Consider the following 70177-nt stretch of genomic DNA (forward strand, 5'->3'; position numbering starts at 1 on the left):
ATGGGGCCACGGAGCCACGGACCAGAGCCCCCTGCTACCGAGATGGAAAACGAACCGAGATGGTCGCTACGAAAAGCCTCAGGGAACGCAGGAGAGAGGCTATTTAGAAAGGCCACGATCACAATGTCCCTCTTAAGAGAGCCGTGGAAAAATACCTAAATGAGTGTTTTAATAGACGAGGAATATTTCAAACTGGTCACGCTTGAGTCCCACATTACACATAAACATTTATATGAACATGTTTTTCAATCAGTGGTCCAGAGCCTGGCAGAGGAGCTACACACACAAAAATGATGTCATATTTACTCACCATTTACACCACTCCCCTCTGGGTTTGTTTGGACACTGTTTGCTTATTCTTTTCGACTATTTTATTTTTTAGGAGGTTAAAGTCATGCTTGTTTGGTAAAAACAAGACATGCCATTAATTCTGTCTAGTGTCCACTGGTTTTGTTTGGAACACAAAGAGCAGGTTGAGTTTGTGCCACCTGTGAAAGCACATTTACAACATAACAGCTTTCTCTTAAATGTTCTCTCTCTCTCTCTCTCTCTCTCTCTCTCTCTCGCTCTCTCTCTCTCTCTCTCTCTCTCTCTCTACAACAACACCCTCATCCATTTATTCTACACCTGTCAACCGGCTTTGAGCATCATGTGTTAGTGAGCATGAGTGTGTACGCTTTGCGAAAGAATGGTGTAGGAATGAGACAAGGTGAGTTTGCTTGTACAGTGTGTGTGTGTGTGTGTCTGTGCATGTGTGTGTGTGCGTGCGTGCGTGTGTGTGCGTGTGTGTGTGTGCATGTGTGTGTGTGTGTGCATGTGTGTGCGTGCGTGCGTGTGTGTGCGTGCGTGTGTGTGCATGTGTGTGTGTGAGTGTGTGTGTACTCCCCCCGACCCCATCCGTCTCTCTGTAAACAGTGCAGTAAGTGATGAAGACGTCAGACAGACATGCTGAGAGTATGTTTGCTCTGGGCAGCGTCTTCAGCTCTTTCCCCTAGGACAAGAATTTCCTCCTGAACTCCCAGTCTCCCTAAGGAACTCGTGCAATTCACTGTTTCTCTTTAGTCTGCCTGTGTCCATCTACAGGAGCTATGTCTCCACTAGCCCTCAGTGTGCTCCAGGCCAGCTGTCCTCTCTGGATCTGTACATGAGTTCCTCATGTCATTGAAATTAGGAATTGAGGAGTGGAGGGAGGCCAAAACAGCGGAAGGGATGTTGGACATGATTCAGAGGAACCGGGTTTTGCTGCATTTAGAATGACGTACACATTGTGACATCATTTCCCCCAGACTATTAAGAAAGGAGTAATGTTGGGTTTGATTTGACAGGGCCTTGGGTCTAAAAAAAATCCATGTGACTTGCTTGGTCCCTCAAGCCTAATTCAGCGTCAAGGAAATTACCACTGTGTGATCTCCTGCTGGGGGGGTGTGAACATGTGGCTTAAAGAGAGGTTGGGATGGGGGTTTGGGGTGCACTTCAGAGAGGTCATTACGAGGGGCATTCAGGGATTTTAACGGTCAGGTTGTGAGCGGGGAGGGGAGGGGAGGTGGGGGTTGAGGGGGGGGTGTACGGGGTAGAATGGGGGCAGGGACAACGGCAAGGTCTGGTACTGTGTGTTCACCCTCTGAAAAACGACATTTTAGGGCTTAGGGTCATTTTAATTTAGTTGCATGACATACAGTGACGCTGATGCAATCATCCTGCCTTTCAGTAAAATGGAATTTGTCGCGTGCATGACATGGATTTGTTTGTGCAAGAAATATAACATATAGACTCTTCCACTCTTCCTGATGGGGACTCCCATACTGTCCCTTCCTATTAATGGCCCTCTGTCCCCTGCCCTCCCCAACATCTAGACCATGACGTCATCCGTATCACCTCTTTGAATCAACATCTGGTCCACACACAAACACGCACGCACACACACACACACACAAAACACACACACACACACACACACACACACATAACAGATCGGTGTTAATGTAGTGGCTGTCTCTTGATCACCCGCCAGGTGAGTGTATATGTCTCTGTGTGTGTGTGTGTCTGTCTGTGTGTGTGCACATGTGTGTGTGTGTGTGTGGTGGTACAGTATGATGTGTGTGTGTGTGTGTGTGTGTGTGTGTGTGTGTGTGTGTGAGAGAGTGTGTGTACTATATGTGTGTATGTGCGTGTGTGTGTGTGTGTGCGTATGTGTATGTGTGTGTGTGTGTGTGTGGTGGTGTGTGTGTGTGTGTGCTCTGTCTGACGATGGGAAGAATCAGGACTGAGAGGTGTGTGGGCAGGTGCTTGTCTGAAGCGATTCTCCGTTGCCCAGCGGAGGGCAGGGCCGCTCAAGGGGAGGGTATCAGACAGAGTCCTATATAAGGCTTTGGCAAACACGGGGGCTGTCTAGTTGTGCTGTGCCCCTGTCCAGCCGGCCTGTCTTCCTTCTCTCTCTCTCCTCGTCTCTCTCTTTGTCCATCTCTCTCTCTCTCTCTCTCTCGGACCAGATCTGCACCCACCATGCTGGTACGAGCCCTCCTTCAGACCTCGCTGGTCTTGTGGCTGGCACATCACACCCTGCAAGGAGGTAAGACTAACAGAGCAATGTGTGCATGTGTGTGTGTGTGTGTGTGTGTGTGTGTGTGGTAGGTGGGAGAGAGATGAAAAGAGAGAGGGAAAGAGGAATAAAGATCAGCAGAATATGTGGATGTGGTTCGTGAGTCTGAAAGTCACAGGTCAGAGGAGAATGTGAAGCAGGCCTGAGGGAGAGAGAAGTGAAATCTAGCACACTTAATTAAGGGAGGCAAACATTCTATATAATCATATATCTCTGTACTACATTTTCTACTATTTATAAACTGCTCTAAAATATTTTATTGAATAGTAGGTGTCAGCACAGAACATCATTGATGAGTGCGCCTTCTCATTGATGAACTTGTTCTTCATGGCGTTCACCAACACCAGCCTGTTTGTCCATTCTAAATGATGGACCAGTTCTGTGAATGACTGTGAATGACTGTGAATGACTGTGAATGACGTGTATTGTAATTACAATATGAATTTGAATTTGAATATTCAGACCCAGACCTGTCAGAATTTTATGGAATTGAGTCCAGGTGTATTTTGTTGTTCACTTAACACGTTAGGTAAAGCTTTGGACAATAGTTAATATTTACAGCAGTGAGGTGATATCTTGTAATATTTTAATGATTTGACCGATGTAACCTCTATTTCCACTCTCATCTCAATTTCACATTGGGCCTATTCTGTCAAGATATGATAATCTTCTATAAAGAATGTGTGATATGTTCTCTCATGTTTTATTTGTATTCTTCTACATAACGCTGCTGTCAGGCAGAAATCTTGTACGCCATTTCCAAAATGGCAAGTTTTCAGAATGTTGAACAGAACATTCCAATTTCAATGTTTTTAAACATAAAATTACATATGAGCTGTTTAGAATACATTGAATTGGTCCCAGTGCTGGGAGGTGTCCAGAGATAAAGGGTAATCCCAGCTTTCAATTGATGTAAAATAAATAAAAAACCACCAAAATGGAGACATGAGGTTTCCGCCCGACAGTGACGACAGCCGGAAGCCAGAGAACATGTGACCATCATGTGTGCATGGCGCCATGTGGAATGATAGATGCCCTTGATTTTACAACATGTCGAAAGCTATCAAAAATCCATTTGAATATCAAGCTCAGATACTTAGAAATACTATTCTGCGTGACGGTTACGTGTCAAATACCCGATGACCACGACAGATCAAAGTGGAACAAACCTGGTTATGCGGATCCCTGATTCCTAGATCTCAGCCTTGTGGATCTGCTCCAAGCCCTTCACCCTTGCCAAGTCTCTGAAGCTTATACCATCCGATTCCTGGGAATCAAAGCATGGGACGTTGAGGTGGCAGAGGCAGTCCAAATTTGACGACCCGCCGCGAGAGGAGACTTTACAGCCAGTGCACAGTCTCTCCACTTTATCTCATATATCAATGGTTGTCTCTGTTTCTCTCCCCTCCCTGCTGGCAGGTGAGAGCCGAGTATGCATGGTGGGCCTGTGAGATCCGTGCCACTCCATTTGACGTCATTTCATATTTAACCGGTTGTACGTTTTCCAGATGTGTACACCGCAAATTGAGGCGTTTGCCAAGAGGAAATAATGATGACCCCTTGGTCTGCTCTACTGTATTCAACGATTTCCCCTCTGGGCGAAAGTACCTATTGTTACGGCACCCTACTGTAGGTTGGATATGTAGCAAGCCAAACCTTAAGCCAAACATTAGCAGTTAACCTTGTGTGCCAGATATGCTACTGACAGCTCGGTAGAGTGCAGGACTCGTTAGCAATACTTGTGCAGGCCAATCAGCATCCGGTTGAAAATCCAGTCGGATTCTCATTGGTGTCCACGAATATCATAGCTTGTTTCCAGACATTCCTGCCATAGCGAGAGCTTCTGGGTATTCAGAATAGCTGCATGTGACAGAATAGATATCTAAATAACCCCAGCACCGCTGCCTGGGGACGCCACCAGCTGCTGGCTGTCACTTCTTTGTCGTCGCTTGAGGATAGCGGTGCTAGCCCACATTAGCTGCCGCCAGGTTCCGTTCATTTCAGTTTATTTCCTATACATTTCCAAAATGTCTCTCTGGCTACAGTCTGTGCTTGATCATTAAGTCCCTAGAACGATGCAAACGTGGTTGGAAGAGCACGGGGAGCTAAGAGTGAAACCCCGTCAGTCATGCCTCGCCGCAAGCCGCCATCTGGACCTCCATCTTGTCTCTTTGTCTCTGTCTTCTGTCCTCTTTATCCCCCCTCTTCCGGATCCCGAGGTCAACCGCTCCCCAACATACATTCATCAAGCATTATCAGATATCATTAAATCGTACAATCACACAAGCCAGAGACATTTATGAACCTTCTAATTCTAAATGTGGGATTGAACCTAACTAACCAAAATTAAGTAAATACCCAGATAGCAAGCGGATCTGGGCCATATACAGGCCAGATCTGGCCCTTGTGGCTTAGTTCCGGCCCATATATGGCCCAGAATTATTACACATCCGCTTTGCTATCTGGATACCTAATCTTATAACTGAGATGTGGTAGCACTCTTCACTAATGGCATCTCTTAAACAGAAAGGGCATGGCTGTAACACTATCTATGGACCATATGCTACCTAAGCTGTCTTCCTTCTCATTTCGGGGTTAATATTTAATGAATAGTAATACATTGTTTATTCTGTCTTGCAGGAGTGAGGCCTCAAAGCGGAGGCATGGGCAGAATGATGCCAGGCAGAGGTAAGGACGATGATCATATCTCCCGCAATAGCAGTGTGTTTGTGTGTGTTTGTGTGTGTGTGTGTGTGTGTGTGTGTGTAACTCTAATGAACTCTAACCCTAACCCTAACCCTTCCTATCTCTCTCTCTCTCTCTCTCTCTCTCTCTCTGTCTCATTCTCTCTTAATCCTTCAGGTGCTGGTGCTAGCCTTGGTCCAGGCCTCGGGATGGGAGGCGTCAAAGCTGGAGGTCAGTAGTTGGCCTCTTCTATCAACGCATATCTGCCCAGACTTCTTCTCTCCACTGCATCCAGTCGACCAGCCCCAACTACTGTCCTGATGTTCAGGCTGAGTAATGCTGAGTCCTAGTGGTCTCTGTGTTCCTGTGTGCTCTCTCTCTCTCTCTCTCTCTCTCTCTCTCTCTCTCTCTCTCTCTCTCTCTCTTTCTCTCTCTCTCTCTCTCTCTCTCTCTCCCAGGCGCTGGTTCTCTGGGGATGCAGGGAGGCCGAGGCTACGGCTCCAAGCCCATGAAGACTGGCGGAGCTGGGGGTAAGACGGACAGGACACAGGCTACACACAGGTCAACTGGAGACAGATTGTTTTTGAAATGTCACTGTTGTATTTTTTTCTGTTTTTTTCTGGGGGGAATCTTAGGTGGACGTTATACAGGGGCTCAGCTAGGTGCAGGTGAGCTGTGTGCACTGTCTCAGCGAGAGTATTTATACACGTATAACATGTATAAATGTGAATGTTGGCTTCAGTATGTGACATGTGTCTCTGTTGTGTGTCCTCCAGCGGGCTACAGAGGCCCAGTCGGAAGAGGAGGGCTGCAGCCAGGATATGGAGTCCAGGGAGGCTATGGTGGCGGTAGGGTCATTTGTTCATCCTCTTGCTGGATAATCTAGTTTAATTTAGTTAGTCTGTTACCTTAAAGGGGTAGTGTGCTATTTTGGAAACATAGAGACCATAAAAACTGCAGCTAGTTCAATATTGGAACGATCAGTGAAATTATAGTCTCTGTTTCAGGTTCATGGTAGGCAGACCACAAATAGGGCTAAATGTCCAAAATAGCACACTACCCCTTTAAAGATGTCTGCACATTGCCCCAACCAACGCTGGATTGGTGTCCCATGTTTGTGGTGACTGCTGGTGTTGGTTGGATGGATTTTGCAGCTGAATTTTAAACTGCCAACTTTATAATGTTGGCTGGCGTTGGTTGGGGAAGTGTGTCTGCACCTTTAGGCACTGTGTCTCATTGACACCAGTATCTAAATGTGGCGAATCCAAATTTTTATTCGATTCATTTTGACTCTCTACTACACATTATGGAAAATGTGTCACAAAATGAGCAAGTAGGCTACAAATACTTTCAGAATTTGACCCCGTGCTCTATCCTATTTCTGTCTGAATTCAGGTGCTGGTCTTGGAACTGGGATGGGTCTGGGCTCCCAAGGAGCGAAACGTGGAGGTCAGTGAACCCTTTAGGGATAATCTTTCAAAACGTGTTCAGATCATGTTCAGCAAAGTCATTAGTCTGTTTGTTTGTTTTTTTCCGTCAGGGTATGGTGGCCTTGGCTATGGCACACATCCTAGTGAGTGTTTGCGTTTGGTTTCAGATCATATTTGTTTGTTTGTACAGACTATAGTAGAGGCTACACACTGAATTCCCCTCCTCCTCGCTCCTTACCTTATTTGTTTGTCAGATTAAATCACAGCAACACCTACGTCTGTCATTGTCTGAGAGTAGAGTCAATTAGTTCTTATTTGATGAATCACTGTGACCTTCGAAGTGATGGCGATGTGACCTTTCTGATTGTGGCTTGTGTGTAAATGTCAGGGCTGAGATTTACAGACATGTTCCACAATGTCCTTTGACCTTGGTCATGATCTTGTTGCTAGGATACGTCCCTGGAGCTGGAACAGGCGGGAGCTACCCTGTGGCTGGATTAAGACCCGGTAAGTGACCAATCATGGCGGACCTAATGCCTCGACCGTGAGGCCCATACTGTGTCCATAAGGGTAATTTCTCACATAGCTCTTACCTCAAACTCTTCAGTTCATTTGACAGGCTGCCAATTCTATATCTTGGCTGTGTGCACAGTGTGTGGATTTTACTGAACAGACATCCTGTTCTCTGGAGATGTCTACTCCCTCCTTTATTGACTGTGAACATACAACATACTGTACTGAACAACAGTTGAACAGCCATTTTGGTCCTAATTCTCAGTCATGTGCAGGAAGTTGTAGTGTTGCACAACCTAAAAGGCTGATGGGTATCTTCTGACTCCTTGCAGATCTGCTTGCATTGGTTCATGAAGTGTATCTCTGTGACATTAGTGACATAGGCTAACCACGGGAACTATCCGACCCCTCGTCATTTGGCCAAGTCCCGCCTATTCTACTACAGTATAGCCTCGGCCACCAGTCTCAGGCTATGCTACCCCCACCCCCCAGTTTGATGACCATAACAGTGCCCTTCTCTGACATCAATAGGTGCTGGAGCTGGTTATCCCATTGGACAGGGCGCTAAGGCACCTAAACCGGGTAACTCTCCATCCGATGTTGATGCTTGTTTGTCATCGTCCATGTTTGTCTGTCTGTGTCCGTTCCATACCTGTTATCTCCATAACCTTTGTGGAATCAAGGTTTATGTGTTTCACTCATGTGAGCCATGACAAACGCATGGTGGTCTGCTTATTTGGATGCAAGGGTGATCATGTGACTTCAGGGTTGACGTTTGTGTATGTGTGCGTGGTTTAGCGCATATACAGTAGTCTGCATGAGTTTACCATGAGTTCAACATACCCCCTAGGCATAGACTAACCAGCGTTAAGTATGCAGTGTTGAGTAACTGTAGCGTTGTGGTCTCCAGGCAATGGTGTGGGAGCTGGAGGACCCAATGGACAGGGTGCTAAGCTCAATGGTGAACCTCTGTCCATCTGTCCTATGCCTATAAGATAGAAAACTGCACGTTGCATGAAGAGAGTTATTCCTCATCCTCAGCACCATTGATCTGTGTGTGAGTACATGTCATGTACTGTATGTTGTGGAGGTATAATTTCATGGATTTGTGTGCATGTGTTGCTGAGACAGCATGCCAGGATTCCATCATGTGGATTACAGGTCCTTTATCAACTGTAACACATATCGGCATGTTGACCTCTGCTGGTTCTGGTTCTAACTGACCCGAGTATATCATGTGATTACTGATGGGGTTCACTCTAACAGCATGTTGTGTTGTGTTGTGTTGGCTCTGTCAGATTATGGTCATAGAAATGGCAGGACATAGATTCCAAATGATGATCAAGCTGTTCTAGTTAAACATGTCATCTAGAATAACAGATCAACTCGTTGTCCAGTCTCCCGTCTCTGTTGGTTGTTGGGGTAACCTGTTTTTTTGAATAATCAGTATTGTGGTCTTCAGGATATGGTGGAGCAGCTGGTGGCCTTGCTGGACAGGGTGCTAAACCATCTAAACCGGGTAAACCCTTACCTTCTTGTTTTGTGCCTTTCAATGATATTCTGCATTTATTTAGACCCTTCACTTTGAGCTACCATGGCCTTTTTACTCTACTGATAACTGCTGGCCTATGTAATGGCCATAAAGTTTTACAGAGTTATGTACAAATGTTTCATGTTGGACGTGTCACTAAAAGGTCTTCTGTACTCATCTCTGTTCTTGAACTCTGTGTTTGTCTCATTGTGGTGTATCTTGTTTCTGTCACTTCGTTTCTCACTGTCCATCACTGTCCATCAGCTTTGGTGGCCACTGATGTCGACCGATTGAATTCTCTGTCCACGTCCTGTTGTATCACATGGGCACAGCATGTGCCATGATGATTTTGTGGTTGTCTTAGTGTTAGTGGTTGTCCTCACAGTGTGTTTGTGTGTGTGTTCTATGTTAGTCCATTCATCATGTTTGTTGTGGCCCTTGTGGCTTTGGTTGTTTTCATTGTTTTGCCTCAGTCTGTGTCTCTATGTGGTGATGAAGGTTCCCTTCAGTCCAGGGCCGTCTCCAGCCCATAATACTCGGTTTCTTGTCTTGTCAGTGTTATGTGTACGCGTCCAGTCTCACAGTTCTGTTTGTTGTCTCTCTGAGGAAACATTTGTCTCAATTAATGAGTGCCCTGGAATCTGGAGACAGAATAGCCAATTAAGTGCAATTTAATGTGTTCAAAGTTGACAATGTTATTAATGCTCTAAGCCACTAGGGTGTGCTATCAGATGCTGTCTCCAGATCCCTCACAGTTCAGTGGTGCATGGTGATGATCTCTCTCTCCCAGGTGTGTCTGCAGCAGGTTTAGGAGGTCCTGGGAAGGGCAATAAGGGCGGAAGTGTTCAGGCACAGGATTTAACAGGAGCAAAAACCCAAGGACTTGCAGCACCTGTTGGAAAAGGTGCCACACGCCTGGGACCAACAGTACCAGATAGGAAGGCAGGCAAAAGCCTTGGACCTGTTGTTCCTCTGTCACAGGCTCGCAAAAGTTTGGGACTAGCAGCTCCACTTGGAAAGGAGGCCAAAAGCCTTGGACCTGCTGTTCCTCCATCACAGGCTGGCAGAGGTTTGGGACCTACAACTCCACTTGGAAAAGAGTCCAAAAGCCTTGGACCTGTTGTTCCTCCATCACAGGCTGGCAAAGGTTTGGGACCTTCAACTCCACTTGGAAAAGAGTCCAAAAGTCTTGGTCCTGCTGTTCAGCAGCAATCACAGGGGGCCAGAAGTTTTGGAACTTCACTCCTAGCTGAGAAGGGAGTCAAAAATCTGGACACACATGCGGCCAGAAGCCTTGGACCTCAGGTGCCTGTTGGGAAACAATGGGCAAGTCTTGGTCCTGTAGCTCCACAAGTACAGGGTGCCAAAAACTGTGGACCTCAGGTACCTGTTGGGAAAGGAGGAACACAGGGGCTGAAAAGCCTTGGACCTCAGGTACCTGTTGGGAAAAGTGGGCCAAGTCTTAGTCCTGTAGCTCCACAAGTACAGGGAGCTAAAAACTATGGACCTGCAGTGGTAGATGGGAAGAGTATGAAAGGTGTTGGGTCTGCACCACTAGAAACACAGGGTGTGAAAAGCCTCGGACCTCAGGTGCCTGTTGGGAAAAGGGGGGCAAGTCTTAGTCCTGTAACTCCACAAGAACAGGTGGTGAAAAACTATGGACCTGCAGTGGTAGCTGGGAAGAGTCTTGGGTCTGCATTACTAGAAACACAGGGGCCAAAAAGCCTTGGACCCCAGGTACCTCTTGGGAAAAGTGGGGCCAGTCTTAGTCCTGTAGGTCCACAAGTACAGGGAGCTAAAAACTACGGACCTGCAGTGGTAGATGGGAAGAGTATGAAAGGTGTTGGGTCTGCACCACTAGAAACACAGGGTGTGAAAAGCCTCGGACCTCAGGTGCCTGTTGGGAAAAGGGGGGCAAGTCTTAGTCCTGTAGCTCCACAAGTACAGGGGGTGAAAAACTATGGACCTGCAGTGGTAGCTGGGAAGAGTATTGGATCTGCGCTTCCAGAAACACAGCGGCCGAAAAGTCTTGGCCCTCAGATACCTGTTGGGAAAGGGGGGGCAAGTCTTGTTCCAGTAGCTCCAGAACCACAGGGAGTCAAAAGCTATGGACTACAGATACCAGATGGACAAGGAACCAAAGGTCTAGGTCCTGTCTTACAAAACGGACAGGCATCTAAAGGCTACATCCCTGCTGGACAAGGGGCAAAAAGCCTTACCCCTGTGGAGCCAGATCTCACAGGGTCCAACAGTCTTGGTCCCCCAGTGTTCGATGGGAAGAGCCCCCAGTCCCCTGCAAATAAGGGTAATGTTTTCATTCCTTATTTCTGTCTTTTTGTCTTTGTTCATTTCTAGGGGTGTAACGGTACACTAATCTCACGATACGATACACTAAGGGCAGGTGTGAAGCGTTGCAGTAGCGCTGCTGTTCACACCAATAGTGCATTTCTCCACATTTCTACTCCAATACACTTTGTGAATTTAGAGCGTAACTGTTATAATATCATGGATAGGCCTAGACAAAAGACATGTTTGTTACCAGCGTTGTGTAGCCAGTGTTCACTGATATACAATAAACATATCACAAGATTGTTTTCACCTTGACGATACGTATTGTGACGTTTCCGTATCGCAATATATTGTGGCACGATATATTGTTACACCCCTATTCATTTCACATCTCTCATGTCTGGTGTCCAACTCTGTTGTCTGACTGTGGCTCAATCTGGAGAGCCCTCCTATATTCCCAGATAGCAAGCGGATCTGGGCCATATATGGGCCGGAACTAAGCCACAAGGGCCAGATCTGGCCTGTATATGGCCCAGATCCGCTTGCTATCTGGGTTGTTCTCTATTGGGCATCCCATTGTTTGTGAACAACTGGGATCTCAATCAATTTTTTGACATGTCTTGAGTGTTTTCTTTTTACTAATTTACTTTCCTTATTTTGTATCTTGTAAGAGGAGACTAACCCAAGGAATAACTGTACCTCAGTGTTCATACTGAACATGTCTGAGGAAACTATACATGTGATCGATGTTGTGATCGATGTTGCAGATGTGTTTTAAATGGACAAAACCTGAAACTACGGTTGTTTCATTGATTTATATGACTGAGGTATGTGCATGTGTGTCATGTTACACTTACTGTATAATATTGGTTATACAGTATGTGGATGGTGCTTAGGAAATGGTGATGCAACAGGCCTTCCAGTTGAACAGGATGCTAAAGGCAATGGTAACATGTCAAGCTACTATGTCACCATGTTCTGTGTCACCTTGTCTCCTCATCTACTGTGTTTTTACGTGTGTGTTTTTGTGTTACTGATGGATGTACTCAAAACTCTTTCTAACATATTCTAATTGAGGCTTTAAACCCTGCCGCTGACCAGGTCAAAAAAAGAATAGGCCTCCGCTGCATCCTGTTCCTGTTGTTCAGCTTGTGATTATGGGTCACAGTGTAAAACTGCCTGTTGCATGCTGGGGAAGTCACCTCAACATGCATTGTTTGTCTGTCTGGGTTCATGTCACGTATACGGATGCAAGAATATGCCATCCTTGACATATTTACCACCCGTGTTTATATCACTGTGTTTCTGTTCTTTTCAGAGTATGCTCAATGTCATAATATGAACATCAAGGCTCTTTTCAATATGTAGATTTTTTTACTCAATGTCCATAAATGCTTTAATTTAGCGAATATTTTTGTGCTCCTATTGAGTAAGCTTTCTTGTGGTCTGTAGGATACAGCCCAGGAGCTGGTGTGCCCAATGGCCAGGGTATGAAAAGCAATGGTAACCCTCCAACCAGGCCACTGTATGCATGTTACAAAAGTTAAAATCAAAGAGCAACAGAGAAAGTTATGCTGTAATAACACAAATCTGCATATTTTAGGTACTGTAGTGGTGATATGATGACTATTACAAAACTTGTCATTTCTAGGATATGGTCCGGGAGCTAGGGGTCTCTCAGGAGCTAAAAGCAACGGTAAACCTTGTAGCAATCTCTGTCTCCCCATAGCTTTATGTTCTCTGACCAATTATACAGCTTAAGATAGTACCGTTACCCTACATCTGGTAGCTTCTGTGGAGTAATCCGTTTTCGGTAACAGCTGTTGTGGTCTCCAGGATATGGTACTGTAGCTGGGGTGTCCGCTGGAGCTGGTGCCAAGAATGGTAAAAGAGCGTTAATGGTACTATGACTATGAGCTCAAGGTCAGCTTCACAGCACCCAGAGAATACTCACTGTGGCTTGTCTTCAATGCTCTTTAGGAGGTCCCAATGGTCAGAGAGCCAATGGCAATGGTAAACCTCTGCTACCATGTCTGTCTGTCTGTCTTTCTTAGTGCATCTTTGTGTTTGTCAAAATGGAATCCAAGTCCTTATGTTGCATGTTGAATGGTGACGTCACCACACCATATTACTTGGAGCAGCGAAAAGCATGATGCTTTATCTTGTTGATTGGAAAGAGCATGTTCACAGGCAGGTGTGGTGGTGCAAAAGCTTATTGTGAATGAGCCATTTTGTAGAATGATATCGAGTAAGAGAAATGTTGTTGGTCTATTGCTCGGTCAATGACTTGGAGGGCCGTCAGGTGCTAAAAGCAATGGTAATGACACGTTATTGCATGCGTGTAACCCATTGATTGAATTGAGCATGAGGAGTGATACTGCCTGGATCTGTAACTGTATCTCAGTAATTAACTAGCGTTGAGTAAGTTGTTGTGGTCTACATGATATGGTGGAGGAGCCGGTGTGACCACTGGAGCAGGTGCTATGAATGGTAAACTTCTCTTTCATTGTGGTTTGTGCGCCTCTGTCTGTGCAGGCTGGTGTAGCATGGGAAGTATTATTAGCTACTGTAAGAGTGAAGCGAATGGTAAACCTCTCCTCCTCTGTGCTTGTGTCTGTTCTTCTGGCTGATGTGAGTTTATCTCTAGTTGTTGGCTAGTGTTGAATTAAACATTCAGGTCTGCAGCATATGGTCTGGAAGCCGGAGGTCCTTGAGGTGCTAAAAACAATGGGCCTCATTCACCAACAAAGTTATGAATTTCTTAGGAAGCATTTCTTCTTAAACTTCACTTACACCGTTTCCAAGAAGATTCTGGCATTCACCAAGAGTAGTCCCCACAGAACCTTTGCAAGTGTAGGCTACCGTACTTTAATCTAAGTCAGAGTTGCATGGTTTTGTGGTGCTGTATCTCCATCTTTACCAAACATATTCAGCAATGGACTCCTGAGAGAGCTGTGATTTGGGGTAGTTATGCTATTGGAGTGTAGACTTTCTAGTAACAGTTGTTGTGGTCTCTAGGAAATGGACCAGGAGCTGGTTTACCCAATGGAGCTGGTACTAAGAATGGTAAACTTCTCTTTAATTGTGGTTTGTGCGTCTTTATGTGCACGCTGGTGTAGCATGGGCATGTAAAGTATTATTAGCTACTGTATGTCAAGAGCGAAGCCTTTGACAAATCATATCTTAGTACTGTGCAGCCAGGTGCCATATATTAAAGACTCTTGTGATCTGCAGGATATGGTCCACAAGCTGGAGGTCCTTCAGGTGCTAAAAGCAATGGTAAACCTCTGCTAGTTTCTCTGTCACTATTGCATGCCGTCTGGTTCTCATATCGCCACTAAACATTAGAAATGAGCTCCAGAATGTAAGTGAACTAGATTTGATTTGTGCATGGCTAAACCAGTGCTAATAGTAGTAGTAATAGTAGTAGTAGTAGTATTTAGTAACAGCTGTTGTGGTCTATGGTCCAGGGCCTGGTATCTTACCTACTGGAGCTGGTGCTAAGAATGGTAACCCTCTTTCACAGCCTTTCTCTGTACATCAGTATTTATTGAGTCGGTGTCTATATGATAGGTATTCTGATCAGTGTTGTGGTCTTCAGGGTATGGTCCAGGAGCTAGAGGTCCCTCAGGTGCCAATGGTAAACCTCTGCTAGCTTCTCTGCCACAGTGTGAAAGTAAAGCTCTGACTGTCTATTGCATGCTGTTTGGTTCTCTTATCTCCACAAAACTATTTGAACTATTAGAAATAAGCACCAGAATGTTAATGAACCAAGAATAATTGCTCGTGGCCTAAACAGAGTGTTAAGTAGCATCTGTTATTGTCTCCAGGGTATGATCTAAGAGCTGATGAGCCAAGTAGAGCTGGTGCTAAGTGCAGTACAGTAAACTTCTGTCACTATGTGGTTGGGTCTCTGCCTCTCTCAACAGCACTTCTGTGACTGTTGGTGTTGAGAAGGTGGCTTTAGTTAGTGAAGTACTGTATACAGCTCAGTGTTGTGGTCACCAGGATATAGTCCACTGTTGAGGGGCCAAAAGTGATCAGCTACCAAGTCAAGCTTTATGCTGCATAGACTACTATGTGTTTCAGCATACATACAGTATACATACAGTATGTGATCAGAAAGGTTCTAGAACATGTACTGCATGCTGTAACTTGATGATTGGGACAAGCGTTTAAAATCTTTTCACACTGTGATCAGACAAAGTGTGATCTTTGACGTGACTACATCACAGTTGTTGAATAGTGTGGATTAAGAGTTGTTGTGATCTACAGGGTATGGCCTAGCAGCTGCAGGTCCCTCCGGTGCTAAAAGCAATGGTAATCCTCTGCTAGCTTCTCTGTCTTATTGTGAATGTAAAGCTCTGTCTGTTGCATGCTGTTTGGTTCTCTTATCTCCACAAATCATATTTGTCGGTGAACTTGTGAACATTATGCAGCTTGGTGAACGCCTAAACCAAAACTGTTGTGGTCTCTAGGATATGCAGGTGCTGGGGTGCCCATTGGAGCTGGTGCTGACAGTGGTGCTAAAAGCAACGGTAAACTCATGCTGTGTCACAGCTCTGTTTTAGTGAAATGGAAGTCAAGCCTGGTCTTGCATGTGTGAAGGTGTACTATGGACACTTTTTTCCCACAGCAGACCAATCTGGCCTAAAGGTTATTCCATTCCTAGCTTTGAGTAATGGCTAATGTGGTGTCCAGGATATGGTCCTGCCGGATTCTGTTTTCATATAAAATCCAATACTAACAAAATATCAGGTAAAGCTAGTGCTGAAAACAGTATTGTGGTCTCCAGGATATGGCCCAGGGGAGGGTGTGCCCAACGGAGAGGGCCTGAAAGCATCTAAAACTGGTAATCCTTCACAAACTACCATTATGTGTCTCTGTCGGTCTCTGCTCGATTTTTCAGCTGCATGTGTCAGTTACCCTGTGTGCTCAGCACTCACTTTGTGACCATGGCAACCGCCGCATGGAATCATACCTTTTATTATGTACTTTGAAAACTATTAACAAGTTTATTTTTTTCTTACGAAGGTTAATTTGAAGCGAGTTCTGTCTCGTTTTCGCTCGTTTTCACTCTTGGCTGGGTTTGTTGCGAACACATGTCGATCTTCGTGGTCACGGTTATGTGGTATGCATGGATGTTGTGTGTAACAGGCTGTGGCCAAAATCACATTGATGTGCGAGGTGCATGGATGTTGTACATTATCCCCCTGGGGTGCTAGCCAGCCGCAGCATTGTGTGATGAGCAATCCTGTTTTCCTCCAAAGACCAACGGTCAGTCGCGGTGTTGTGCGAGCTGCTCGGGAAGTATGTCCCCCCGGCTCAAGGCCAATCACAAGGGGGGTTTTGCTAATTTATGTTGACATATTCCGCAGGCTACGGTGGAGGGGCTGGGAGCTACCTTGGAGCTGGCCTCAGCAATGGATACGGGGCAGGTATGGATGATGTTGACAGAGGAGATCCAGTCTGAGGACTGACTATCATGACCGTGTTAGCAGCTACAGTGGGCATAGATGCCAGCGTGGGACTAACGATGGACTCTGCCGTAGGTCTGGGACAGGGAGGATATCCACAGGCAGGAGCTGGAAAATCAACTGGTGAGGCTGGTGAACCTCCATTCAAATAGTCTCCTACTGTCACGCTCGCTCTCTTCTCACCTCCACATTCACCCTCTCGCTCTTTTTCTGGTCAGGTGCTAGTCTGGGACAGGCTGGATACCCCCAGGGTGCTTACCCCCAGGCCGGAGCAGGTAAAACTACAGTTAGCCTAGACAGGCCTGATAGATACCACCATGTTCTCTTTCCCTCTCTTTCTCTCACTCTCTACTCCCACTATATCCTCACTCCACCACCTTTTAGCACTTCCTAGCAACTTGTTTTATTGTCTGTTTTTGAATACTGTAATCGTTTATGTGTTTGTGTCATTTTAATGTTGTATGTTCTTTGAATGGGCCTGTGCCCGCAATAAAGTTTATATATATTGTTGTTTATCTTTTATACGTTTATGGAATATCGGTCTCATTATGTGACTTGTTCAACAACTCTTTGAAGCATGTAAAGGTACTGATTGTGTCCAGTCCTCTGTAAAGCATTCTGGGTTGTTTGTCCTTTTCTGTCTGTCTCCCTTTCTCTCTTTCTCTCTGCATGGATGTCGGCCGCATGAATGGAAATAAGTCACAGTAATAAGCCACAGTCTGTACTGTACATTTGCCCAACGTATATCTTTGTGTGTTAATTGGATGTGCAGTCTGTGTGTGAGTGTGAGTGTGTGAGAGAGAGCAATTGCTCTATGTTGTCTTTGGTGTCATCAACACAGGTTATGGTGATGGGATTGGAGGATACCCTGGGACCGGAGCCGGGGCCGGGGCTAGGGCAGGGGCCTGGGCCAAGTCCGGGGCTGGGGCAGGGCCCGGGGTGGGGGCTGTTGCTGGGGCTGGGGCAGGAAATGGCTACGGAAATGGTGAGTTAGTTAGAAGGCTTCCTATGTGCCGAATGTAGAGGATAGTGAGATGCCTCCATAGAGAATTTCAAGGAACACACAGCAGACGGAAGGGCCGACTGATGAAATCTGAGATCAGACAAGATACATTCCATGTCTGGAGGCTTAGACGGATTATGAAATGATGGGCCCCTTGACACAGACACGTAAAGGGCCCCCCCACCACTCATTTTATTTATTGTGTTTTTTAATTTGCCCAATGAGATGGCATCCAATTTGAAGATAATTTGAGAACTCACAATAAAAGCAGCTAATACCCAGCTTGGTTTTGACTCGAGGGACCTTAACTATGTGGAAAGGGCTTATTTTTTTGGGATTTCTCCCCAAATGAGTTGAAGGGCCCATATGGAGTACTCAGCCCCTCTAAAGTACTATAGATAAACACTCACTTAAAAAGTATCACAATGATTTATTTCTTGTGATCTCTTCAAAGTGAATAATTAGGATATTGCTTCAGTTTTTCAACAGGGTTTTTGGGGACTTTGTCATTGACATGAATGACTAAGCCCTTTGATTAAGTGACAAGAAATGCAAAGGGCCCCCTGAGTTCTTGGGCCCCTGGGCCAAGTAGGCCCGTTCGCTAATAGGTCTTTGTCTGGAGGGACTGGAGATTAGAAGGGTTCTACACTCTGGACTGGTGCCAGGACCCAGATGTCTCAAGGTCGGCACTGACTCAGTGCCAACATTGATGCAGCTGACATGCAGATGCTTAGATTAGTGCAGGCAAATCCTCAGTTTCCTTCCCAGCAGTCAAGCAAACAGACAGGCAGTGACCCTCGTCTCCTCTGTCCTCCTGCAGGTGGAGGCCCAGCTGGGGGGGCCAAGGCGGTGCCTGCAGGTATTTGGGTGTCGGCAGTAGTGCATGAACGTGTGCATGTGCCTCACCCCCCCCCCTCATCCTCCTTCTCTCTCCTTTAATCTTCTCTAATCCCACAGGTAAACAAGCAGCCCTCTCAGCCAAGACTACAAACCCACAGCAAAGGCAGCTGTTTGTGAAGCTGTAGGGCTGTGGTTTGTGGTCTCAGGTGGAATGGGAACCATCTGGAAGGTTTTAATATGTCTCCCCCCTTCTTTTTAGGCTATGGCAATAGCTATGGTCCTGGTTATGGTGCAGGTGCGTGTCCTCCAATCTAGTCAACTAACAACTGTAGCTGACCAACTCATTCACTCACTCACTCATTGATTCATGCACTCACTCACTCACTCACTCACTCACTCACTCACTCACTCACTCACTCACTCACTCACTCACTCACTCACTCACTCACTCACTCACTCATTGATTCAAGCACTCACTCACTCACTCACTCATTCACTCACACACTCACACACGCACGCACTCACTCACTCACTCACTCACTCAAATAGAGATCTAGAGATTGATCCTCAGGGATCAATAAAGTCTCGATCCCTCTCTCTCTCTCTGACTCCCCATCTCTCTCTAGTTGTTTGATGATTATAATTATGTTCCAGGGGCTGGTTACCCAGTGCTAGCTGATTCTGCGAGGCTTGGCGGCAACATAGGTAAGCGTGGAGGTTATGACAGAAACGGCATTTACTGTAATAACTGTATAGCATGTACAGTGACACCTCTAGTCCATAGAAACAAAACATACTGTATATTCTCATAGACACTGAAGAGTATCTAAATATGCTTAGAGACAGGCAACATGGAAGGATCGTTCCACTCTTAAGCCAGACAAAGTAATGTGACAGTATGCCCACTAGGTGTAGCTGTTCAGTCTTATCTGTAAATGTTGAATTAGTCGGTCGATCTTTTATTTACTGAAGCACAGACTTCCTCTCTGACTACTGTCTGACAGTTGACCTCCTGTGTTGCTCTGGTGTTCCAGGCCTCGGAGGAGGAGCCTATGGCGGGCTGGGCCAGGGAATGTCTGGGAAATACGGTGAGAAATACGGTCAGAAAACAGAACGAATGGGTGGATGACCTCAGTGGAAAAGATGGGGGACGTTGATACAGGCTGTGTGCATGGAAGGAGAGGCACTAACCCTAAATGACATCACTGCATCACACTTGATCAGTCACCAGAACGAGGAGGACAATAATGTCCCTAGTCCTATCACACAGTCAACCACACACTAGCGTTCATCATCATTAGACACCATAGTCTTAGACATGTTGTGTGCCTGTTCCAGTCACACAAAGGAGCCTGTAACAAATAGACATGTTAACGGATAATGAATAACACCAGTACATCAATGTCATAAAGATGTACTAAGCGTTCAACCTATACATTATGTCTATTATTTGTCCCTAAACTTAATGATATATCTAACCCTCAGAAAATCCCCACTAATTTATAGGCTAAATACTGACCTTTAATCCCGACTGCATAGTATAATCCATCTCTGTCTAACCCTGGTCCCTCCTTCATGCAGTACCCTGTGTGTGTCTGTAGGGGGCGCTGGCCCTGGTCCTGCTGGTGCTCTGCCCTATGGCGGCCAACCAGTGGTGCCGGCCGGGTTCGGGCCCGATGGGAAGTCAGGCGGGTACGGTGGAGGGCCCTACGGGGGTGCACAGCCCCTGGCGCTGGGGCCCGAAACTAGCCTGGGTAAATAAACACTACAGAGGGGAAAGAGAGAGAAGAGAACGCTGAACGAAAGAGAGAGAAGAGAGAGAGAGTAGTAATTAAGTGGGAGGTGAACTTGAGTCAGTGGATCACTGACGAGTAGATGCGACATGATAGAAACTCTGCAGCATCAGTAACTCAATAAATCACACCAATTATTTTTTATTTTACTAGAGAAGTAGATAAGGTTTAGGGGTTGAGTGCTCTTCTGCTGTGTTTCAGGGGGACTGGGTGGAGGCATGGAACCTGGCTACGGTGAGCTGATGTCATCACACACCAGATACTATCAGTTCATCCGACCAGCAGTGTCCGAAGGGTCAGCTCTGCTCCAGTGACCCAGGGGACAGCTGATGTGACCGTCAGTATATCTGTATGGCTTTCTTGCAGGTGGAGGAGTTGGTCAGCTTCCTTACAACGGTGCCCCAGTCATTCCTGCCGGACTGGACGGTGAGCTCAATATCTGTGTGTGTGTGTTTGTGTGTGTGTGCGTGGCGTGCGTGTGTGCGTGCGCACGTGTGTGTGTCTTGCGTGTTACACTATATTAATGCTATATTAATACTAACACACTGACATGAAAAGAAAATGTATATATTGTTCTTCGAAATAAATAAGCTGTTTAGCTGTGAAGTGCAGTTCAGATAGATGTGGTTCATTTTTACTGTTAGCTACATGCTTATTCATTAATGGGTGTACATTCATTCCAAAGGCTACCTGATGGCAAGATATGGTAATGAAAGTGTGTGTGCGTGTGTGTGTGTGTGTGTGTGTGTGCACATGTGGTTTTGGTGTTGTGTTTATCATTATACAGTATGTTCATACATATTGATGTGAGCAGGAGCAGGCACAGATAAACCCACGTGAGCTTCTTCATAGTAACACGTTGTGTGTTCTACGCTCTCAGGTAATGGCGGCTACCCTTACGGCGCCCAACCGCTCGCCATGGGAGGCGACGGAAAGTCTGCCGGCGTATACGGTGAGAGGGAAAACTCACGTGTGGGAAGACAGAGAATGGCCGCGTGTAGATAGAAAGCCTGTCAATCACTTTCTGTGCGAATGCTGCTGCGTATGTTTGTGTGTAAATGTGATTTCTCTTTAAATGTGTGTTGTATTTGCTGTCTCTCTGGGCCTGTTGCTCTGGCCACCTCTCTAAGGGGCCGGTGGGTTGGCTCTGGGTTCCCAGCCTGGACTGGCGACGGGTGGTGTTGGGAAACCCAATTGCAAAAAGGGTACAGGTCTCTGTGTACATGTCTGTCTGTCTGTCCGTCTGCCTGTCTGTCTGTCTGCCTGTCCGTCTGCCTGTCTGTCTGCCTGTCGGTCTGTTGGTCGCTATAGTGGTTCATTTTTTACTTTTAGCTACATGCTTATTCATTAATGGGTGTACATTAATTCCAAAGGTTTCTGGATGGCAAGACATGGTAATGAAAGTGTGTGTGTGTGTGTGTGTGTGTGTGTGTGTGTGTGTGTGTGTGCGCGTGCGTGCGTGCGTGTGTACAGTATATGTGCGTGTTTGCTCGTGTGTTGTAGCTTTATGTTTGTACATGGGTGGGTATGTGTTTCTGACTGTGTTCGGGGTAGTTCCTCCTATCGACATGTGAGTACTTGTCCTCTGTTCTAGGGAACACAGGAGCTTACCGAGGAGTGCAGCCAGCCGGTAATTGAACTCTCACTCTCTCATACAAACACAATTCCCCTCGGGCAAATCACTGTTAGTCTTACTTGCTGTCGTAACTGCACAACTTTATCTGTGATGCCTGCGTCTGTGGTCTGTGCCTTGAATTTATCTTAGTGGACTGTATGTCCTGTACTTGATAACTATTGTGATGACCTCCGTCTTGACTTGTGACTGCTTAGGCTATGGCGGACAGCTTGATACAGCGCAGGGTGCTTATGGTAAGCTATAAAGCATCACTTCCGGCACCATTTCTTCTCGACTGTCAGTGTTAGCATGCCTGTTTCTTGTGGCTAACCAGCGCTGTCTTGAACGATTCCAGTATCGCATAGGCTATTGTGTCACAAAACAGCATCTTTCATTGGCTTGTATTTGCCTAGTCTGACTGAATGTCCTTTGAACAAGCAAAACAAAACAAGACAGCTTTGCTGGTGATAAAAGATTGGTAATGTCATGTGCTTGATTATCTGCAGCCACTCCTTTAGGCAAATCTCTGTATCTGACTGTGTTTTCTTGAACAGGAGGGCAGGGTGGAAAATATGGCGGCGGACTGAATGGATTCTTTGGGAATGGGTATAAAGGTGAGAGTGAAGGAGAGAATACTGTTTGTTCATTTCTACCGTATATATACTGTGTGAAATGATAATTTTCACCTTATAGATCTACCGTGCTCTGTTGCTTTGTGCAACCTAACTATCTCTATTATTTCACACTGTCACATCTCATATTGATTTTATGTTCACTTTCTCCCTCCAGGCTGATCCAGACATCCGAGGCCTCTTTGAGTGAACGTTGTTGCTTTCCATAATGTGTTCGTTGTGATGTTTATTTTATTTCAGATTGTTGTTGTATGTTTGTTACTTTTTGTTTTATGTTTCGTCCTGTTTGTCCATTGTTGTTTGTTTTGTTCATGGTCCCTGTTGTGTTGTTGGTTGTTGTCTGTTTTCCTCGCCCCTTGTCGAGACTGTCACTGTTTCCCCTCTCGTGTCCGTATCCAGACTAAAAGTCAAAAAGCACCCATAACCTGTCTGAAAGTCTCGTTCTTTTTCATTTGAAACATTGGTAATATAGTGTCTATCTTTAACCTTTTAAGGAAATTGGCCCCAGTGAACTTCAATGACATGTTCATAAAACACAACTTAACAACTATCTTATTAAGTTATCATAATGTAGATGGAACACATGATTCATAGTGTCCCAGTCGCGTATGATCACATCACTATGACAACAGTTTAGGTTACCATATCAACCTCTCTGTCTGCACACTTTGTTCCCTCTGTGGCAACGGCTCTGCACATGAAACCATCACAGGAAACATCACACTTCCTTTTGTATGTAGGGCAACACGTCATGACTGTATATTGTGGTGGGGTGGTACATCAACCCCGTAGCTGACAAACAGCCCCCCCCCCACACACACTTCTCCCAATGTCCCAGGCCACAGCGTTACACTATAATAATACTATATTAATACTAACAAGCTGACATGAAAAAATATATTGTTCATTGAAATAAATCAGCTGTTTAGCTGTGAACTGCAGTTCAGATTGAAGAAACGGACGTGGTTCAGGTCAGGGCTGATGGAGATCTGAGAAAATATGAGCTGTGGTATGATTCTCTCATGTCACTGTTACTGTACCAAACAGTGTAAAAAAAGAAAGGTTTCACATGAAATAAGTCTCATACTGAGCGATATGCAGCATAAGCATTTTATTTTCTACACCATGAAGAAGACAATATGTCTATACTGTAGTTCATACGTTTTAACAATGTGATTTGAAGATGCAACAAAGTCAAAACATCACCAATGTAACAGTAAGCTATTATTGTTATACTAAGCTCACAGGGCATTTTTACCCTAAGCCTACATTCTTATTCATCAATGGGTGTACATTCATTTAAAAGGCTTCTGGACAGCAAGAAATGGTAATGAAAGTGAAGTAATGTCAACTGCTAAATAATAATCATCATAATAATCATCATTGATAATGTAATAATCTTGAATAACATTTTGCATGATCCACAAAGAAAAATCACAGTGGATTAACAATGTACAAAAAGGCACGTAAAAGAGACTTAGCAATCATAATAGAGAGAAGAGATCTCAACTCCAGCCAGAGAGTTGCAATGGATCACAGCAGGGTTTTTTTTGTCTCCATGGATACCTTGAAAATCTACCAAAAGTCTCCACTCCCTGTAGTAAGGCTTTGGTTGACATGGCGCTTCGGCGCATCCACAAACACTCCCATATTTAGCAGCATGTCTCTGGGAAGAGGGTGGGCGTGGCGAGACACGTACCCCTTCTCCAGGTGCTGGTTCATGGGAGTGGGCTTGTAGTGCTCACAGGTGGGACCACTCAAGCTTGGGGCACAGGTCACCTGCCATTTGTAGAACATTCGGCCATGCTGAAGAAAGCAGAGGTTCTTCTCCACCCCGGAGGTCAACGCTCTCTCACATTCCCCTAACAGATCATCATCCCATTTACTGTCCTCATCCCACACCTCGAATCGTACCTTCTTTCCGCCGGACAGATCCACCGTGCCCAAGTCAAAGACCGTTTCCCAGTAAGGATAGTTGTTGTTGTAAATGACGGGAGTGCGTCTGGAATCCAGCCCTTCGAAGAACACCTTCACGTAGCCGTCGGTCCCCGTGGTGTGGTCGCCCCACAGGTGCTCTGCCCTCTGCACGGTGAGGATGACGCGCGCCGCGCCCCTTCGCGTCGGGCAGCAGTCTTCACCGACCCCGGCCTCGTTGTGGCAGCTGCAGACGCAGGGGTCTCTGATGTCGCTCTTGATGCCCGCCTGGCAGGCCTCGGAGCAGTTCCTCCACAGCGCCCTCTCTAGGATGTAATTGCTGACGGCCTTCCGTAGGTTCTTCCGTACTGGGCTGGTAGCAGGCAGCAGCTCGTGAAGGGCCTCCAGGGAGTAGGAGACTATGTCTGGGAGGAGGGGCACGGTGTTCAGCCACTCCTTGTAGGACGATGGATCTTTATCGGCTGAGAAGAGGAGCTCTGGCTCTGTGGTGTGGCCACCTTTTATCTCTGTGAACCTGGGGAGAGAGAATGAGAGAGAGAGAGAGAGAGAGAGAGAGAGAGAGAGAGTAACAGAGAGAATAGGGATGAACATAAAACAATAACGTATTCGTGGAAGCATGGGAGAGACAAGGCAGTTGGTGTTAGGGGGAAGAAGCCACGAAGGTAAACGCTTATTCCGTTCCTCACCTGTCGTTAAATGAGCTGGAGAAGCTGGCTTTTCTATCCGTCTTGGCTTTGTCCTCCTGGCAACGCTTCAACTCGCTCTCCAGGCTGGCACGGCCGCCCACGGTGGCGGACGCTTCCACTTCCAGGCACATCTGCACCTCCTCTGCGCTGAGGCCCTGGAGGCGGGCCTGACACTGCCTGATGCTGGTTACAGACTGCACAGCTCCACCTAACTTCACCTGACCAAACATGGGATGAGAGAACAGGATGAGCCCTAGGAGATTTCCTATGCCCATAGGGGTGGGCCAAATTAGCACCTCACCTAGAAATAAGTGTCCCTGATTCCGAGCTAGTTAGCGTGCCGCTAATGCCTTTTAGTGGTTGTGTCTCCGTCTCCACACTTACGCAACCGCCTTTCTCTTACCTTAGTGATGTAATGGGTTCCGAAGGTGTCAATCAGCTTGTCATAGCGGGGTTTGGACTCTGGGCTGTATGTTTTGGGGAGTCCACTCACTTCTCTGCGGAATTCTCTGTGTAACTTCGGCTGGCTGGACACCCGGTAGCTATTTGTTGAGGGAGATAGAGAGAGAGAGAGTTTTGTATCAAAACCCCCACACAGAAAATACATTTCAATTCGGACAGTCCTGGAAGTACAAAAAAAAATAGAAATTTGAAAGTGATTTCAAGAGAGAGGTAATGCCTAAATGTTAAAATGTTGTTTACCTGTAATAGTCACAGGACACGCTCTGACTTGTGAAACTGAACTTGTCACCCTTGGTTTTTTCCATAGAGTATTCAGCCAGTCTGGAGTTGGTTCCAGCTATCATAATTTTCCCACTTTTATCCACTACATTTACATCTAAGTTGACCTTCCAATTATTGTTCACAGAGGAGCTGCTGGAGCTGACGAGAGACTCGCTGGATCGATGAAGTTTACTTGAGATCTTCATACTGCACTTTTGGCTTGGTCTCCAGTCCACTAATGACAAAGGAACCTTCTGCTTCTTCCCCTCCAGATAGGGATTCTGACACAGAGTGCAAGTCTTGTCTTTGCGCTTCCATGAGTTCATGTCAATGACAAAGGCTCCTTTCCGCTCCATTTTGGTGATGTCGAAGCCTTCTCCGGCTAAGTTGGATCCTGGAACGAATTCTGCCTCTTTGCACTCGCTGACTGAGCCATCAGTGCATGCTTGGCAACTCCAACCAGGAAGAGAGAGCATGATTCCTGCCCTCAGGCAGATGACTAACATGGACATGATCTGGATCAAATAAGAGGACGCACAACTGCAGCAAACTACTGGTTCATCCTAAAAAAAATTAAGTTGAATTGTAAATTGAGGTTTAGACACAGGGGGAATTAAGATACACTCCAAATAATAATAATGGTTTAGCAGAATGTAATCCATTGTGATACTGGTGGTATAGTTCGGCCTGTCACCAGAAGAATGGAAATATTTGATTCTATTCTCAAAGACAAATTTGAAAGTTTCAGCTTGACATACAGTAATACAAAATAATCTTGTATTTTCAGCATGTAGGTCTACATGTATTTGTTCAAAATACACCCAAAATGCTGTCATGTCAGAAGGGTTGGTTTGTTCAATACAATAAGGTAAACAAATAACAAGATAGTATTGAACAAATATTGCATAGCTTTTACAAATCAGACTGCTCACCTCTGACCTGTCTGTTCACGATGAATGTGCATTCGTAAGAGTGTCTCGTGAAGTGATGCTCTTTTCTACTGTGAATCAATTTAAAAACACTAAGGGGGGCAAGAGGTGTGTGGGGGGTTGTGGTCTGCCTGTAAATGTTGCAACCTGCAGTCTGGGAGGGGTTGGTGGTTTTTGTGAGCTGAGTGGAAAAACAGAGACCAAATAACTGCCTTGTGGTTAAGACCCCATTATGCATCACTCGCCTGTCATTTCTGAAGTGGAGGTGTAGGTTACTGGGAAGCTGATTTACTTTACAATTGTAATTAAAAGGGAAATTAGTAAGGTACTCTATCTTATATGGGGCAACATTTGACCTGCCACTCAAAAATGTCTTAGGCTACCTCATAAATACACAACACTGTTCCTTCAAATAGAGAAAGAATTGTAGTGTGTTTTGAAGGGTGTGTGTGTGTGTGTGAGGGGTTGTCATAGACAAACTGCGTGCTCAAGTTGTGCATCACAGGAAGTAGAAACGGAACTTCACTTCCTCACAGCGTGCAAACAGTACCAAAACCTTAGAAAAAGCTCCTTCCCCCAAATCACAAAATATATGAAGAATTTGAGACAAAATCTGATGTTGAAAAATGCCCTACCGGTGAAATGCCAAAATGTGCATTAATTGCTGCTAAGTACAAAAATCTCAGCTTGATAACAACTAATAATATACAAACCTCAACAATTAGTTCGTTGCTTTTATTGCTTTAATTTATACACCTAATTGATAGATTATATTGTTATATCGAATGCATTGTTTCATAGCTTCCTTTAGAATGCAGAATGTCTGAATAGCCTATTGAGTGGATAGAGAGAGAGAGAGAGAGAGAGAGAGAGAGAGAGAGAGAGAGAGAGAGAGAGCGCACACACACACACACACACACACACATATACACACACGGTGCACCTGATCGACATGATCGATAATCGAGTATAGGCTACTAATACAATAGGCTATGGAATAAATTAGTGAAAGCCATTGTAGTAGGCTATTGGTCATGGTCAAAGCCCGATCTGTCTGAATGTCAAAATTGGGTGGAGTCTGCGTCCACTTAAAGTCTGCACATAATTAACCTTTGCTATGTTTTATAGGAGGCAATGAACATAGGAAATCATTTTCCTTTCATCCTCCTCTCTAACCCTTCTCCTCATTCAACCTCCACACATTCAACAGTCGGTCCTTCTTGCTGTACCCACATTGGATCACACAGTCGAGAACGTCAGCCCGGTAGTGGGGCATCATTAGCAGAAGTGAAGGACTCGGGCCGGTGAACATTTAACAGAAGATTTGATACACTTTAAAATGGATTGCATGGATTGGGAGGATTGGACACGATCGGTATCTTGGGTGTGAACGCAAGGCTAGTTAAGAGAGCCGAGGGGGCATCTTTGGATTTTTGTTTGAAATCTCCCGGTCCAAATCACAGCAGCATACACACAGCTAGCTAGCTAACGTTGCATCGCACCGACTGGCATCTAGCTACCGTTAGCTAGAGGTACCATAGCTAGCTTGCCTCAGCTGTTGTGTTGGTTGGCGACAAATTATTGGCACATGGAATATGGATACTCTTTTAACTACTGCTGGCTGTAGAGGGAGCTAATTGCATGAGAGTATTTTTCTTTCACTGAAAGTTATGACCTCTTAGTCCCGTTCTACAAATCTGACCGCTAGCTAGCTAGCTAAACCCATTATCCGTAGTCAGCAGTATCAAGGTGACGGATAAATGGAAGTAAGCTAACGCTAGCTAGCTAGCTAGCATCACTGGACCTGTGACAGCTAACTGGCGGTGCACACAGCCGCGGCGACCTGCCATGGCTGAGGAATGTGCTGTGGAATGTGGTACCAATGATGAGAAACCATGATGAAGACTTTTGCTGAAATCAGATGGCTACCGGTTAGGAGTTATACAGACAATTAAATGCCACATGTAATGTATATCACAGGTGTACACCATGCGTGTGGTTGGCCTTTATGTCAACCCCTGCGGATGACAAAGGTCTCGGTTTTTAAAAGCAAACAGCGGGGAAGCGCTGTCGCCGGGTAGTGGTGCTGAAACAAGAGGACCGATTTTGTTGCTAGCCAGCTAGCAGCTGTAGATAGCTAGCTGGCTAGAAATGTAGCCAGATACAGCAGCACAATATAAACGCCTCAGATTGATACCAATGGTGTCTAATAAATTTTTATTCGCAATAATTCTGTTACATGTGTATATAGGTGTACAGTCCCTTTTTTACTTTTTTGGTGGCGTGGTTTTAACCGTCCTGGTTGCCATGGCATTTTTGAATGGCCCCAGACTATTAGACTGGGCAAACTCACCTCCTCATCTTCAATTCAACAAATACGTCTTAACTGGATACCGGCCGATCTCTTCAGTACAAGACTGTATTAGAAGCCTGTTTTACCTGCACAATGAACTGGGAAACATATACACGCATGGTAAGTTCTACAAAGTATTCAAAAACGAATGAGCCTATTGCAGTTCAATCAAACTAGACTGAAGTAGCCTTTGGTAATAACAAGACATTTAGTTTGGACTTAAAGTTCCATGAAAGCTCTAGACATTCTTTACCTTTCTCACAATTTCTGTTCTATCCCTAGTCCCTAGGTAGATTGTAAAAAAGAGATCCCTGGTTTACTCTGTGAGATTAAATCCTCTTTATTTTCAGATTGACTTGACCTCAAACAGTAAAGTTACATATACAATACTCTCTTAACAAGCATATGGGTTATGACCTCAATAGACCTGATCTGTCTAAAAAGCTTACATCAAACAAGCCATGCATTGCAATCAATTGTGTGCCAGTGGATTGTTTTGTGAATCACCCAACTATTTTAATCAAATGTGGATGGATACACAGCCTTCCAAATAGCAATATAAATTGAGAGGATTATCGTGATCCAGCGGCAAGGGGAATAAACGTACAGTATGCTACAGTATTGAATAATATCTTATAGCTTAGAATCGACAAAGGGTCAATAGGTTGCAGCTGAGCAGGTGTTCTCAAATACCCTTCCAACACTGTAGCCTATTATGCAAACACATTTCATGCAACTGCTTCTGCTTTTAATTCAATCAATTTTTCCTAGATATTGAGAGGGAATTAGAGAAAACCATTCAGAACATATTACTGTGTCAGCCAACTTGGTAGATAGTGAGATAGTAAGCAATATGCATGTTTTCACTATCTAAGGCCTATTTCTTCATCTGAATATATGTGCTCTGCAGAGCAGTACAGTATGGTAATGTGACTTGCATAGCAGAAATATGTTGTGTGAAACAGGACTCCTGGACTGTACAGTTGAGTTCATGTAGGGGGCCTCCTGGACAGCCAGTCCAGTTGTAAAGCTCAGTGAGGAGGGGGTGGGGTGAGTATAGGAGACAGCATACTCGAAATAGATGTGTCAGATGGCTTTGTCAGTATCACCGGCCTGGGACAAATTATTTGACATTGGGAAAGGCAGAGTGAGCGAGACAGAAGTGTGTGTTGGGGAGAGAGTTAGAAATGATGATAAGCATGCTTATGTGTGTATCAGATATCAAGGGCCAAATTTTGCCCACAAAGCAACTCTTATGGCGCCTAGTACAGCTACCTACAGAGGTCCTCTAACTGCTGTGCAATAGCTAGGTCTGTGGAACTAAACGTGCTTGATGTAGGCTTTTATATTTTAAGGTTAGCCCGCTGCTTAACGTATCCTGCGTCCTCCATATCCCACAGGCATCCCGCTGCTCTGCTTCCTGGTGCTCCTCCCTCTCAACATTCCCTGGTCTCAGATCAGTGTCACGTGGCTGGGCGTGGTGCACTTCCTGGCCTGCCTGTCGCCACAGCTGGGCTCCGTGCTCTACCACCTCTTCATGAACCACGAGGGAGGAGAGCCCGTCTACCACACCCTGCTCACCCTCGACATGTGCGGCATCTGCATGATCAACACGCTAGGTAAGCCGGGGCGGGGGGGGGGGGCGGCCTCACGGATCTTCCCGATCTTCCCGGCCGAGCCTCTTGTCTCCCTCACATATCACTTGAGCTCATACAGTAACTCAATCTTCTGCTCTCTGGCTTACATCTCTTCATCTTTGACCTCATGGATCCTGTCATCTTTAGTAACAACACAGCACTGTACAGGCTGCTGTGTCAGCCGACAGTCCATTACTGTTTGAGTGAGCGGTCCTAGTGCCTACTTTATATGAGGCCTTTGAGTGAATGAATAACATCCAGTCACTTAACCTAAAGTGTAGAGCTGAAATAGGATTCTCCAGGAATGCCCCGTGCTGTTGATAGCATATGCAAGGGGTTGTTGTTGTTGTTGTTGTTGTTGTTGTACATGGGTAACGACTACAGTATGTCCGACTCTCCCTCTGTGTTTGGCGTTGACCTCAGGGGCGCTGCCCATCGTCTACAGCACGCTTCTCTGCTACCCCTTCACCCGCACCGTGGCGCTGCTGGTCTACATCCTGCTTTCCAGCTACGCCATCTACTGTGCCATCACGGCCCGGAGCAGCGTGCGCCGCCTGCGCTCCTTCGCCTGGCAGGCCGTGTTCCGCTTCTCCTTCTTCCTGCTGCGCTGGGCGGGCGTGGGCGGCGGCAGCCCCACGTCGCTGCGCCACTTCCTCACCATGGACGCGCTGGCCGTGCTGGGCGGCGTCATCAACATCGCGCGCATCCCCGAGCGCTTCCGCCCGGGCCTCTTTGACTACTGGTGCAACAGCCACCAGATCATGCACGTACTGGTGGTGGTGTCCATCCTCTACCTGCACTGGGGCGTGCTGGACGACCTGCTCTGGATCGACAGCTACCACTGTCCCTCGGACTGAGGGGCCGGCAGCAGCGGCCGACAGGGTTTCAGGACCTCTGGGGAGGGGGGTAGGTAGGTGACCGAGGCTGTTTTGGAGAAGCGAGGGGTGGGGGGGGGGGGGGGGGGGGTGGTACTGCCGGTGCTGCATTCATAAAGCCTGTGCATGCATGGAGGGTGAGATGGAGTGTTTTACATGCTTGACACGTCATGCACTCTCAAACCTAGAATGTTCATATCGCTGTTCATCTTACCTTTCGCGTGTGTGGCTTCAAAACGCACAATGATCGTACAGGCTGTTGGTAATACACACACACACACACACACAAAAAGAACTTCAGATATCAAAGACCCACTTCCCATCAGGTGAAGTTACATTTGAGAAATAGTTGGCACGGTTGGTTTGATGTTTGCTTATTTGTCTATTATCACTTCAGCAGAGAGATATCATGCTCCCGGAGAGGGAAGGTCACTATAGTGACCTATGCAGCATATCTAATTGTTAATTAAAGGTCCCCTATTATGAAAAACCTTCAGTGCTTGTGCACATGCCTTTGGGTCTCTGATGGGCCTACTACCTGGGCAGCCAAATTCAGAAAACGTGATTCAACAAGCCATTCAGATTTGCCTCTTGTTCTGACATCAGATCATTAGGCTCATTATAATTATTCTGCCCCCCCCCCCCCCAAACTGCAAAAAAAGCTACATTGGCATTGTTTGAACTTCTGGAGGCACAGAGAGAGTTGGGGTGGGGAGCAGCAGCTCATTTGCATTTAAAGCTACAGACACAGAAATTACCCATCCAGAACAGGACTGATAATAGGGGACCTTTAATACCCTTAAGATAGACACAAGACACACACACACGCAAATACACACACACACTTACACACGGTACGTACTAGAAGTAATGCAAACAGCACTATTAGACCAGTCACAAAGTCCTATGGAACTACTTGAGTTAATGTATTTTAATTTATGAACATATTGTATTCCGTTGAGCATTATTTCTTCCATATTTATGTTTGTCTCTCTCTGCCCTACCCTCTTTGTTTGCCTTTCTCATGATTTTATATTTGCCCCTATTTTTCTGCCCCTATGTCAGTCTCTGTCTCTACCTCGCCTGTGGTTAGATGGAAATGAGTGGGACATCGGTGAGGGGGTTCATTCCCTGGTCTTTTAGTGAGCTGGTGTCAAGTTTACCTCTTAGACTACATGGTCAAAGTAGTCAGTGCAGTGGTGTCTATTGGAGCGCTAGTTTGGAACCTGGACACAGTGCCATTGAATCACAGTAACAGAAAAAATAGAGAACAATGCCATCTTAGCTCATGCCTATGTTTACATACATTTTTGAGTGGTTGAATAGTGCTATTTATTGGTTGCTCTTAATCATATGAGACAGTATGCCCTTTATTTATTAATCTCTTCATATTTAAAGGGACTCTTCCTCACTTTAAGATAAGAATTTACGTTCTAAATCATGGTATGTCTTCTTGAGTACTTATTAAGCTTCATATGTGGAATGTTGTAAAGGGGATTTAATGATTTTAAGTGTAATTTATTGCCTTTTTTGCACATAATGTTGTATTGCACTTATAATATAGGTGCTTAGTACATTATACTTGATCCTATACATTACTGTAGTATGGACTGAAAACAAAAAAAACAGTATTGCCAAGCAGATGCCAAATGCTTGTATTTTAGTATTTTACAATTGGCACGCACTATTAAAATGTTTACTTTTACTGCAACCTCACCGATGAGGGCAGAGATGACAAACAGCTGGACATCAAATTGCTGTCAGTAGCCAGATTGTAAGGAAGCAATTTGAATGCACTACGTAGCACACAAAAACTAGTCAAATACACTGGAATGTTGCCCAACTTAGCTTCCACTCTCTAACCCTGGAGTACAGTAGCCACTGTAACCACAGCTATCCAAGCTGCTTTAACCTCGCACACAGTAGGTCTATCTCATGAACAGAGTCAAAGGAGAACCAGGCAAGAATGAACCCGTTCCTCTCCCCCATGTTAAAACAGAACAACCAGGTTTATTTGGCTCCTCAGTTTTTTTTAAAGCATCACAATCTCATTGGCACTATTGTATGCACTTGTGTTTCATTTAACGCTCTGAGTAATAGTACAATGTTTACTTTTTTATTCTTACTTTTATCGTGTTACTTGATTTTCTTTATGTTGAGGGTTAAAGACCAAGCATTTTCTGTTTACTTGATTTGTTTTTTATTATACTTTGAATTTTTAAATGAGGGACCTTTGACTCTTGTTTGCTTCTGTGTAACATTGCACTTTTGTCATTTGTATCCCATGCAAACTGTCACCCCCCCCACCCACACACACACACACACACACACACACACACTGTCACACCCACCCACCCACACACATACACACACGCTGTCACACCCACCCACCCACAGACACACACACACACACACACACAAATTGCCACCTCACTCACAAATTGCCAAATGGAGTGTTGATGACCTCAGGTGTAGCATAATACTTTGCTCCCTTGTCATTATGTGAGGCTGGTGAGAACCCCGTCCCCACCCCCCACCCCAAAAAACCCCCCAACAACAACCACATTATCATCATGACACTATAACCATGGCCCTCTGTATCGTCGCTGAAACTAATGTATTGCAGTGCACTGAATGAAACTGAGTAATGCATGTTAGTAGCTCTCAAACTGAAACTGATGTCTCATAAGAGGACCTAAGTCTAGTATTAGCCAAATGCTTGTGCATTGAAACCAATGACGCATCCTGTGTCAGTCACTTCAGCCAACAGCTTGCCCACGCAGGCCGGGAGATGGAACATGTGTGTTCGTTAGCGCAGAAATAGACGAATAGACGTAGAGGAATACGAGGGACTAGAACAGAGGCAATATACAAATATATCAAATAAACTGCACTGTTTATTTTTTTTCAAAAGGGCTTTGGATCAAAGTGAATACCAATAATGAAACTTATTTAAAGTCCGTATAAATAATGTAAATACATGTATGTAGATTATATATACATACAATGCAAACAGCATTATACTCTGATACTTTTTTTATACATGCACAGGTCTGTGAAGGAAAACAAATGTGTAAAGCAGTTAAATATGTTTATCACATCGGTCAGTGCTCTATTTCAGAGCGATGTCGGAACATGTAAGGGGAAGAGACGGGCTTGGTTCTGTGTATTTAATATCACAGCATCTGTTTGCTTAGCTATTTATAATATGTGTGTGTGAACACAGATATAACTGAAATTATTTTCAGTGCTACTGAGGAGATGGATAACGTTGAGGGTTTTTGTGTGACCCTTGTTGAGAATGCTTTTGGTCATTTAAATGTAACCTTTTTTTAATATCTGCAAAAGATGTGATACATCGGGGAGGCATGTGAATACCTCTGATTACAACTGGATATCTATGCATTATCAGATTAAAAAAAAAAAAAAATCAACTAAACATTAACACCGAAGTAGATGTGTGTTAAACTGGTATCTCAAGTGTAACAACGAGACAGGAGACAGTTTTAGCCCTCGGCTTTTGAATGCACTCTACAGGAGTGCTGCACTCGAACGTCCTGGGTTCACTTCTCAGGGTGAATAGCCGTAGGTCTCACATCCAGGCCTGGTCTCTCCGCGCTGAGACATGGCTTTTAGGGTCACCTACGTGTCACCGCTCGTGATGGTGTGTCAGTCAGGGACTCCACAGACGAGGCGGGATCAGTCGGTCGTAGGGGATTGATTCCGGTTCCTCTGGGTCAGGCTCTGAGAATGGAAGCGGGATAGATCTAGTTTGGGGAAACAGGGCGGTATAAGAGGAACAGGGGGTTGAGGGTTGGAACTAAAGACCATTTTTCAGAAGGGGGACCAGGCCAGAAGTTGGTCATTGTCCTTGTCTGTATATTCTGTTGTTCTATGATAATTACATCAACAATGAAAACATTACTAAAGGATTTTTTTTTAAGAACACAGGTGCCGGATAGCCTGTTAACTATTTATAAAGGATTAACTGTCCGAACTATTGTTATATGATTATTAATAATGATGATCCTTATCATTCTTATTATTGTTATTATTATTATTATTATTATTATTATTAATAATAATAATAATACTGTTATTCTGTGGAAGATTGGTAGGCCTACTGCTAATGGCACTGTCTAACTTGTGTACAGAAGATAAGACTGCCCCTTTCCTTTTTGGATGAAAGGAGCTTTCTTGAGGGTCTGTCTGTTCCTCTGCCCATCCTTACTCTTGCCATGTTTTTGTGAGAGAAGTGAAAGGCTGCCCCATGGCCCCCCCTGCTGGACGTTTCTGTGTACTGTTGCAGCTATAGCAACTGTAGCTCTGTATTTAACTGTATATGACTGGCAGACTGACTGACTGATTTGAGTTAGGCCTACATTCAAGGAGTGACCAAGCCCTGTATGATCAGGGTCGCACAAAACAGTTTTTAATTTATTTAAATGCACCATGTGTATTTGAGGGTGTGAGCAGTTTTCTAGATCTCATACTGTATGAAATATTTTATTTTTTAGTTCTTTTGTCTTTGCCTTCCATTGTGTCAAGAGGGTGCACTATGCGTCCTAGTGTGCCTCATGTCCAACTCACTATTTTCATTAACAGTTGTGTTCATTTGTGCACATGTAGTCCAGTCTTTGTCCGTCCTCGTTCCTGGGTTAACACAGACAGGCCCTCCCTCTCCTCAGTCTCCAGCAACGATTGTGCAATAAACTGAAGTCTATATTTTTAAACCTGTCTCTTGACCCATCTCTTTTGTCCAGTTTTGTCTCCTGCTTCTCATATTTTTTGTGTTATATGTGAGGAGGGTCATGGAACTTAAGACTCATTCTGTTGATGCCCCCAACCCACAATCATATCTTATGAATCCCCATGAGTATAATGTGTTTGTGGCAAATATGGTGATCTGGGCATGAAATATAATTTTGTGGTGTTTTTATCTTTTTTCATGATCTTCTTTATCCGATCAGACTAACTATTTCTACTTTGTGGTCCTCTCTCTCTCTGCCCCATCCCAGGGAAACAAATAGCTGGATTTTGCACCGTCCATTTCAAAGGGACATCGTTATCTTGCAGGTTGAGTTTAGAGGGGAGACAAACAAACTGATGTCTACTCAGAGGATGTTCCGTCCAGTAAGTAACGTTTGCGGTGTTCACCGCTCTTTAGCGCTGAGTAGGTTTGTGTGGCGCTTATAAGGTAGCATCGCTCCTGTGAGGGTGCAGAGGGTGCACATACTCTAGTTTCAACTTCCTGTGCTGCTCCAACCAGATTCCAGTTTGTTGCAGGCCTACTGGCCTCGGAAATGACTTTGTCTTGAAATAAATTGACTTAATCAGAGCAGATCCATAACTGCCCTGTAAATATAGATTCTATCTGAAATCCCTTCCCTGGACTGATTCACTTATCTAAGCTGTCTGCGATTGTTTTCTTGACATCTGATATCATTTTCAGCTGCAATGCAGACTGGAGAAGACACCTCCCATTTCCACCTCCATCTGAAACTCTCACTTCCTCCATCATACATCTCTTCTGAACCACGGGCACCGAGGTCACTCCTCATTCTGGTGACGAGGCACTGGGCTCACTCTGAATCCTCTACAGCAAGCTGAACATCTTCAAACAAAAACCAGGTAGGCCTCCACACCCTTCTCCTAAAAAAGGATCCTACTCATACAGTACCTGGTAATCCAGTAGCTATGTTGCCAATGAGCCCAGCAAGGTCTGTCATTCACGGTTGTCTCGCACACTTATTTTCTTTATATGTGTGTGTGTGTGTGTGTGTGTGTGAGTGAGAGAGAGAGAGAGAGAGAGAGAGAGAGAGTGGAAAAGAGAGAAATTGTGCTCAGTGTGTGTTAAATGTATTTGTGTGTGTGTGTGTGTGTGTGTGTGTGTGTGTGTGCGTGCATTGCCTTATCTGGTCCGTGATAACATTACGGCCCACTCTGTGAAGGATTATTACATTAGATGGAGGTTGGTCTAAAGGGTCTTGTGATGCTCAGTGCAACAAAGACGATGTACTTTTGAAGGGCTCTGAGTCTATGCTTAGGCGCGGCTCCAGATTTGAGGAAGTAAGGTCTGCAAATGGAGGTAAACTCTATACTATTTCCTCCTTGCATGTATTATTAATATGATGCATCAGTAATGTTAGTTGGCTATTTTTCCGGCCTGAACTTAACTTGAATCATGAAGTGCACTGGTGTGAAAACTGGTGAGGACTTGAGACATGTACAGTAGCCATTGCAACGTTATAGTTGCATCATCAGTTTGATCTTGCAAAAGGTATCATATCAGTGTTTGTAGCCACGTATCAGAGGATAGGTCTGCTTGAGAAAGCGGAAAAGAGAACGCTTTCGACTGAACATGGAGGAGTGGTGTTGTGGGTTTTATTGTAGGATGTGGTTCAACTGTTGCTTTAGGGGGCCTCGTTTGTACACCCCGTTCTCTCAGCCCCCACGTCGAATACAGCTGCGTGCGCGCAGCGCGGCTCCACATCTCATCTCCCTTGCCTCTCATGCGTTGACCTGCCTGTTCACCCGACTGTTTGTGCGTGCCGACTGAACGTTGTGACCCGAGGGGTAAAGTAGTGCCCGGCAGTAGCGCTAATGTGTTACCTGTGCCACCCACAGACTGGATGGTTGTGAAAGTTTCATCTTCCTCATTTCTCATTTCTCAAAGTTTCATCTTCCTCTTTCCTGCATTGTCTTTCCTTCCTGTCTTTTTCTGTCTGTTACTTAATTTCCTCAAGATGATCCGTCTCATGGCCTCACGAACGGTTAGGGGGTACGACTGTCTGAGGTTCGGAGGTCGCGGTATTAAGACCCTCATCCTCCAGCAGTCATTATCAATGCCAATTATGAATCCCACTGGGCATTTGGTTCCTTGCTGTCTCACAGAAGATTATCTCTCTCTCTCTCTCTCTCTCTCTCTCTCTCTCTCTCTTTTTTTTTCTCTCTCCCTCTTTTTCTCTTTCTATGATCACTGTTTAATGTTTGTGTGAAACGTGTTGCATGTTGACACACGGTCTGCATCTGACCACTGATTTCTCCACAATGCAGTGCATGACAGTCACTAACCCTACACATGATCTCTCCCCCATCCCTCTCTGTCTCCCTGTCCCTCACCCCCCCCCCCACCCCCCAACATGTAGTTCACCATGTCCAGGAAGGTCGTCAGGGCCAGTAAGTTCCGCCACGTCTTCGGGCAGGGGGTGAAGGCTGACCAGTGCTACGATGACATCAGGATCTCCCAGATGACCTGGGACAGCAACTTCTGCTCCGTCAATCCCAAGTTTGTGGCCATGATTGTGGACGCCAGTGGAGGAGGGTCTTTCATAGTGCTGCCTCTGAGCAAGGTGGGTCTGCCCAGAGGTCATAGTGGAACACTGTGGTATAAAGTTGTGCTTTAACTGTGGAACAGAGCTGGTGCAAAGGGCTAGCAGGAAACTGCATCACGGGCCTTAACATGCTGTGGTGTGGTTTTAGAGAATTATCGATAAATTAACCAGTGAAGTATCTTGCGAGATCTTTTTTTTTTACATTGATTTGAGGCCATTAAGTTCAAATAATGGTTTAGAGATTCCCATATGGTCAGTAGTAAATGACCGTACAGTATTTATAGAGATGCCCATTGCATTTACATTTTAGTCATTTAGCAGACCCTTTTATCTGTATGTCCCAGTCATCGGCGATGCTAGCCTTCTAAAAGAACAAGTGACGCCAGCGGTCATAACCAAGGTGATGTCGATTACCCGTATGCTTGTGTTTGAGAATTTGAATTTTGAGAGGCAGCGTTTTGCTGAATAAGGAAGTTTGCTGTTGAGTTCCAGTTGGGCACGTCACTCAGTCGCTCCATGCTGTTGAGTTTTTCACCATATTTGGAGTGCTTCAGTGTCACATCGGTCTCAACAGGATGTGGCCTGGCTATAGTGTCTTTTTTGCCGTTGCTCTTTTTCTTGCACGCGGGGGAAAAAGTGCACTTATTCATGTGACTTGCACAGCATCGTTATTAATTTACTTTAATTTAACTTTAATGATCTTATGACCCCTTTTTCTGCCACCATTGCCTCCCTCCCAGAGATCGCTCCTGTTCATTGAATTTAATTAAGTCAGATTTACCGTGCATTTAAGGAACCCTGACATGGTCAATGGCTGCCATTGTTCCTCAGTGCACGCACAAATTTCAGTCAATTGATTGATTTCATAGAGAGGTTTGTTGTCATGGCAACATGGTTCTGCTGCCACACAATAAATTTTAGGTCTCTGTGTCGAGAACGAGTTGTTTCTCAATGAATATAACGGAATTCAAAGAGTGGAGTTCGCCGCGCTTCAGCCAAGTTCTCAGTAGAAGGTTTGATGCTCAACGGTTGAGGACTCTTGAATGTAAGGGAATATAAGACATAATCTGCATGCCTGACTATCTGCTTAGTGTTATCTCACCATCAGCTGAATTATAGCGAGGACAAACAGGCTTGGTTGGGGGACAAGGGGGTGCAGGGCAGTAGGGGCGTGTCCTCAGGGGACCATGGGAACTGGTCATCCTGAAGTCAAAAAAGTGTAGTCCTCCCCTCCCTAACACAGTTAACGAGCATTAGAGGTAATTGGAAGCATAGCTATGCAATTGGCATCAGGTGACCATCAAGTTCCTTGCTTCCGAGCTCTGGCGACCTCTCGTCCACTCTGTTTGTCCAGAAGTGGTGTCCAAACTCTGCTCTATGGACTTAGCACCCCATCCCCACCCCCCCCCCCCTCGTCTGTTTGACCTACCAGTCTGGTTCTGCGTGTCTAAGAGTCGGCCTGTGCTGGTTTGTAGCTGACCTCTGCTCTTTGTGCTCCTCTAGACAGGCCGTATTGACATGTCCTATCCCACTGTCAATGGACACACAGGCCCGGTTCTGGACATTGAGTTTTGTCCTCACAACGACAACATCATCGCCAGCGGGTCCGAGGACTGCAGCGTCATGGTGAGCCATCACGACCAGGCTGTGATCTCTTCACTCTATCAGCATCAAGGATACATCAGCTCGAAGTGATGTCATCTGAAATACAAATAAAGGATTAAATATGAGTCTGTATTTGATCCAGTGTAATGCTATCTCTAGACTTTATAATTCATAATATTCCCCCTTTGCCCTGTCATAGATCTGGGAGATTCCAGACGGGGGTCTGGTTACATCTCTGAAGGATCCCGTGGTCAAGCTAGACGGGCACTCGAAGCGCGTGGGCATCCTAAGCTGGCACCCCACTGCCCATAATGTGTTAATGAGCGCAGGTATGGCGGCTGCCCCTCGTCCCAACACACTGTGATCCATATACAGGTAGCGTAGCCTAACACGGTTTCGGCACCGGTCTCAGTTTGGTGCCAGCAGCAAGGGCAATTATGTGCGGTATTAACCTCCTGCCACCACTTCTGACACTCATCTAGCAAACAAGAACATCATCACTTCATCAAATCATCAAATGATTCATGAATCCCAAAATCGATCTTTTATTTAATGAATGAATGAATAAATGAAGGAATGATTGATTGATTCATTCATTCATTTTTGGAAATCAGTATCGATACCCAGCCCTTGTATTGATGTGTTGCATAACTTGGCAGTCATGTAATTAAGGCTACAGCAACCCCAAAAACTGTTATAGCAACACTAACCGAATCAATATTGAATCGAATCGAATTGAATCGTGATAATCAATTCTGAACCTTGTGAATCAGAATCGAATCGATTCTTGAAATTCGAATCGATACCCAGCCCTACTGACTACTAGATATACAAGTCCTAACCCCATGTCTGTCTGTCTGTGTGCCTTTCTTGGCTGGCTCACCACCGCCCCCTGCAGGCTGTGACAACGTGGTGATCCTGTGGAACGTGGTGTGCGGCGAGGCGATGGTGACGATTGACACGGTCCACACCGACCTCATCTACAGTGTCTGCTGGGACAGAGACGGCTCCAGGATCCTCACCTCCTGCAAGGACAAGACCATGCGAGTGCTGGACCCGCGGAAAGGCACCGTCATTGCTGTGGGTCTCTCCTCTCCTCTCCTCTCCTCTCCTCTCCTCTCCTCTCCTCTCCTCTCCTCTCCTCTCCTCTCCTCTCCTCTCCTCTCCTCTTCTCTTCTCTTCTCTTCTCTTCTCTTCTGTCCTGTCCTGTCCTGTCCTGTCCTGTCCTCTCCTCTCCTCTCCTCTCCTCTCCTCTCCTCTCCTCTCCTCTCCTCTCCTCTCCTCTCCTCTCCTCTCCTCTCCTCTCCTCTCCTCTCCTAGCCCTTTCTATGTTTGTTTATGCTAACGTGAGATCACTCTGCGCAAACACGCAGCATTCACAGTGCACACTGAACCCTTTGTTGTGATTATATTGATTAATCTTCTTCCCTCCGCATGCTCCCCTCACAGGAGAAAGAGAAGCCGCACGAGGGCTCCAGACCCGTCAGGGCCGTGTTCCTGTCTGACGGGAAGATCTTCACCACAGGCTTCAGCCGCATGAGTGAGAGGCAGGTGGCGCTGTGGGACCCAGTGAGTGTTTCGGCTGTAGCTCAGTTGGTAGAGCGGGTCGTTCAGTGATTGAAGGGTCAGCGGTTCGAATCCCAGCTCCGATTGTCCACATGTCGAAGTGTCCTTGAGCAAGACACCTAACCCCAAATTGCTCCCAATGAGCAGGTTAGCAACTTGCATGGCAGCTACCGCCATTGGTGTGTGAATGTGTGTGTGAATGGGTGAATGTAAAGCACCATTGTAAAGCACTTTGTGTGCCGCTAAGGTGGAAAAGCGCTATATAAGTGCAGTTCATTTACCATTTCAAGTCGTGGTCGACTCCACACAAAGGGTTATTCATAGAGGCTTATGAGCTCCTTGTAGGGGTTTGTGAACCGTTCATGACCTGTGTGTGCGTCCGTGTGTGTGTGTGTGTGTGTGTGCGTGTGTGAACTTGTGTGTTTAACAGAAGAGCTTTGGAGAGCCTCTCACCCTGCAGGAACTGGACACCAGTAGTGGCGTTCTCCTCCCCTTCTACGATCCTGACACCAGCATCGTGTACCTCTGTGGCAAGGTTAGGGTCAAAACACACACACACACATACACACACACGCACATACACACACACACACACACACAGTTTAGTAACCTGGTTTCTCCCCACTTCAGGGTGATAGCAGTATCCGTTACTTTGAGGTGACGGACGAAGCTCCCTATGTCCACTACCTGTCCATGTACAGCAGTAAGGAGAGTCAGAAGGGCATGGGCTACATGCCCAAGAGGGGGCTGGAGGTCAACAAGTGTGAAATCGCCAGGTCAGCTTCACTGGCACATTGACACACAACTTCTAAAAAGTACAGCTTGTTTACTCTCTCTCTCTCTCTCTCTCTCTCTCTCTCTCTCTCTCTCTCCCTCAGAATCTGAGAAGTCTGTTGTTGTTTTTTCACCCTCAGATTCTACAAACTCCATGAGAGGAAGTGTGAACCTATCGTAATGACTGTGCCCCGCAAGGTAAAATGTCACTGAGCTTGCATTTAGGACCAAAATTTAAAAAAAAAGCATTGAATAAGTAGACACTTGAGATTGTTTGGGATTCTTGTAAATGTCTCTTTCACTGTATCCCTCACCGTTCTTTCTGTCTGACCTCGTTCCCCTTCTCTCTACAGTCGGATCTTTTTCAGGAGGACCTGTATCCAGACACGATTGGGCCAGAGCCATCAGTGGAAGCCGACGAGTGGTTCAGCGGCAAAAATGGTCAACCTATCCTGATCTCCTTGAAAGACGGCTTTGTGGTCACCAAAACCAAGGAGTTCAAAGTTCACAAAAGTCTTCTGAAGACCACAACGGTCTCCACTGGTCATCAACACGACAACGGCGAGGTAAGACAAGAATGGTTTATCTCCTAATAAGTATGAATGGAGTTGGACGCCCCTGTTTTTGTGGATTACCTTTTCCCCCTCTTTCACACATTAAGCTCAATGTCTCTCTCTCTCTCTCTCTCTCTCTCTCTCTCTCTCTCTAGGTGCAGGCGTTGCAGGCAGAGGTGAAACACCTGAAAGAAGCAGTAGAGGAGCTGACCAAGCGTGTTAGCGAGCTGGAGAGCAAGAATTAGAACAGACAATTTCAATTAGAGATGACTGAGGAAGAGTAGAAAGCGTGAAAGATTAAATAAGGAGCAGGAACGGGAAGAAAGTTACAGAATGTGAGTTTTTTAGGAAAGTTTAGGGATGTTTGAAAGAAAGATGGATAAAGGGAGAAATTACAGTACGAGATGCAATTTCAGGACACAAATAATTTCAGCCAGAAGCTTGAATTTGTTTTATCAAATGTTTTCTAAACGTGTTTTAATATATGCTTTTACATAGTTTGAAATAAAAGTGCTCATTATTTTCAAAGTATTCAAAGTTGTTTTATTTATTTTTTTACATGATCGAAAAACATACTAAGAAACGCACTTGAAATGACAAATTTGTGTTTTTATACCAAAATAAAAATTTGTTACACAGAAGAAATGTTAGGCTAGTTTACAGTCAGAGGTATACAGAGTTATAACATGTCATTAGTGGTGAGATAACATACAGTATGAGAATGATATCTATAGCTATGACCTTTCCTTAGAAATAAAGGTTTTAGTCCAATTAAGTAAGGTGTTATTTATATTTGAAATGTCACAGGCATATGTACAACACATTTATTTTTTCATAACCAGTGCAGCGTATGATTCATATTTTTTGGTCTTTCAGGGATCTTTTTTATTTTTGCTTTAACCTTTATTTAACTAGGGAAGTCCTGTTTTGATTACAATCTCTTCTTTGAAGGAGCCCTGGCCATGGCCAAGACAGCTGCAATAAATGTCGAGCAACATATAATAACATCATAGCCTGGTTCCAGACATTCGAATCCGCCCACTCCACCGAACTTCCCTGATTCTGAACATCTCAACGGAGTGTAACGAGTTGACATTCTGTCTAATATCAGGTTAACAACATCAAGCAACCACAGTAATGTCATTTCAAACAACAATATAGAACCCAGAAACCCAGTCACTACAAATCACACAAAATCAGATGCTATCTATGAATATGAACTGCATAGTAAATCAGAAAAATTCTATCAGTATTTACAGCCAACCACTCCCCACCCCACCCACACACACACTTCCTCTTCTAGGTTAACCCTCTGTTCCACTATCCTACTCTTCATCTTCCTACGTGTTCCGTGCAAAGAACCTTCCGCACCCTACACATAGTTCTTGCTGGGGGCGGAGGCGCTGTTGCTGTAGTACTTGGCGGTTCCCCCGGAGCTGCCGGACCCTTTGGCCCGGCTGAAGCAGCAGAGGAGCCCCCCGCCCAGCAGCAGAAGAACGCCGGCCGCCCAGCCCACGAAGATACAGGCTCCCAGCTCCTTCTTCTGGCTCACCAGCTGGTTGTTGAAGTCCCGGATGACGTAGTGGGCGGACCAGCTGACCGGTATGATGAGCAGCAGGCCGGCCACCAGCAGACCGATCCCGGCCACCAGGCTGATCTTGGGCTTGGCGTCTTCGTTCTCCACGCAGGTGGTGAACTCGGCCCCTGCGCAGAGCAGCAGCAGGCAGATGCAGGTGACCATGCAGCTGATGATGAAGAGTAAATGTCTCTTTCACTGTATCCCTCACCGTTCTTTCTGTCTGACCTCGTTCCCCTTCTCTCTACAGTCGGATCTTTTTCAGGAGGACCTGTATCCAGACACGATTGGGCCAGAGCCATCAGTGGAAGCCGACGAGTGGTTCAGCGGCAAAAATGGTCAACCTATCCTGATCTCCTTGAAAGACGGCTTTGTGGTCACCAAAACCAAGGAGTTCAAAGTTCACAAAAGTCTTCTGAAGACCACAACGGTCTCCACTGGTCATCAACACGACAACGGCGAGGTAAGACAAGAATGGTTTATCTCCTAATAAGTATGAATGGAGTTGGACGCCCCTGTTTTTGTGGATTACCTTTTCCCCCTCTTTCACACATTAAGCTCAATGTCTTGACTCTCTCTCTCTCTCTCTCTCTAGGTGCAGGCGTTGCAGGCAGAGGTGAAACACCTGAAAGAAGCAGTAGAGGAGCTGACCAAGCGTGTTAGCGAGCTGGAGAGCAAGAATTAGAACAGACAATTTCAATTTGAGATGACTGAGGAAGAGTAGAAAGCGTGAAAGATTAAATAAGGAGCAGGAACGGGAAGAAAGTTACAGAATGTGAGTTTTTTAGGAAAGTTTAGGGATGTTTGAAAGAAAGATGGATAAAGGGAGAAATTACAGTACGAGATGCAATTTCAGGACACAAATAATTTCTGCCAGAAGCTTGAATTTGTTTTATCAAATGTTTTCTAAACGTGTTTTAATATATGCTTTTACATAGTTTGAAATAAAAGTGCTCATTATTTTCAAAGTATTCAAAGTTGTTTTATTTATTTTTTTACATGATCGAAAAACATACAAAGAAACGCACTTGAAATGACATGTGTTTTTATACCAAAATAAAAATTTGTTACACAGAAGAAATGTTAGGCTAGTTTACAGTCAGAGGTATACAGAGTTATAACATGTCATTAGTGGTGAGATAACATACAGTATGAGAATGATATCTATAGCTATGACCTTTCCTTAGAAATAAAGGTTTTAGTACAATTAAGTAAGGTGTTATTTATATTTGAAATGTCACAGGCATATGTACAACACATTTATTTTTTCATAACCAGTGCAGCGTATGATTCATATTTTTTGGTCTTTCAGGGATCTTTTTTATTTTTGCTTTAACCTTTATTTAACTAGGGAAGTCTTGTTTTGATTACAATCTCTTCTTTGAAGGAGCCCTGGCCATGGCCAAGACAGCTGCAATAAATGTCGAGCAACATATAATAACATCATAGCCTGGTTCCAGACATTCGAATCCGCCCACTCCACCGAACTTCCCTGATTCTGAACATCTCAACGGAGTGTAACGAGTTGACATTCTGTCTAATATCAGGTTAACAACATCAAGCAACCACAGTAATGTCATTTCAAACAACAATATAGAACCCAGAAACCCAGTCACTACAAATCACACAAAATCAGATGCTATCTATGAATATGAACTGCATAGTAAATCAGAAAAATTCTATCAGTATTTACAGCCAACCACTCCCCACCCCACCCACACACACACTTCCTCATCTAGGTTAACCCTCTGTTCCACTATCCTACTCTTCATCTTCCTACGTGTTCCGTGCAAAGAACCTTCCGCACCCTACACATAGTTCTTGCTGGGGGCGGAGGCGCTGTTGCTGTAGTACTTGGCGGTTCCCCCGGAGCTGCCGGACCCTTTGGCCCGGCTGAAGCAGCAGAGGAGCCCCCCGCCCAGCAGCAGAAGAACGCCGGCCGCCCAGCCCACGAAGATACAGGCTCCCAGCTCCTTCTTCTGGCTCAACAGCTGGTTGTTGAAGTCCCGGATGACGTAGTGGGCGGACCAGCTGACCGGTATGATGAGCAGCAGGCCGGCCACCAGCAGACCGATCCCGGCCACCAGGCTGATCTTGGGCTTGGCGTCTTCGTTCTCCACGCAGGTGGTGAACTCGGCCCCTGCGCAGAGCAGCAGCAGGCAGATGCAGGTGACCATGCAGCTGATGATGATCATGGCGCGGGCGGCCTGCAGGTCAGAGGGCAGGATCAGCAGGGAGTCGTAGCTCTTACACTGCTGCTGGCCTGTGCTCTGCACAACACAGGTCATCCACAGGCCCTCTTGAGTACTCTGCAGAGAGAGAGAGAGAGAGAGAGAGAGAGAGAGAGGGGGGGGGGGAGAGAGAGAGGGAGGAGAGAGAGAGAGAGAGAGAGAGGGAGGGAGAGAGAGAGAGAGAGAGATTTACTAACATATATGTGTCACATGGGCTAAACGTAGTATGTGCACATTACAGGTATGTTATTATATTTGCCTTATCCTTGATATGACACCCATTACCCATGTGGGATTTGTAACAGAAATATCTAAGGGCAGTTGTGACACAGTGCACTGTTTTAAGATTCCCAGTACCTGTGCAGTAACAATGTTGGCTCCAATAAATGATGACACCTTCCATCTGGGAACAGCACAGCACACAATAGCGCCAACTAGGCCCATGACCCCAAGGGCTACACACACAATCTGTACCCCAGCAGATCCCATCCTGGAGAGGAGACATGGGAAAGGTTAGAAGGTGAAAATAAAATAGCAATATGATAAAATGAATACAATAATAGCAAGAATGTGGTTGCAAGTAACTTGGTGTCGATTACACCAGCAGAGAACCACAAACTTACAAACGGTCATAGGTACGTACCGCAGTACCCCTCTGTATACACTGACTCACTCCCTCCCCACGCAGGTCTGCACAGGACCGAGTAGCTAAGCACTACCTTTACCGTAAAAACAGTCTTAGAAAAGCATAGCCCTAAGACAGACTCGTGTCCTGACAGGCCTGGTGTGCCTCAGCCTCCCTGGAATGCTTCTCTGTGGCGCGCTGCCACTCCTAGAAGCTAAGACCTTAATCTAGTGTCTCAATCTTGAGTCCTCCTCATCCTAGCATTGATCAATGATAAAACGACCATATGTGTCATCAAAGAAGGGTGTACCGCATGAATCAACAGTAGCCTGAAATAGCATCAAAACAGACATGCTCCATAACTTGAAATTGTTCCAATTTAGGCATTGCGAGATGAAAATGGTTGTTTTCATGAACTATACTTACATTTCTTTCAAGAAACTATTGTAAAAAAATAAAATAAAAAGAACAAAGAAAAACTAAGAAGCAAACTCACCTGCAAGCAAATGTTTGAAATATTGCTTATATTCATACCAGTGAGAACTTAAAGTTTCAATCGCTTAATGTGTATACTCATAGAGGGGAAGGTATGTCCCATTGATGTGCTACAGATGCATAAATGTCAAACATTTTCATCAATAATACAATGAGATACATTATCAATTAATTAACAAAATTAAGAAATACCTTGATCTCGTTCCTCTTGTCTTGATTTGAAGTAATTGGAGTAGTCTGTTCAACTTATCGAAATGTGGCTTCTTGATCTGTGAATAGCGGTGTCCTGTTCTGTAGCTGGTGTGATGTGTGAGGGGTTTTTGTAGTGGAATGTCAGATGTAGGGTGTGTCAGGAACAGAGCAGGGGAGTGGGGTTGGAGGAATATATAGGCTACCTCAACCAGACCGAACATGTCTCAGTCTCATTGGAGGCGGCCGCCATACTGAAAAAGGAAGTTACACAAATGTAGGAGTCGAGCTGAGCTGTGAACTCCAGGCCAGCTTTCATCACGGCTTATATATATTACCCTTGCCCTAACTTTGAGGAAATCTAACACAACCAAAGTCCATTTTAACACTTAGAAGAAATGTTCTCTAAGCATCAGCATAGTATGTTGTACAATCAATCAATTACATTACATTAGTCATTTAGCAGACGCTTTTATCCAAAGCGACTAACAATAATTGCATTTAACGTAGGAAGAGCCAATGTACTACTACTTGCCAGAACTCACAAGTGCATCTTCTTTCTAAAACAAACAAGTGACTAAGAGCATAATCTAGTGCTGAAGGCAAAGTGCAAGAATCACAATCTAAAGTACAGTGCAATATAATATAATAAGTGCTTAGGTGGGAGGATTGTTGTAGTACTTCTTGAAGAGATGAGTTTTGAGCCTGCGACGAAAGATGGGCAGCGACTCTGCTGTCCTGACATCAGTGGGCAGCTCATTCCACCACTGCGGGGCCAGGACAGAGAAGAGCCGTGACCGTGTCGATCGACCGCAGGAGCCTCGGAGTGACGGGGCAACCAGTCGCCCTGAGGTAGCAGAGCGTAGTGGTCGGGAGGGGATGTAGGGTTTGACCATGGCCTGGAGGTAGGAGGGGGCTGTTCCTTTCATTGCCCTGTAGGTTAGCGCCAGAGTTTTAAACTGGATGCGAGCCGCTACAGCTCGTGGTGGGGCGGTTAGATGTTACAAGGTTGAGGGCCTCGTTGGGGGAGAGGGGAGAAAAGTGGGATAAGGTGGGGCGTGGAGAGGAGGGGGGGAGCAGGGAGTGGAGAGAGGGTGGGGATGGGGGGGTGAGTTTCGTGCATGGAGCGTTGACCGGGGGAGGGGGGAAAGAGGATCTGATATCGTTAACTTTCTTGTCAAAGAAGTTGGCGAAATCATCAGGGAGAAGGGAGGAGTAGGGAGTAGGAGGTGGGGGCTGGAGTAGTGAAGAGAAGGTTTCAAAGAGTTTTTTAGGATTGGAAGCAGAGGTTAGGATTTTAGAGCGGAAGAAAGCAGCTTTAGCAGCAGACAGAGAGGAGGAGAATGTGGAAAGAAGAGATTGGAAATTAAGAAGGTCCTCTGGGAGCTTGCCTTTCCTCCATTTGCGCTCAGCTATTCTCAGGCTCCGTCTATCAGTACGCACTGAGTCCGACAGCCATGGGGCAGGTGGAGTTGGGCGTGCAGGCCTGGAGGTGAGGGGACAGAGATTGTCCCGAGAAGAGGAAAGAGTAGAGAGGAGAAGATCAGTGGCAGTATCAGAGGGTAGGAGAGAGAAGGATTCAGGGGCGGGGAGGGCGGAGGTGACAGTAGAGGAAAGGTCAGTAGGGGAGAGCGAGCGGAGATGGCTACGGGCGGTAACCATGTGGGTAGGAGGAGAAGTTACAGGGGAAGAGGGGATGGAGAGGGAGTAGGACATGAAATAGTGGTCAGAGAGATGGAGGGGAGTGACAGAGAGGTTAGGGGTGGAACAGTGTCTAGTGAAGATGAGATCCAGCTGGTTGCCAGCTTTGTGAGTAGGAGGAGAAGAAGAGAGGTGAAGATCGAAGGAGGAGAGGAAGGAGAGGAAAGGTTCCAATTTCTCACTCTGGATGTTGAAGTCCCCGAGAAGGATGAGTGCGGACCCATCATCTGGGAAGTGCGAAACTAGTGTATCGAGCTCCTCTAGGAATTCACCAAGAGGACCTGGTGGGCGATACACAACAGCAATGGTGAGCTTGATTGGATACATGACAGAGACAGCATGGAATTCAAAAGAGGGAGGGGAGAACTGTGGGATGGAGGCGAGTGAGTATTTCCATGTTGGGGAAATGAGCAGGCCAGTACCACCACCTCGCCTCGCAGCTCTGGGAGTGTGGGAGAAAGAATACACATCTGACAGGGCTGCGGGTGTGGCAGTGTTCTCTGGTGTGATCCATGTCTCGGTGAGAGCAAGGAAGCTGAGGGAGAGCAAGGATGCATAGCCTGAGATAAACTCAGCTTTGGGCACCGCCGACTGGCAATTCCAAAGTCCCCCTGTCACCACTTGCTCTCTATGAGTTGAGACAGTCGGATAGATGAGGTTAGAGGGGTTACGGAGTCTGGGGGTGACCCAGTGTCTGCGTGACCCCCGGAGAGGGAACACAACAGGAATAGGATGCAAACACATAATGGTAACAAAACAGGTACTGAGGTAAATGTAGACGTACTACCTTCCTGACAGTCTTACTTGACAAAGTCGCTCTTGAATAAGTCGCCCGGTGCCTTTGGTCGCCCTAGCCTTCGGTCGCGCGCCGGAGGGAGCTGTCGCCGTCTAAGCCGTCAATGCTTAAGGCCTGTAACTGCTGATTGCTAATCGTCTGCCAGGAGAGTAGGCCACTCCCTCAGTGTAGCCACTCAACAGGGCAATTAGTCTAGCTCAGGCCGAAACTAACTCTCACAATAACCTTGAATAACAAAGCAGTTTCACTACAACACTGATGACTTAGCACTAGCTATTAGAGAAACTAAAATATACTTATGTTTCTAGTTCAGTCTTGTAGCTCCAAGTTCCTTCCAGGGGTTAAAGCAATCTGGGGAACACTTGGCCCTGTGGTGTTTATATATCCTCACTTCAGCAGGCCACTCCCTCAGCCCACTCAACAGGGCAATTAGTCTAGCTCAGGCCGAAACTAACTCTCACAATAACCTTGAATAACAAAGCAGTTTCACTACAACACTGATGACTTAGCACTAGCTATTAGAGAAACTAAAATATACTTATGTTTCTAGTTCAGTCTTGTAGCTCCAAGTTCCTTCCAGGGGTTAAAGCAATCTGTCAATCAATCAATCAATCAATCAAAGCTTTATTTATATAGCGCATTTCATACCCAGAGGCAACACAATGCGCTTTACAGAGAACAAGGGAGGTGGGCAGACATCCCACCCCTACATATTCCAGAGGGAAGCAAAAAAACAGTAATCACCCGGGGGCCAGATAAGTGAGCTGTAAAAATTCTTCCCTGACCCCTCTCAACGAGGCGATCGAGCAAGCTCCTGGAGTATGTTTGTCTACCGGCTAAGAACATTTATAGAGCAAAAAAAAACATTAAATTACATTTTCAGAGTAAGAGAGGCTAATAACATCAGAGGAGAGACATGGCAAACATTGGTGTATGTCTGTGTGTGCATAAATGTGCCTGGGCCCAGATAGAGGCAGGGGTTGGGGTAGGGTGGGGGGTAGGAAAAGGATACGGACCCGGGTTAGGGTGAGGGGAAGGGGATCTGAGCCCAGGACTGGTGTCTGTCAGTGTGTGTGTGAGTGTGCCTGGGTCCAGGTAGAGGCAGGGGTCAGGGGTAGGGTGGGGGTAGGAAGAGGATACGGACCCGGGGTAGGGTGAGGGGAAGGGGGTACTGGACCCAGGCCTAAGGCCGGAAGTGGACTGTTGTATGTCTGTGTGTGCGTGTGTGTGTGTTAACTAATTTGCTACAACATCTGCAGCAGACACAGGGGTATCTATCGGACTCAGGGTGGTCTACTTGTGACAGTGGGGCATCCACTGGACCTGGTTAGAAGATAGGAGGGAGAGAGAGAGGCACTAGGGAGAGGGGAGGCAGAACAGGGTTAGTAGCACACGGAGCCATATATAGAGCAATACATTACGTCAAACTACATTTTCAGAGCAAGAAAGGCTAAGAGCATCATGGGAGAGGTGTGGCAAACACTAATGTGTGTGTGTGTGTGTGCGTGCCTGGGCCCCGATAGAGGCAGGGGTTGGGGTAGGGTGGGGGGTAGGAAAAGGATACGGACCCGGGTTAGGATGAGGGGAAGGGGATCTGAGCCCAGGACTGGTGTATGTCAGTGTGTGTGTGAGTGTGCCTGGGTCCAGGTAGAGGCAGGGGTCAGGGGTAGGGTTGGGGTAGGAAGAGGATACGGACCCGGGTTAGGGTGAGGGGTAGGGGGTACTGGGCCCAGGCCTAAAGCCGGAAGTGGACTGTTGTATGTCTGTGTGTACGTGTGTGTGTGTGTGTTAACTAATTTGTTACGACATCTGCAGCAGACACAGGGGTATCTATCGGTCTCAGGGTGGTCTGCTGGTGACAGTGGGGCATCCACTGGACCTGGTTAGAAGATAGGAGGGAGAGAGAGAGGCACTAGGGAGAGGGGAGGCAGAACAGGGTTAGTAGCACACAGACAAATATAAATACAAACACAAGGCTCAGCTTTTTCCGCTTGCATTTGAAAAGGATTTTACTCACAAGCTCAATGATGAATGGAAGGGCATGTTGGGAAGATTCAACATTCAGAGATGCCTTCAACTTTACAGTCAGAGTGAGAATGAGAGAGCTCAGTATAATTAGTATGCGTCAACACTGCACAAATAGGCCTACAATAGCATATTATCAAAGATATTTAATAATAATTCCCACAGTTATTAATTTATGGGAAGCTATAGAGCCTTTAAGCTATGTTCTTTTTTATTTCTATCTTTGTCACAGCAGAGGACTCTATGAACATGACAACATGAGTAATTATCATCATGAATCATTCTGAATTCAGCAGTTTCTTCCCTTAATTCACCTGCTCCAACCCTTGGAATGTACCACCACACACAAACCACCTGAGAAACCCAAGCCAAGCCCCCATGTCATGAAACTATGACTCAGACAAATGGAAACACAGCGAGTAAAAGAGGGACAGACTTAGAAACAGACAGAGTAGTGATGTAATTAGGATTGAGTAATGGAGATCTAGGGTGATACCTGGATTTGTGGAGACATCCCGCGGGATTTGTGGGGCAAGTTGGGAAAGATCTCTAGTGCACACACAGAAACAGAGACACACTTGCAGACGGTGCACGCTGGGAGAACACACCGGACCACTGTGACTGATCAGAAACTGAAGAGAACATTGACAATATACAGAGTCAGTGGGAGCAGCCTGGGAATAGAGACAGTCCGTCACAGGCAGAGCTGGTTGTCCAGGGAAGACAGGCTGTGTCCACTCTGCTCAGAGGTGGACAGAGCTGCACTTCCTCCTGAGTTGTAAGAACAATGAAAATATCAGAGAAGTATCCCCCCAAATTTAAGAATAAATGCCCTGAATTTGAATAATTGAGTTAATCAGAATAAGAAATGTTTTATCCAGCCGCACCAGCAAAACACTTATTCAATTAAGTTCTTAAATAAATTGTTTGGTTTTTTGCTTTGACCTGCTTTGATTATTTACTGTGTACAATATGAAATGCCAATAAAGCATTTGAAATTGACACACACACACACATACACACACGCACACACACACACACACACACACACACACACACACACACACACACACAACACTTCAGTTATGAACATTGGGACGATAAATGGGTATTAGTCACAAGCACGTGCACATGCACGCACGCACACGCACACACACACACACACACACACACACACACACAACCCTATCAACAAAATACAATTAAATAACTGACATAAAACTGGACAGGTAATTTTAACACTAGGTGGCCCCCTTGTGGTTTCCTCTTCCACTCAATTGACGTCATACCTGTACAACTCGAGGCGGGGCACAAATGAGAGATCGCTGTGTTTTGTAGCCTATGGGAGCAGAGAGTTTAGGCTCAAAATCAAGCAGTGATCCAATGAGCATTGAGTAAATCTAAAGAACAAGCTTTTTTTTTTAAAACATCAACCTCCCTCTTTTCTGGATTCTGAAAAACACGGCCCTTTTAAAGTTCCGCGGTGGGGAAGAGAGAGGGGGGCATTGAAATACGAAAAGAAAAAGACGAAACGGAGAGTATAGAGAGCCCCGTCTTCAACAAAAGAGGACAGACCTCAAATCAAAGGTTTATTTCATTTTTAAATGTCGTTTGCAATAGTCTTTGATAGCATATCACATATAGCGAGCGAGCTATGTAGCTAGCGTTAGCTTGCAAGCTTAGTGCTGCTTACAGTCGCTGTGATGACGCTAGCTAGCTAACGTGAGCTAGGCACGCTAGCTAGGCAGTCTGCGGGATGGTGGCTGGCCATCCAGCTATAGCTAAAGTTAGCCAGGTTAGCAAGCTAGCTCAGCAAGCCAGCTCAAGCGTCGCGCCTCGTCTTGTGGCGTCGTCAAATTTATTTGATAATGTAGAAAATATCCTGAGCATGTTAGTTGAGTTAACATGCGTATTTTTCTTGTTCTAGTTATCGAAGGAGAAGCACGGAAAGGAGAGGTCTGATACACGACAGAAAATAAGTAAAATGGCGGAGCCGGACAAATTAAACATCGACTCCATAATTCAGCGTCTTCTGGAAGGTGAGAATGTGCATCTGGAAAAGAAATTCCTTGAGTACATTCGTTTGTTGCAATTGTGACCCGAATTGTGTGCATATCTATATAGCTACATGTAAGCAGTCTCAATCAGTCTCAATGTGTGTTTTATCTGTGATTTAGCTGCTGTGGCTAACGTTAAGCAAGTAGCTAGCTGGACCATCCTTGTTACGAGCTCAACCAGCCTGTCCATTAAGTTAACCTTAGTAGGTAATGGCAAGCTGGGAACTCTCGTGCTCGTCTTTTTAATCTGCTAGATATCTACCACAAGCCTATTCCCAAACTGGTAACTATAGGTTTATCCATCTAGCTGGGTAAGTGGCTTGATAACGGTAGACTAACGAACACCGGCGTGTTTGGGTCAGTAAAATACCAACCATGGCACCTTAGTAGGGCTTCATTTGTAAATGACGGACTCTTTTGGAGACTGTGGAGAGGGAGATGAGAGTAGGAAGCTATTCTACATGGCTAGCTACTGATGATAAATATGGCCAAAGAGGAGCCCAAGGACTCTCGCATGGAACCACACACCTCCCTCAGCTTCTCGCAGAGCTCTGGTGAGCACGCCTGGACAGAGCCAGGAACCAGTTATGACTTGGTTTTTAATCATTTAGCTTCACAGAATAGCAGTTGTTTCAACTTCAACTCAGTTTTATGTATGTACTCATTGTGTGGAATCCTCCCTGGAGGTTAGCTTGCCCCATTGAAGAATATGTCCATTCATATAGTTTCTGTTGGAATGATTTTGATGTTGTGAATTCTGTATTTTCCATTTGAATGTTTTCTCTGAGCAATGCATTCAATAAGAAGCATAGGACTTATCATGCCTTTTGTACGTTAACTTATGTTGCTGTCGGAGAACAGGTTTGTTCCAAGTCAAACCAATTATCCAGGGAACAGGATTGATAGCCTTGGGATGACTTAAATCGTTAATTAGGTAAATATAATGCGCGCCTTTGATTTTGAACAAAATATTAAAGTCGCACATCTCATCCCCTATCTGTTGAATGAGTGAAGGTGCACCTGTCCACCTTCCTCTTGTTATTTTGACTTTGCTTGTGGCTGTTTTGTATACGGAGTGTTTTACTTGGGCCGTGATAAGGTTGTCTGCCAAGCACAGGAGAAAATAAACAAAGCAGATAATGGCAGTATTTATATCCTCTTATGTAATCTAGCTGACCTTTTTCCCTGTCTCTTAGTGTGGCAACCCATTACTAAGCAGCTATCTGCTTCAGTTAAGCTAATCTTTGGGGTTTATGTTAATGATAGAATTTATGTTGACGTTTATTTTAGTACATTTTCACAGTACGGGTCGGTTGGTTTTGATGAGTAAGGTAGATTGTTGGCTAGGTAGATATCAGTCTAGGTAGATGTCAATCTGAGAGCAGCTTTCCTGGAAGCTGTCCCTCTGGTTAGCGTCTGAGGATGACCAGGCGCGAGAGGGACCCGGACTCCTGGATCCAACCAACTGTTGAATCAAGCGCACCAACTGTCTATTGTGCTTGCCCAACTTTTTATTTTTTTTGCACCCTGACCAGTTAAGCGGAAAGGCCTTTGTCTACAACGCCCCCCCTACACACACCCCCCTACTGTAAGCTCAGTGTTGCCCATTGGCCATGTGGCTAACTTTAGAGCAGGCTCTGACAGAGCTTAGCCAGCCATAATCCAGGTTTAAAGTGACAAGCAGTACTACCCTATTTATACCTACTTTTATAGTGTTTAGGGCCATGACCTCTAGCTGCGCAGGTCTGAATCAACCATTAACTTCAATTGGGATAAAAAGGGCTTTGGCCCCAATCGTGAAATGTACGCTCAAATGTGATAGCTAGTGCTGCTACACTCCCTCCCGAGAAGCCCAAATTATTTTTTAACATGATATACAACTTGTTATAAATTGCCTCTTAAGTAATCTAATTTGGCCCTTATTTCTAAAGGTCACGAGTTTGTCTGGCATTTTGACCAGTCAGCGAGTGTCTGTCTGAGCTGTTAGTGTTGACAACATTTCAGTCAACCCCACTTGCTTGTTTTGTGGAGAATGCTCATTTTGCATCTAGTTTGGTTCTTCAAATGCCAGTGGAGGGGCTTCAGCCAATTTCATCGTTCTGCTCTTGAGTTCAGCACCCTCTCGTAAGCCCAAGCCAGCAGCCCACCAATTATGAGTTTGGCATGTTTGTTCCACAATATGGAAGGGTTTCCAGTTGAAACAGTGCATTAGTCACTCAAATGCTCTTACATGGGCTGTTACTTTCTTGCCCGGAGCTTGCCATGCTAACGGCATTTTTCAGTATTTTCAGCATTTAACGGTCCTAGGGTCATTTAGTTGGATATGGATGGACATCTGTCTGAGTAGCTCCTGTTTTTACCATAGCTTGGTCAGGGGTGAGCGTGGGAAGTGGGCCCCTCATTAGGCCCCAAAAGTCACAAAAGCCCCTAGCTCTGGTCTTAAAAAAAAATCATAATCTTACAAATGCCAACACACTTAAGTGACCTTACTGAAGGGTGAAAGCAGCTGTCTCACTTGTGCTGCATGACTGTACGCTGTCCTTTTGGTGGTCATTTGGATGCATCCCTCGGCTTGATGAATGAACACTGGTGTTCACATTTTTGTTGGTGCTCAACTAGCTGCTCAACAAACCTGCTAGATTCTTGAGATGGCAGGGCGTGAGGAGCTGCCGTGGCAACGCCTTGCTCAGCCGAGATCACATGACCCTCCAACACGTTTTAATACTAGCTTTGTCCTCGCATCAATTAGAATCCCTTGTTGAAACCTAGGTACTGTAGGTCTAATTATGAAATCAGACCATACGGTTACATAAAGGCCTGTGTGGGTCTCAGTGTTATTTGATGGGTGCTGAGTGAGGGTGTGATCCTTGCACACTCTTTGCAGAGTCTGTACTGTGGTTACATCAGCAGGCAGACAGGCGGGGGTCTCATGCGTTCCTCTGAGACTGGAATCCCATATAGTCAGACGCATAGCCAGGCCCTGCACCCATTGCATCAACTCAAAATGAACTACGTCATCGTCCCTGGTAGCCCCGGATTTCGGCACGGCACCGTCGTACCCTTAAATTTTGCACGGAATATGTTTCTGCCCGAGTGTGACAGGTTCACCTTGTCCCCAGACCTTGGGGTGTGCAGAGAAATGTGCTTAAAGAAAGCTGCTTTACAGTAGCCTATTGAGTGATGTCACGCTGCATTTCTTGTCACATCTGGTGTTTTTCATGCCTCCAGTCCTGTGGTGTTGGTTTGTTTCCATGAAGTGTGACGTCACCTCTCACCCTGGTATCTCTCTCTCTCTCGCTCCCTCTCTCGCTCCCTCTCTTGCTCCCTCTCTCTCGCTCTCTCTCTCGCTCTCTCTCTCGCTCTCTCTCTCGCTCCCTCTCTCGCTCCCTCTCTCGCTCCCTCTCTCGCTCCCTCTCTCGCTCCCTCTCTCGCTCCCTCTCTCGCTCCCTCTCTCTCTCTCTCACACTCTCTCTCTCTCCCTCCCTCCCTCCCCTCCAGTCAAGGGCTCTCGGCCAGGCAAGAATGTTCAGCTGACAGAGAACGAGATCCGCGGCCTTTGCCTCAAGTCCCGTGAAATCTTCCTCAGCCAGCCCATCCTGCTTGAACTAGAGGCACCACTCAAAATCTGCGGTGAGTCCTACAGGAAGCGGCCAATGGGGTCGCCAGTAGCTACAGTGGCCTAGATTTCAGGTCTTGAGAAATAATCAGCCAAGCAGAGCGTCTGCACAGTATCTCCTTTTTAAAAATAATCAATGGACGATGTACGCTCTGAGGTTTGGCAACACAGTTTCCTGGATGTGATCTGTAATTGCCTGCTCTACTGTATCTGTATCTGTTGTTGAGGCTGCCGCCTAAAGGTCTTTGCGTGTTGTCAGGGTGCGGTAAGTTGACCGTCCCTCTCTCTGATGCCCTCTGCAGGTGATGTCCACGGTCAATACTACGACCTTCTGCGCCTGTTCGAGTACGGAGGCTTCCCCCCGGAGAGTAACTACCTGTTCCTGGGAGACTATGTGGACCGGGGGAAGCAGTCCCTGGAGACCATCTGCTTGTTGCTAGCCTACAAGGTCAAATACCCAGAGAACTTCTTCTTGCTGCGCGGCAACCATGAGTGCGCCTCTATAAACCGCATCTACGGCTTTTATGACGAGTGTAAGTACTAAAGTTAGACTGCAAATACCACACACACACACACACACACACACACCATTAATTAATTTATGCGCCCCAATGTTGCTGCCCCCCGTCCCAGGTAAGAGACGATATAACATCAAGCTGTGGAAGACCTTCACAGACTGCTTCAACTGTTTACCCGTGGCTGCCATAGTTGATGAGAAGATTTTCTGCTGCCACGGAGGTGAGTTTATTTTCCAGTCAGTATGGGTCTATAGCCCATTAAGATGAGCTTCACTGTTGGGAGGTGGTGGAAAACTAAATTTCATTTCAAACCTATATTTATACTCAAAAAAAGCACAGAGGTTTTCCTCATTTACAGTGTTGACGAGTTCACACAAATACACAAATAACAACAAATACAATAATAATTAAAAACAATTACAGGTATGAAGTACAAATGTAGATAGATCTACATAAATAGATCAATTGAATCTTCATTTATATGGGATATGTTACGGCAGTCGTGAAAGGTGTTTCTCTGTATCCTGTGTAGGTCTCTCTCCAGACCTCCAGTCCATGGAGCAGGTGCGCAGAGTAATGCGACCCACCGACGTGCCTGACCAGGGCCTACTGTGCGACCTGCTGTGGGCCGACCCAGACAAAGACGTCCTGGGATGGGGCGAGAACGACCGCGGCGTCTCCTTCACGTTCGGGGCGGACGTGGTGGCCAAATTTTTGCACAAGCACGACATGGACCTTATATGCAGGGCACATCAGGTAAAGACAATTCAATTGGGTGACTGCGATGAGAGACGGATCCTCTGGTCTAATAGACCGGCAGTTCAGTTGATTAAAGATGATTTGGAACCACAAACTGTTCATATTATCAGCTATGTCTTATGCTTGTCGTTCTGTTTATAAATGGCTGATGTTCAATATTTGTTTATTTGTTATGTTGGAACCCCATCAGTTGCCACCAGGGTAGCAACTATTCTTCCTGATGTCCACATATAAAAATACTAACATAAACACACCATACACATACTTAACATTACACAAAGCCCACCTGCTCAGCACCTCCCGGTAAACATGTATATACGTTTTTGAATCTCTTCCTCATTCCTGTTCTTAGGTTGTAGAAGACGGTTACGAGTTCTTCGCAAAGAGACAACTCGTTACTCTGTTCTCCGCTCCCAACTACTGTGGCGAGTTCGACAATGCTGGTGCCATGATGAGTGTGGACGAGACCCTCATGTGCTCTTTCCAGGTGTGTTGGAAGTCGTGTTGTCGCTCATCTCCGTCTACCTAGAAGGCTCTCTCTGCCGCACTACCTGTCCAACCTGTTTACGAGCGAGTTCAATCTGTAGGTGAATGTGTATTTAGTGCCATCTAAGGAAAGCATCTTCTTCACTCCTCAGATTCTCAAGCCAGCGGACAAGAAGCTGTACTCTTACGGAGGAGGTGGTGGAATGGGGTCTGGGAGACCTGTCACCCCGCCACGAAATTCAGCAAAGGGCGGAAAGGCCAAGAAATAACACCCACTGGACCCCCCCCCCCCTCCCCAAATCAACTGTCCCTATCGCCCTCACCCTCCCCACCACCACCACCACTTTTCTCTACCTCCCTACTTCCTTCTCCCTCATCACCAATGGCAACAGAGCAAACCATACCCAGGGTTCAATCCTATTTTTCTCTACAACTACTGTTTTTAACTGTTTGTTTGTTTGAATGTGTGTGCGTGCGCGTGTGCGCCCGTATGAAAGAGAGTGGTTTGTTGTACTCTGTGCGCATGTTCTCCCCTTCCCCCCCTGCTCTGTTATCCTGTCACTTTGTAGATGAAACCGGTCCTTCCTTTCAGTAATGTAAATGCACACCTGGACGCTGGGGAGGATGGAAGGAGGGAGTGGGCAACAGGAAGGGGGAGGAGTCTTTACTGTTTATGTTAAGGCCCTGCACTGTTTTGATGCTAAACACAAGCTTTTGTACATCCTGTTTTGAAAGGTTTGTGTGTATGTGTGTGTGTGTGGGGAATGGGGGGTGGGGGCGGGTCAAGTTGCACGGTCAGATGGTTTATCGGCACGCACCACACACTGAGAGCACAGGTGGATATGTGCAGATGGACGCTTGCGTTAACAGATTCACGTGGAGCAAGCAAGGTGGACGCAGATGTTTTTTTGTTTTTTTTTCCCTTTGAGAACCAATGATTTGAGAACACAATCATGGATGTGAAATAGTTTTGTCTTTTTTTTTTTTTTTTTTTTAGATTCATAACATGGTTTGATTTTTTTGCGTTTAGTCTTATTTGGAAGTCACTGATTAAATAAAGAAAACCATTTATCTTAAAGTCGCCATCATACTGTTCACTGTGTTCACCTGACCACTGCTTTTGCTGTGATGATGTATCCCTTAATCCCTCCCTACTTGTTCCTCACATCAAGGGTGAAAGTTTGTTTAGCGTGGGCTGTAAAATCACTAAGGTATACCTATCTATTCTGTGCAGCGTTTCAGGGTCTCATGCTCAGTATTTTGTATTCCTCTCCTTCCTCTTTTCAGTGACTTGTCTGTTTCCCTCAGGCCCTCCTCGCCCCCCCCCCCCCCCCCTCCCAATATCCACCCTTTCATTCGGGCTACTCAAAAAACTTTGTACCTCAACTCTTAAACCACTATGCTTCTGCTTCCACCGTAGTCCACTGTTATTAATTTTCCTCGCTCAACTTGACTGGCGGCATTTGTCATTTCCATATACTGAGTTTCTGCCCCCGTTACCCAATATCCCTCCTAAAAGGTGGCACCCACTGACCCCTGAGGGCCCTTCCCATAAACTCACCATTGCGTCGTCTGACTAAAGGACTCAGTGGTGCTTGGCAGATATTCTTTCCACGGTCACTGTCGAGACGCGAGGCCAAGAGTATGGGACTGGTGCGTCCTTGTGGGTTCGACTGTTTTTGAGATGTGCTTTACAAACGATGAGTCCAATGGAGGACAGGCTGTGGTATTAATAATATGGTGCAGGAAACGGGTATTGAGTGATATGCGATAGAATAAATGAGGACTTTGGAAGTTGTGGTGGATGTGTCTTTCAGACCAATATAAAACGACCTCTTATTTCATGGCAGATGATGCTTTAAGATAATGATCTAGAAATTTAATGTAGACCATCTGCAATGGTAGGAATTGCATAATTGCAAGCTTGACTTTAAGACATTACGATGGAGCTATTCATGTTTTCCCATTATCAAGTTCATGATAAACGAGTTTTGGAGATCTTTGCAGGCCTTAGTAATGCTGTCTTGAATAAATATTGCTTAAAATCCAATTTCACCCCATCCCCTTTCATTGCTGTATAAACTTTCTGCTTGCAATGTTGGTCTGATGGGTATTCTTTTTTAGTTATTAGGACTAGTAGTATTGTTATACGCATTATAACAGCAACAATCTGCTTTAACTATCGACATGAATCAATTTCTTTTGATGTTTTGTTTTTATTGACATACGTAGGGCAATATAGATACTGCGGGCTTACTGATGTGAAATGTTTTTGTTTTTTAATAAATCAGGGACGTTTCCTCCATGCACTGTTGCTGGACAGTAGCCTACAGGCTTTAAGCTGACATAGATGAACAAATAAAGAACGTAAAAATAAAAGAATGCTATTTTTTATTTGTATGTAATTTGTTTTCCAACCAATCACAAATCTTACAAGTCTCTGAAACCTGGTAGGAAATAAAATGTTGCATTTGTACACTTTGTCTCGTTTTTGTCCGGTCTCTCCATCACAGGGAAATGAATACCATGGTGCGCCATCTACTGTTGCTACTGGGCAATTAGACAGGGTGGAATGGCACTGACTGTCAGGGGTAAAGGCAGCGGCGTAGAACAGTTTTATGTATCTCTTAAGGCAGTGACTGACGAGAACAATTTTATATCAACTTGATCAGGGACAAGAGTTGGACAAGGTAGACAGCATGTGTACATACCTTAACATCTGTAGTAACTCAAAATGAGCACAGGTCATGCATTGTTGACATTTATCATGTATTTTATTATCAGAGTAGATGGGGTAGGCAGATTGGTACACAGGAGGACAGGGCATGGTTAAAGGCAAAAACAAAGAAAAGTAGCTGATCTGATAACTAAAGGCGGTAGTAAATACACTAAAAGTGTAAATAAATGCACTCTAATTTGTTGGCTCTGAACACTTTTTAGTATTTTGGAATAACAGTACTTCTTTAGGACACTTTTAGTGAAATATGCGTTTCCATATTTAATACATGAATCCCACCCACTACGAACCACCACCAACCACAACACTCGAAATTAAGCATGGCAGTCGTCTGGACCAATACCCTGAGCGAAGGAGCTGTTTTCGCAACGTAACGTACGCTAGTAGTTTGACTGGTTGCGTGCAGGTTACGTGAGCTAAACAGCCATTAGCTAGCTGTGCTAGCCGAGCTAGCTAGTTCGTTGAACTTCAAGCAGATTGCTAACATTAAACAGCTTGAGGCTTTGAAAAAAATATTGCGTATGAACATCAGTCAAGCTTATTCCACTGCGAAAATTATGCTATTAACTAGCTAAAGATTTTTATTACATTTTGAGCTTGCATCCGAGGCAATAACACCGCACAGGAAATCAGAGAATTTTGTTATCAGCATTTCGGGCTGACCAGTTTAGCCAACTGGACAACAGGACGGTAAACTAGCTAACGTTAGCTGGTCTGGCGACTAGACCATCGTTCACACAGGCAGAATCTGACGAGAATTTCGTTAGCTAAACACTCCCAGGTATGTATCTACATAAGCTATTCTCCCATATATCTTTGCAGACTTGCTCTGGTGTGCTGGTGTAAATGTCGCATATCGCTTCTGATGTCAGGCCTAGCCTGGTAAGCTAACGGGAGCTAGCTACTGTCTAAAAGCGCTAGCGCTCCAGAACTGTTATCACGACCACCACAGTCTTTCACCTCTCCGGTAACTGTGTTTTGCAGCATGCTGATGGTGGGAGGCGATGGACGGATGTACTAGAATGACTGTGAAGGAGCTGTGTGAGACGGATGACCTGGCCACCAGCTTGGTGCTGGACCCATTGTTGGGTTTCAGCACCCATAAAATGAACATCAGGTAATGTTGGCTCGCTTTGTCAGTAGTAACGTTATTTAGTAATGCTACAGTAATGCTAGAGCATCCCGGTCTATCTAGCTGTCTGTCTGTTGGCGCTGATGTTTGTTGTCCCTGGGGGGTGGGGGGCTGGTCGGGCGGGGATATTAATTTGATCCCTAGTGACATTACATTACAGCCATTTAGCAGACTATTTTATCCAACGCGACTTAAAATAATTGCATTTAACATAGGTAGTCATTGTACCACTACACGCAAGAACTCGCAAGCTGTGCATCTCCTTTCTAAACAAGTGACTAGAGCGTAATAGTGCTAAAGTCAAGAAGCAAGTGCAGTAGCAGGAAGGGTCCGGGTAGTACTTCTTGAAGAGGTGTGTTTTGAGCCTGCGGCGAAAGAATCCTGCGACGTTACGCCTGGATTTCAAATCAATTCAAGAGGCTTCAATAGCATGGGAAACACGTTTACATTGGCCAAGCAAGTGGGAAATAAAACAAAAAACGTAGCCTAGGGGATGTAAACAGCTGTACAGTATGTACACAGACAAGTAAAGACAATTTAAAATATAAAGAGAATAATGTGGACAACGAGGCTTTTATCTGTCCAAGCGTTTCAGAAGCAGAAGAGTGTCTTGTGTGCCCGATTTTGTTGACTTCCTGATATGGCCATTTTTCCTTTCACTCCCATGTCTGGTCCGTATAAAAGGATCCGTGGTGTCATTTAACACCTTGTGTTTTTCAAATTCTAGAATGAACCACTTGACCGTGGAGTAAATCCTCTGACCTGCCCCCCCCGTTATGATACAATAATAAGATGAGATATACTTTATTGTCCCGCATGGAAATTTCTCTTGGGCTCCAAGCCGCTGCATCACACAGCACACTTGCCAACACCGTCGCAATACACGCATAGTAGCGCACATGGATCATACACTCACTCCTGGGGGGGCCCACCTACTGCGGCCGCATTGCGTTCCAGATGCGGTCAGGTTTTCTTCCGTCCTCCACACATGGGTAACTTCATAGCCCAAAGGGTGCATGTCAGATGCGAGCATTTTGTTTGAAATACTACCTAGTGTTCTGAAACGGCATTGAATCCCTTGAAGGAATGTGCCCCGAGTGGTCTAGCTGTGTGTATAAGTCAAGCTGCTTATTAAAAGCTGGAGGACCGGTACTGTAGTTTGCATGGTCTTATATCTCTGTCCTCCTCCCCCGTAGTCCCCTTCCAGAGATCCGCCGGTGGGGTTACCTCAAAGAGACTCTGTTACGCTTCCAACGCACTCTAGACTTCCAGGCCACCTTTGAGGCCCTCACCGTGGGAGACTGGGCCTCCGACTATTTTCCTCGTCTGGGCACCCACCGCTTGGAGCTGCTGAGCCAACATGTGAGTGATAAGCTGTCTTAGTCAGATCAGTTAGCGCTGTTAGTTCTGCAGGGTATATGTGCAGTATACATTTGACTGCCTCTTTCTTGTTAAAACTTTCTGTTATCCTTACTGCTGCAACACGACCATTTCCCCTCAGGGGTAAATAAAGACTTTCCATTATGATGATTGTGGGAGCAGATATGCCAGGTCTTGTGTCCTCTTACCACCCATTATTCCCTCAGGTGTATCGCTACCTCAGTGCCTTCCTGCTCGACAGTGGTGTCCAGATTGAGTCCTGTGACAGATACTCCTCCGAAACCAACGGAGCAAAGATAACCTCCACCAGACACTGGTAGGCTAACTATTTTCATGTAGGGCTGGGTTTAAAAAATCGATTCATCGATTCTGAATCGATTCCGAATCAAATGATTCAGAATCGATTCATGAATCCCAAAATCGATCTTTTATTTAATGAATGAATAAATGAAGGAATGAATAGTTCATTCATTCATTCATTCAATGATTCATTCATTCATTCATTTTTGGAAATCAGTATCGATACCCAGCCCTAGTATTGATGTGTTGCATAACTTGGCAGTCATGTAATTAAGGTTACAGCAAAAAAAAACAGGTTTTAGTAACACTAACCGAATCGATATTGAATCGAATCGAATCAAATTGAATCGTGATAATCGATTCTGAACCTTGTGAATCGGAATGGAATCGATTATTGAAATTCGAATCGATACCCATCCCTATTTTCATGCAGTGCTTAGGCCTATGCGTAGTCTATAATGACATTAATTTTGGGTCCATGTATTCATATATATACATGTGGGTCCATCTGTCATGTTATGAGTGACATTTTGCCGACTGTTCCAGGTTCGCGGGTGAACGTGTGGAGGTTCTTCTGGGCTGCATAGCAGAGCTGAGCCCAGCAGACAGTGCTGTTCTGAGGACAGGGGTGAACGACTTCAGCGTCATGTACTCCACTCGTAAGCGCTGTGCACAGCTCTGGCTGGGGCCAGCTGCCTTCATTAACCATGGTGAATCTCACAACCCCAACTGTGTGTCACACTGCACACACACACACACACACACACTCTCCATCTGCCGCTGGGACTCCATCAAGACTCTCAAGAGGACACAGTGATATTGGCTTGGTAAACCAGACTCATCACAGTTTTTTCCCCCGCGTTTTCACAGAGTCTGGACTTCCAGCCGCCCAGAACGATTTGAGTGGGCGGGAGTATTTGCTTTGACAGACGAACTCCTTCAGCCAATCAGCGTAACAGAACATAGGGTCTGGATTGGGCAAAAAATTTAATCTATTATGAAAACGTCAATTTATTTCCGCGATCAGTCTGGTTTACCAGGCCACAGTAAGGTTGTTCTTTTTGACCAGTTTCCTTGTGATGGCAGTATCTTAGTAGGAATACAATAATGATATGATTTTAGTCTTCACCAGTATCAACAGATTAGGAAAATCTTGTATTATAGTGATTCTTTTGTATTAGTTGAAGTTTATCACACACACTGTTGTGATAACCCAATCTGATACTTCAATCCTAACATGTATGTCTTTGTATTTTTATCTCTCTCTCTCTCTGAAATGAAGACTGCAGACCAAACTGTAAGGTAGTCATCAACATTCATTCATCTCTTCAACTTTCAGTGATTATTTCTCAGGATTGTTTTACTTCTATTGTGTAATTCTTGGCAGTTGTTTGTAGTGTCACTGTTAAGTCTACCATCTTTTGGACCATCGCCACGTTTATTCCCCCACCTCCCTTTCACCCTCCTCCAGTTTGTCCCTGGTGAGAAGAACGGAGCCTGCGTGGAAGTGGTCCGTTCCATCTCACCTGGGGAGGAGATCACCTGTTACTATGGCGACAGCTTTTTTGGTGAAGATAATGAGATGTGTGAATGCTGCACCTGTGAGAGGTGAGCGGATGATGGGACGATCTCGACGGCTTTTCAACACGCCCTTTTTTTTGTCTAGTCAGACCAACCAATGTCTGACTAAGACGCTGAAACTTGCCGGAGTTGAGACATTAGACATAGACATTCCAGTTGATTCAGTGCCAGGTGGACTTTACCCTGCTATGATTAATTGACTGGATTACTTTTGAATCTGCTTTTGTTCATTTGCGCTTTTTCTTTCTTTCTAGGAAAGGAGAAGGTCACTTCAGACAAAGAGGAGGGCAGCCGGATTGTGATGAAGGAAAGGCCTTGGTGGGCCAGAAGTACCGCCTGAGAGAAACAGACCTCCGTCTGAACAGGGAGAAAGGACAGTGCCCTCCGAGGCCAACCTTTCCAGTCACACACTTGGGTACGTTTGAGTCTGTTATATGGTGGTACTCTCTAGGTACTGTTGGTGAAGGTCTATCATGTATTTAGATAAAATATAGTTAGGTCTTGGTTGCACTATATTGTTAAAAAAACAAACATGTAACCCTTGTACTGTATAAGGTTATCAGTATCTAAGCATTTCTTTTTTTCTATTTGTCTTAGCCATCCCTTCAAGAAATTCCTTTACCCAGCAGATGAAGAGAAATGCCCTGAAGCTAAGCAGAAATTTGACCAAGAAGACAAAGAATTGGAGACAGGAGAAGCGAAGAAGGCGGTCGGGGAACAAACAGCGCTTGGTTAGCCAAGCTGCCTTAGCTTCCTTAGCCAAGAAGGTCCCGCTGAAGAGCCTAAGCATCAGAGTGCGGCGCCACACCGTGGATTTCCTGTTGAATTGTAGAGACCCTGCCAGCAGAGAGAGGACCTTGCTGCACCAGCTGGAAAACATGAAGCCCAAAGAGAAGCCGACGAATGAACCTAACCCAACAAACAAAAAAGATGATGAGGAGAAAGAGAAAGGCAGCAACGCTTTGAGTGGTGAACCCATATTTGAGGTAAATTTGAAGCCTTTCACTCTACACTCCAATTTCACCATTCAAGAGAAAGACGGACTGGCACCGGATGGACAGACGCAGAGCAGGAATTCTATCAAAGTGGTGGACAAGGTATCTGTCCCCCCTGGGGTCTCCTCAAGGACCAGGAGGAGTATGATCGGAACCTCTCCCATGAGTGACACTGCTTCAGGAGTCAAGGGGAGCAACAAAGCAGTTAATAGTGACATTGACTTCAGCGACAGCACAAGACCTGAAAAACCAGAGGAAATCTGTAGCGGCGGAAAAGCCGAGAAGGACAGAGTAAACGGAGATAGTCACAGCACCAGTTGCATAACATTAGGAGATAACGCCAGTTGCGGAAGCAGCTTGTCGTACATCAGCAACAGGACATACCGCGGAGGAACCGGGCCCAGAGGTGCCAAGGCCAGTTCTGCGGACCACGAAGCGGTGGTTGTGCACGAGGAATCCCAAACCACTGGCGCTCAGACACCTCAGACCGACGGAACAATCGCAGTGTGCAAGCACACCGTAGAGCTCGGTCAGAGCGCCTCCGATAAATCCAAGAAGGCTGGGGATGGTCCACTCATACCGGGACTGAAGAGGTACCTCACAGTCAACCTGATAAGAGTACAAATGCCAGGAAGTGTAGAGGTAAAAAAGGCTGCTCTAGAAGTGCAGGGAAAGATGGTGGATAGCGGGAACGGCAGCACGCCAGTGCCAGGAGGACAGAGGACAAGATCAAGGTCACAGAAAGCAGAGCCAGATAGAGAGTCCAGATGTCAGGAGCAGCAAGGAGAGATCGCTAGCGCTGAAGGTAAGAAGGGGGTGAGGGAAATGCTTTTCAAGTCAGTTAATAACAAAGGTGATGCAAAGTTGAGACAGACGCCTGAGGTCACTGATGATGCATCACATGCTGAGAAAGAGTTAATTCACAAGGTCATTGAGATAAAAGCCGCTAGTGAGGAAGTACTGGGCAGGGCAAAGAAGAGGCATACACAGATTGTGATGAACAAAGTTGGAGATGGGATAGCAAATGCTAACTGTGCTAAGTCTCAGATTGTTAAAGGTGGTAGTAGTAGGAAGGCGCTTAGTGGAAAGGAGGCAGAAGTTAACAAAGATGGAGAAAACACTAACTGTGCTAAGTCTCAGATTGTTAAAGGTGGTAGTAGTAGGAAGGCGCTTAGTGGAAAGGAGGCAGAAGTTAACAAAGATGGAGAAAACACTAACTGTGCTAAGTCTCAGATTGTTAAAGGTGGTAGTAGTAGGAAGGCACTTAGTGGAAAGGAGGCAGAAGAAGTTAACATAGATGGCGAGGGAATAGCAAACACAGACTGTGCTAAGTCTCAGATCATTAAAGGTGGTAGTAGTAGGAAGGCACTTAGTGGAAAGGAGGCAGAAGTTAAACATGGAGAGGAAATAGCAAACACCGACTGTGTTAAGTCTCAGATTGTTAAAGGTGCTAGTAGTAGGAAGGCACGTAGTGGAAAGGTGGCAGAAGAAGTTAACAAAGATGGCGAAGGAATAGCAAACATCAACTGTGCTAAGTCTCAGATTGTTGAAAGTAGCAGTAAGAAGGCACTCACTGAAAAAGAGGCAGAAGATTGTCATA

At 45.5% G+C, this 70177-nt stretch overlaps 7 protein-coding genes across 7 annotated transcripts in view; 4 read left to right on the forward strand and 3 right to left on the reverse strand.

Annotated features, from left to right (window-relative positions):
- Positions 1-23982: 23982 nt before the first annotated feature.
- LOC311317370 (perforin-1-like) lies at positions 23983-26263 on the reverse strand (the record flags this gene model as incomplete). Its single annotated transcript, XM_084448453.1, has 4 exons — positions 23983-24856; positions 25029-25246; positions 25432-25570; positions 25731-26263. The coding sequence occupies 4 exons, from the start codon at positions 26261-26263 to the stop codon at positions 23983-23985; spliced, it is 1764 nt and encodes a 587-aa protein (XP_084304579.1).
- A 2616-nt stretch (positions 26264-28879) lies between these two features.
- Positions 28880-31527, forward strand: paqr4a (progestin and adipoQ receptor family member IVa; the record flags this gene model as incomplete). The annotated part of the gene is made up of 3 exons (XM_084448940.1): positions 28880-29153; positions 30434-30652; positions 31094-31527. The coding sequence occupies 3 exons, from the start codon at positions 28880-28882 to the stop codon at positions 31525-31527; spliced, it is 927 nt and encodes a 308-aa protein (XP_084305066.1).
- Positions 31528-37115: 5588 nt separating this feature from the next.
- Positions 37116-43810, forward strand: coro1a (coronin, actin binding protein, 1A). Its single transcript, XM_084448951.1, has 11 exons — positions 37116-37176; positions 38694-38897; positions 40383-40505; positions 40684-40813; positions 41383-41564; positions 41934-42053; positions 42481-42585; positions 42681-42826; positions 42965-43022; positions 43178-43390; positions 43534-43810. Exons 2-11 carry the CDS (start codon positions 38700-38702, stop codon positions 43621-43623), a joined length of 1365 nt encoding a protein of 454 aa, XP_084305077.1. The 5' UTR covers positions 37116-37176; positions 38694-38699; the 3' UTR covers positions 43624-43810.
- Positions 43811-44750: 940 nt separating this feature from the next.
- On the reverse strand, positions 44751-45140 carry LOC311317371 (claudin-6-like; the record flags this gene model as incomplete). The annotated part of the gene is made up of 1 exon (XM_084448454.1): positions 44751-45140. A coding segment is annotated over one exon (390 nt), but the record flags the coding sequence as incomplete, so codon positions are not given.
- A 1622-nt stretch (positions 45141-46762) lies between these two features.
- On the reverse strand, positions 46763-47674 carry LOC311317820 (claudin-6-like; the record flags this gene model as incomplete). Its single annotated transcript, XM_084448943.1, has 2 exons — positions 46763-47263; positions 47543-47674. The coding sequence occupies 2 exons, from the start codon at positions 47672-47674 to the stop codon at positions 46763-46765; spliced, it is 633 nt and encodes a 210-aa protein (XP_084305069.1).
- Positions 47675-54468: 6794 nt separating this feature from the next.
- ppp1caa (protein phosphatase 1, catalytic subunit, alpha isozyme a) lies at positions 54469-62922 on the forward strand. Its single transcript, XM_084448936.1, has 8 exons — positions 54469-54603; positions 54944-55055; positions 58572-58703; positions 58992-59222; positions 59323-59427; positions 59740-59963; positions 60319-60453; positions 60605-62922. Exons 2-8 carry the CDS (start codon positions 55001-55003, stop codon positions 60719-60721), a joined length of 999 nt encoding a protein of 332 aa, XP_084305062.1. The 5' UTR covers positions 54469-54603; positions 54944-55000; the 3' UTR covers positions 60722-62922.
- Positions 62923-63866: 944 nt separating this feature from the next.
- Positions 63867-70177, forward strand: part of LOC311317372 (uncharacterized protein) — a gene marked incomplete at its 3' end in the record, with an annotated part of 7577 nt that continues 1266 nt past the window's right edge. The window contains exons 1-9 of the mRNA XM_084448455.1: positions 63867-63970; positions 64174-64306; positions 65518-65683; positions 65908-66017; positions 66548-66711; positions 67284-67303; positions 67473-67609; positions 67837-67997; positions 68180-69382. Of these exons, the coding sequence (XP_084304581.1) occupies positions 64194-64306; positions 65518-65683; positions 65908-66017; positions 66548-66711; positions 67284-67303; positions 67473-67609; positions 67837-67997; positions 68180-69382 (2074 nt within the window). The 5' untranslated portion in view covers positions 63867-63970; positions 64174-64193. The remainder of the gene's footprint in view (positions 63971-64173; positions 64307-65517; positions 65684-65907; positions 66018-66547; positions 66712-67283; positions 67304-67472; positions 67610-67836; positions 67998-68179; positions 69383-70177) is intronic.

Source organism: Borostomias antarcticus (genome assembly GCF_949987555.1).
Source record: "Borostomias antarcticus genome assembly, chromosome: 14".
NCBI classification, from domain to species: domain Eukaryota; kingdom Metazoa; phylum Chordata; class Actinopteri; order Stomiiformes; family Stomiidae; genus Borostomias; species Borostomias antarcticus.

Coding starts and splice junctions, on each gene's coding strand:
- coro1a (XM_084448951.1), top strand. CDS start 38,700: ATGTCCAGGAAGGTCGTCAGGGCCAGTAAGTTCCGCCACGTCTTCGGG. Junction 41,565..41,933: donor GGAAAGGCACCGTCATTGCT/GTGGGTCTCTCC, acceptor CTCCCCTCACAG/GAGAAAGAGAAGCCGCACGA. Junction 42,827..42,964: donor AACAAGTGTGAAATCGCCAG/GTCAGCTTCACT, acceptor TTTCACCCTCAG/ATTCTACAAACTCCATGAGA.
- ppp1caa (XM_084448936.1), top strand. CDS start 55,001: ATGGCGGAGCCGGACAAATTAAACATCGACTCCATAATTCAGCGTCTT. Junction 55,056..58,571: donor AATTCAGCGTCTTCTGGAAG/GTGAGAATGTGC, acceptor CCTCCCCTCCAG/TCAAGGGCTCTCGGCCAGGC. Junction 59,964..60,318: donor TTATATGCAGGGCACATCAG/GTAAAGACAATT, acceptor TCCTGTTCTTAG/GTTGTAGAAGACGGTTACGA.